Source organism: Diospyros lotus, chromosome 9 (assembly GCF_014633365.1).
Source record: "Diospyros lotus cultivar Yz01 chromosome 9, ASM1463336v1, whole genome shotgun sequence".
In the NCBI taxonomy this organism is placed as follows: domain Eukaryota; kingdom Viridiplantae; phylum Streptophyta; class Magnoliopsida; order Ericales; family Ebenaceae; genus Diospyros; species Diospyros lotus.
Genome location: NC_068346.1, coordinates 13,722,016 through 13,792,469, shown reverse-complemented (window position 1 = coordinate 13,792,469; position 70,454 = coordinate 13,722,016). Strand labels below are relative to the sequence as shown.

The 70,454-nt window shown below is 36.5% G+C and overlaps 6 protein-coding genes across 23 annotated transcripts in view; 4 read left to right on the top strand and 2 right to left on the bottom strand.

The window, feature by feature from the left end:
* Positions 1–3,775, bottom strand: part of LOC127810689 (pentatricopeptide repeat-containing protein At3g04130, mitochondrial) — a 4,190-nt gene extending 415 nt beyond the window's left edge. The window contains exons 1-3 of one of the 9 annotated variants that reach the window (XM_052350288.1): positions 3,604–3,775; positions 3,331–3,510; positions 1–2,287 (exon numbers count right to left, since the gene is read on the bottom strand). The exon at positions 1–2,287 is cut by the window's left edge and continues 414 nt beyond it. In XM_052350288.1, coding sequence (XP_052206248.1) covers positions 183–1,832 — 1,650 coding nt within the window. In that variant the 5' untranslated portion in view covers positions 1,833–2,287; positions 3,331–3,510; positions 3,604–3,775 and the 3' untranslated portion in view covers positions 1–182. Of the gene's footprint in view, positions 2,288–3,330; positions 3,511–3,583 lie in introns of all 9 variants that reach the window. The other 8 variants (XM_052350289.1, XM_052350290.1, XM_052350294.1 and 5 more) reach the window with 8 other exon arrangements.
* Positions 3,776–18,844: 15,069 nt separating this feature from the next.
* On the top strand, positions 18,845–23,339 carry LOC127809132 (uncharacterized). Its single transcript, XM_052347834.1, has 3 exons — positions 18,845–19,821; positions 20,378–20,585; positions 21,514–23,339. The coding sequence occupies exons 1-3, from the start codon at positions 19,334–19,336 to the stop codon at positions 22,795–22,797; spliced, it is 1,980 nt and encodes a 659-aa protein (XP_052203794.1). The 5' UTR covers positions 18,845–19,333; the 3' UTR covers positions 22,798–23,339.
* A 4,722-nt stretch (positions 23,340–28,061) lies between these two features.
* LOC127810306 (uncharacterized) lies at positions 28,062–36,090 on the top strand. Of its 2 annotated transcripts, none has more exons than XM_052349698.1 (6): positions 28,062–29,056; positions 29,222–29,330; positions 29,823–29,943; positions 30,090–30,833; positions 31,506–33,453; positions 35,488–36,090. In XM_052349698.1, the coding sequence occupies exons 1-6, from the start codon at positions 28,888–28,890 to the stop codon at positions 35,889–35,891; spliced, it is 3,495 nt and encodes a 1,164-aa protein (XP_052205658.1). In that variant the 5' UTR covers positions 28,062–28,887; the 3' UTR covers positions 35,892–36,090. The 2 variants fall into 2 exon arrangements, with proteins under 2 accessions (XP_052205658.1, XP_052205657.1); XM_052349697.1 differs by having other exon boundaries at positions 28,063–29,056; positions 35,470–36,090.
* A 2,683-nt stretch (positions 36,091–38,773) lies between these two features.
* On the top strand, positions 38,774–48,162 carry LOC127810646 (ATP-dependent DNA helicase Q-like 5). 7 transcript variants are annotated; one of them, XR_008025512.1, is made up of 21 exons: positions 38,774–39,953; positions 40,040–40,093; positions 40,460–40,572; positions 40,731–40,943; positions 41,072–41,150; positions 41,310–41,363; positions 41,478–41,552; positions 41,668–41,721; positions 42,090–42,134; positions 42,229–42,323; positions 42,410–42,539; positions 42,858–42,956; positions 43,289–43,344; positions 43,436–43,538; positions 45,155–45,283; positions 45,783–45,952; positions 46,462–46,486; positions 46,580–46,695; positions 47,489–47,601; positions 47,740–47,827; positions 47,966–48,162. XR_008025512.1 is itself a non-coding variant. In XM_052350222.1 (20 exons), exons 1-19 carry the CDS (start codon positions 38,847–38,849, stop codon positions 47,562–47,564), a joined length of 2,793 nt encoding a protein of 930 aa, XP_052206182.1. In that variant the 5' UTR covers positions 38,774–38,846; the 3' UTR covers positions 47,565–47,601; positions 47,740–48,162. The 7 variants fall into 7 exon arrangements, 3 of the variants coding, with proteins under 3 accessions (XP_052206182.1, XP_052206181.1, XP_052206180.1); XR_008025511.1 differs by having other exon boundaries at positions 47,740–47,834; XR_008025510.1 differs by having other exon boundaries at positions 47,737–47,827.
* A 3,904-nt stretch (positions 48,163–52,066) lies between these two features.
* LOC127810119 (uncharacterized) lies at positions 52,067–54,951 on the top strand. 2 transcript variants are annotated; one of them, XM_052349388.1, is made up of 5 exons: positions 52,067–52,598; positions 53,433–53,589; positions 54,167–54,217; positions 54,307–54,399; positions 54,736–54,951. In XM_052349388.1, exons 1-5 carry the CDS (start codon positions 52,435–52,437, stop codon positions 54,811–54,813), a joined length of 543 nt encoding a protein of 180 aa, XP_052205348.1. In that variant the 5' UTR covers positions 52,067–52,434; the 3' UTR covers positions 54,814–54,951. The 2 variants fall into 2 exon arrangements, with proteins under 2 accessions (XP_052205348.1, XP_052205349.1); XM_052349389.1 differs by having other exon boundaries at positions 52,562–52,693.
* A 179-nt stretch (positions 54,952–55,130) lies between these two features.
* On the bottom strand, positions 55,131–69,911 carry LOC127810117 (uncharacterized). 2 transcript variants are annotated; one of them, XM_052349386.1, is made up of 11 exons: positions 69,675–69,911; positions 60,042–60,124; positions 59,801–59,936; positions 59,048–59,541; positions 58,904–58,951; positions 58,485–58,659; positions 57,791–57,903; positions 57,609–57,705; positions 57,254–57,473; positions 56,626–56,779; positions 55,131–56,375 (listed from the first exon to the last, which is right to left on the bottom strand). In XM_052349386.1, exons 1-11 carry the CDS (start codon positions 69,877–69,879, stop codon positions 55,959–55,961), a joined length of 2,142 nt encoding a protein of 713 aa, XP_052205346.1. In that variant the 5' UTR covers positions 69,880–69,911; the 3' UTR covers positions 55,131–55,958. The 2 variants fall into 2 exon arrangements, with proteins under 2 accessions (XP_052205346.1, XP_052205347.1); XM_052349387.1 differs by having other exon boundaries at positions 69,559–69,696.
* Positions 69,912–70,454: the final 543 nt, after the last annotated feature.

The window sequence follows — 70,454 nt, the reverse complement described above, 5'->3', positions numbered from 1 at the left end:
TTATCACTGCTAAAAGATGGCGCTACAATATCAGATACACAGGCGTGCCACTCCATATTTTTGTTACTTCAGCCTCAAACATCTAAAGGCAAATTTAGGTAGAAGGATTGTAAGCCATAAAAAATGAGTGAAAGAACATGAAGTTGTGAGTCAACAGTAGTAGAAACATAAACACAAACACCTCAATAGGATTTCATTTGTTTTATGAAAGTTTCTATCTTCTCTGCAGCATCATACATATTCTTTTGTTTGATTTCATCCAAAAGCAATCGACATGTCCGATATCTTGGTTTTAAGTCCTGGCTCATCATCTCCTCAAATAGGAGGTATGCCCATTCACATTTGTTTTCCCTACAAAGCCCATGAATCAAAAGTGTATAAGTTGACACGTCAAAACTAATATGGTGCTTAATGACCATGTCATCCAACAATTCCCTCAACTGGCTGTCTGTCTTCCCACTTCTAAAGCATGTTTTGAGCAGCGGGTAGAAGGACTGAGCATCAGGCTTACAAGATGGTGAATTCTCCATCTCCTTAAGAACATTTAAGGCCTTTTGCTGTTCATCATGATGGCAAAACATTGCAATCATCGTATTGTAGGTTGATGTATTCCGGGTGACACCAAGTTTGGGCATCGTCACTTCAAAAACATTAACAGCCTCACACAATCGGTTAGCTCTTCCCAACGTATTAATCAAGGCATTGCAAAAGTATGTATCAGGTTTACATCCACTTGATTTCATTTTCTCGGGTATTTGCAAGGCTTCCTCAAACTTGTATGACTTAGTTAGTGAACACAAGATAGTGGTGTAAGTAACAACATTTGGTTGACACCCTTGAGTTTTCATATCATCAAGGAGCTCATAGACTTTCTGGAAGTTGGACTGGCGACAATAGGATAAGATGATGATTGAGTAGCTGATGACACAAGGTCGACAACCATGTCCCTTCATCTCTTGGATTGTCCAGTGAGCCTCATCGACCCTATTTATCTTGCACCACCCATGAATAAAAATGTTGAATGTATGAGCATTTGGTGGGATATGCAATTTTAACTCCAAGAAGATAGCACGGGCCTGCTCAACATTTTTCTCTTTGCAAAGGGTGTCAAGCAACAAGTTCATCGACTCTGTATTTTTGTCCAATCCAAAGGTCCCTAGGTCATCAAACGTCCTTACAGCATCTTCCCATTCTCCTGCACCAGCAAGTCTTCGCATAACCTTAGCTATAGTAGCAAGTGTCACAAGATGGGCTTGGCACATTTCCTCTACCAGCTCTTTCATCTTTTCCATCTGCTTTGCCTTACCTAGGATGTCTACCATCAAATCATATGCTTTTGGTGACAATTTATAACCAGGGTGTGATGCTGCCCATCTAAAAACACCTAATGCAGACTTCCAGTCATCTTTGAACTGATGGAGTAATATATCAACAATGCTGGGAGAGCTAAGCACAATATTGCAAGCATGGTCATGGGTAAGCAACTGAAATATTTCATTAGCACTAGTTGCAGCACGAACTTTGGTCATCAAAGCATGGAAATCAAAATTCTTAGTCAAATCAAAACTTTTAGCTTCTTGACAGCCAACTTGACTTCCGCTCAAGGAGGAAGAGTCCAACGGGCATGGAAATGAACTTGAAGAGAGGGAGCAAGAAAAATATCCAAAGACAGCATGAGAAAAGGTGCGAGATGCAAACAGGTCACCAAGGAAGATGCTTCTTTTAATGTGGTTCCACACTTGATAGCACATAAACGGGAATATAAAAAGAGGAATGTATTGAGTATGTGGCGCCTTATGCACCTGCATCCACAAAACTGAATGAATCATCATTATAACATTTTATTCTATTTTCCAATTCAAGGATAGTACCACGTAATAGAATTTGGACTTTGGGTTTCACTTAGTAGTATTACGCAGACTTGATAGAGTGCACAAAAGCAATTTAATGTAATCACCTCTATATGTTCTCAAGGGCATTACCCATAAACTTGAGGCAATTTGCGATAAGCGCACACACTACTGACTACACAATAGGAAAGATGCTAAAGAAGATATAAAATAAAGACGGTGGAATTGCAATCAACAAAACTGACTCAAGCAAGGTTGTTTACCTTGAAGTTGGCTTGGGCAATGTGGTCTAGTATGAAGCTATCCCAAGTGAGGTATTGGTAATAGCTCTCTCCAGATCCTTCTTAATTGCCACTCAAGTGAGATCAAGACAATATGTCTCAACTAGATCTTGATTGGAAGAAGCACAAGCAAGAATTTGCATTGAGATTAGAAGCCTGGCAGATCAAGATTTTGGAATTAGGAACATTTGGGAGTTTGCCTATTCTCAAGAACTTAAAATATGTCACTTAGGTTATGTCAGAATAGGTTTTGATGTAATACAAGGATCACCACTTCAGATTATTCTTGTAAAGATCCCTATCATGTATTTTAATATCTTGTTCGCAAGGATTGATGTGGCAAAGGTACTTTGATGTCTTGGTGGATTTCAACAGTATCATAAGTACTGGATCAAACTCTAAAAATGGTATTATGATTCATGAAGATCAATACTTGACTATACATTCAGTTGGTACATGCAGCATCCTTGCACACGTTTGGAGTCAACTCTTCAAGAACATGGACATAATTATCATTTATGACAGTTCCAAGTCATATTCTCGTATTTGTTATGTGTTTAGTTGACTAGAGTAGATACCAAGGTTATTCTATGTAATGATTTTCCACATAAAAATCATGACCCATACGATGCCTTTATTAGCTTGGCATGTGATGAATAATCATCCATATGCATTATACTAAGAATCAAATCTAAAATATCCGTATTCAAATGTACAACTTAACCACTAATTTTAGTAAACCTTTACCCTTTAATTTCTTAATAAATTCTATATATATGCTTTAGAAAAAGAATGTTATAACAAAGATTACCACACTTTGCATTCCGCTTGGCACACTAGTTAATTTACAGATCTTACGTAGCTTTTGTTTGTTAAACGTGAAAAAAATAAAACAAGAAACTTATAAGGATGCTAGACCGAACAATTATCCACACTTATCAAAGAAAAAAAAAATAGCCACAGTAGGCTCTCAACTCCACAAGGTTCAAGTTTCTCTAGGCCCCCCAAATACTAAAGCCTATGGCCGAAAACTCCAATTCCTTATGCTTCTTAAACACCTTTAACAGCCAAAAAGAAATGAAACTGACATTTTCTGAGTTTTTCTTACTCTTGCATACTGCAATAAAATGGTAAATACAAAACACACACGTATGCACGCAGGCACATATAATCTCAATAAAGACTGAAGATATAAGTACCTCAAATTCACCTGAAAAACTACACTAACAACCCAAGTCAAACCTACTACAAAATTTCATTTTTCTTTTTTCCTATGAACTCTTTATAACGAGTTCCCCCTCTCAATGGTGCAGTTGGTTGGGACAATTCATCGAACATGTGGAGGCTTGTGAAAGTATATTCGCACAAGCGAGCAGAAACTGAAAGAAGAATGAGAAAGAATAAAAACATTGAGAATCAAAAACGGGAAGATTGGTTTGAAGAAAGACTCACTAGTAATAAGGTCGTCCTACCTAATCCAAGCTTCTCCGACCCACAATCAGATTGCAACAGCGCATGTGTGCGTGTGTTGGGGGGCGGGGGCGGCGGGCGCGTAGTCTAGTTCCAGTCCACAATCAGATATTTTGGCAAGAGTCGCTATGGTAATCTGAAAATTGGGGATTATATTAGTTTGGAATTTGTCTAAATAATTGGTAGATCCTAATCTTGTATTTGTCTAGGTTACACACTAATGAAAAGGGGAATAGATATGATGCAAACAGGCATGGAAAAATGATTTTTTTTAATAAAAAATAAAAAAAGTGAATATTTAGATAAATGTGTAAATAAAAAATTATAATATCTCTTTAATAAATATAATTTTTAATATAAAAAATTATTAAAAATAATTATTCAATTAAATATTAACATAAATTTCATCATTCATTCAAATAAACATAAACATAAGTTTTATTATTTATGAATCATGACTTAATAATTAAAAAATAAATAATAAATTTTAAAAAAAAATCAGACATAATATAACAAAGAAGAAAGAACAAGATTTAGATTCAGTTAGAGACATAACTTCTTACATCATGTCATACACAGTGATGATGTACTCATATATTTTTTTTTTTCTTCTATCATCTGATAATCATCGAATTATTTTTTTATTTCCATAACTTGAGCTCTTTGAATGGAAGATTGGATGAACCTTGAGATTTTCACTCGTATTATTTTCTTAGAAACGAATTAAAGAAAAAATAACAGAATAAGAATTTGACCAACAAATTTTTTAGACAATTTTGTATAAAATAAAATGTATGTTATTAACTCATCCATTTATAGTTAACTAATAATCTCAAAGTATGTCACAATAAAAAATATATATTTATTGTTAACTAATAATAATAATAAAAAATTGAATTAAAATTATTATAAAAATAATTTAGAATTTTTTTTATTTAACAATTGTGCCAAAGCCAAGCATTTCAACAGATTGTACAAGACTTGTTCTATAAGGCTAGAGAAGATGACTGACATGATTACTAAAATGAGGTAAAATAATAAAATTGTCCACGCCCACTTTACAAATTTATAGAGAGGCAAGTGACAGGGCAGTGGCCCAGTTTACAAATTTATAAAATGGGCGGGGGCAATTCCATCATTTGCCCTCTTTCGATAACCGCATTGATCACCTTCTCTGACTGTCAAGACTTTTTCGTTGTACAAATTGAGACAATCAATAAACCTTTACAAACCCATTTAACAATTCAATGTAGAAGCCAATTCTTCAACGGTAGAAATCTCAAAACCCAAGAAACCCATTTCTCATTTCAACGCATGATACTAATTTTGAGTGGTAGAAACTTCTCATATGCATTTCATGGCATTGTCGCCACATTCAACCACCATCTTTGTCACTGTCACCGCCATTCACAGCCACGAAGCCGCGTGGCGAAGATAAAGAGAACAAGCGATCGATGACTGTTGCAGACATCGTAGAAGTGGCCGAACACAGAAAAGACGACCAGTCACAGTGGTGATCGTCCTCACGAAAAAGACTGTCAACCTTGCAAATAGCCATCACCAACTCTCTCATCTCCGGTATTTATTTTTTATTTCAAATACATATATACAACCAAAATATTTTATACAGAAAAATGTGTATTTTGTGTGTATGTATGTATTATGTATATGTATCATTCAACACAAACACATATACTGATTTCAACCATAAAACAATCATTCCTGCTCTGATACCAATGTTAAAAAAATGAAACCAAATTATTCATAAAATGAAACAAGACTTACCTAGTTAACACAACAAAAGTCAGATTTGTTGGTTGAGTTAATGGTATTAAAACGAAATCACAATGGAAATCGTTTGTTTTCCAGAGTCTAAATGTTTCACACACACACACACACACGAAAATCTCTTTGAATCTTTGAGAGTATCTTTTCAACAATTTCAGACCCATTTTTACATTTGCTTCTGAGTTTTACTATTTTTTGTATATATAAGCAATATATATACTAAAATATATTTCTCACTCATCTACCACTTTCACCAGAATGAAGGGAATGGGGTTCAACTGTCGATTGTAGTTGTTTCCTCTGTTGCAACTGCACACAGCAGTTGCAAATCCGATTATGAATTTGGATCTAGATTCAGGTCTGGATCCAGAGGCCCTTATGGGCGAAGCGACCCGTATACAGAAGCTGGATTTACTAAAGTGTGGAACCACATTAAAAGAAGCAGCTTCCTTGGTAACCTGTTAGGATCTCACGCCTTTTCTCATATTGCAATTGTAGCACCACCTTTTAGCAGTGATAATTAGATCTTCAATGTGCTGGCAGTACTTATTTGGTTATTAGAAAGCATTCTTATTCCTGACTAAGAATCTTTTATGTCATAACATTACAGTACTTAGCAAATATTACTTGCATTGACTTGCATGGACAGATGGAATGACACAAGATCAATAGGGCAAGCACAGATTTTTCTCATCATAGAAACAATGCTTCCAAATTTTATTGGAAATGATTGATCTGACACTACTAGTCACATTTCTTGACAATTTTGAAGTGTGACAAATGTAGTTTAGTTGTTTTGCATTATTTACTTCATCATTGCAGTTATGACTAGGGAAACTAATATGGCATGCATGTTGCATGCATTTGGGAAACTACTCATGTGATTTCATAATTACAATATTTGTTTCCTTTTTATGAAATATGTTTCCACATATGATGTGACTCCTAGATTTATCTTATGTTTTACATATTGCTCCTTTTTAAATTTTTTGCCCTTGGTCCATTAAGAAATATAAAATAAGAAATTACGTAAGGTCAAAGTATCCATTTTAGGACTAAAAAAAAAAAAAAGTAGACACTAAGAATTAATATTTGTTTATTTATTTATTTTTTATTTTAGTTTGTTTCCTAATTTCTTTTATCAATCCGTTTGTTATTATCCTCCATTAACATGAAAATTAGAGTATTGTTTTGTTTATTAGTTGCCTACAAATAGTTGTTTAGGTTTCGAAACTAGACAAGGCTTTGGGGTGAATGACACACACAAATCTCATTATTTGATCTCTAGAAAATATAAATACAAGATTGACTTCCTAAATTAGGATGTTGTAAAATATAAATATTTGCTAAACCATAGAAGAAAACAATAGGCAAGATAATAATAGAAGATAACTTTCTAAAGTAATGAGATATCAATTCCACTAATTCGAGATTCTTCCCTCAAGTTGGTGAATAGATGTCCATTCTCATCTTGTCAATAAGTGATTCGGATACTAGTTTTGGCATGGCTTTAGTGAATACATCTACCTCTTAAGTATCTATAGGAAGATAAGTGAGCTTTATTCCTCCATCTTTGATATCCCTTTTTATGAAACTCCTATCAATTCTTACATGTTTTATCATGTCATGTTGGATTAGGTTATTGACAATATTGATAGCTAACTTGTTATCACCATAGAGTATTGTTGGACGGGTTAAGGGCACTTATAAATCTTCCATCAGTCCCTCCTACCAAATTAACTCAAAATTTCCTTGGGTAATAGCCCTAAATTTAGCCTCGATACTATTGGGTTCCATTACCGATTGTTTCTTACCCTTCTATGTGACTAGATTGCCCCATAATTTGGTGTAGAAGCCAAAAGTTGACATGTTATCCATAATAAAACTTGCTCAATTCACGTAAGCAAAAGCTTCAGCTCTTTCACTTCATTTTTTTGAAACATTAACCCCTTTTTTGTGTCCTCTTTAGGTATCTCAAGATGTGATACACTGCATCTAGATATTATTGAGTCGATGATTATAATATCATCCATATACCCAATCAAGATGGATTGTTTGCCACTAGCTACATCTTTCATAAACAAGGTGTGATCGGCTTCCCTTTTATTTGTACCCAAACTAAGAGTAAAGCTAAATCTCTTAAACCAATCTTTAGGTGATTGTTTTAACTCATAGAGTGAACATTTCAGCTTACAAACTTTTCCAACCATTTTCTCCTCTCTCAAAACTTGACAGAATCTTCATGTAAATTTCTTATTCTAGCTCACCGTTGAGAAAGGGATTCTTGATATCTAGTTGAAATAGTTCACACTCCAAGTTAACAACAAGTGGAAGTAACACCTTTATGGAATTTAGCTTTGCCATGGGAGCAAATGTTTCCTCATAATCTATCCCATAAGTTTGTGTAAACCCTTGAGATACCAACCTCGCATTATATATGTCAATGCTTCTATCTAAATTGTATTTGACTATAAATACCCATTTGCACTCCACCACTTTCTTGTTTTCAAGTAACTCTACAATATCCCATGTATCGTTTCCAATCCATGCCTTCATTTCTTCCATAATGGCTTCTTTCCACTTTGGATCCTTTAAGGCATCTTGAATGTCTTTTGGAACTTCCATGCTATCAATAATTATGGTAAAGGCCTTGAATTGTGGAGACACTCTAGAATATGTTAAGTGATTAAAAATGGGATACTTAACACAAAACGTTACCCTTTTTGGAAGAGCAATTGGGACATCCAAGTCATTAACCCCATTTGGTTCCTCTCTTGGTGGACAAGCCTTTGGTTCCAATGATTGGTTGGGTTGCGGAGGGGGGAGTTTTTGGCCTTCTAGAATAAACTAGAGTAGTTTTTTAGAACTTGATTCTCCCCCCTTAACTAATCATGTTTGGTTTGGTTGATTAGGGTGGTTGTTGAGGTGGTTCGATTTGTTGAGAAGGGTCGAATTCAACATATTTTTTTACTAGTTCGATAAGTGGACCTAGTTGGGATATTGGAAGGGATATTGGAATAGAACCAAAAGAATCCCAATAACATTCTTCCTTTGATATCTCCCCTTAAAGAGTCACCTAGGTAGAAGGATTGGTCTTCAAGAAAGAACACTTCATAAGAGATAAAGAATTTTTTTGAAAATGGGTAGTAGCATTTGTATACTTTTTATGAGGGGGAATATCCAACAAAGATAAATTTGAATGCTTTTGGCTCAAATTTGTGTCAAGTAGGATTGTTATTTTGAACATATACAATACAACCACACACCTTAGGGTAGAGAGAGTTTAAGAATCGAACATGGAGATATATGGCCAGAAGGTTGCTTAAAGGGGTCTGAAAGTTAAGTACTTTGGATGATAAATAAGTTATTAGGTAAAAAGTGGTCAAAATAGCTTATCCCTAATATTTGTTAAGAATGGAGCTACTGAACATTAAGGATTGGGCAATTTCAAGCAAGTGACAACTTTTTCTCTTAGTCACCCCATTCTGTTAGGGTGTGTAGGGACAAGTACTTTAGTGGAAAATTCCATTATTGGTGAGGTATTGGGTAAACTCATGTAAAAAATATTCACGGTCATTATCAGATCTAAGAATATGAATAAGGGACTGAAAGACATTGAGGATGAGTCTATGAAACTTTTGGAAAATAGCACTAACCTCATACTTCTCTTTCACGAGGTAGACTAAACATAGCCTAGTATGGTCATCGATGAAAGTTACAACCACTTTGCGCCAAACAAGTTTGGGGTTCAAGCAAGTCCCCAAATGTTGTTGTGAGTCAATTGAAATGGTCAAGAAGGAGTATAGGAATGGATGAGATGATTGCTACAGGATTGTTTGGCAAGAATATAATGCTTACATTGAAATGAAATTCTCTCTTTATTGATGAACAAATGAGGGTACAATAATTTTAGGTAAGAAAAACGTGGATGTCCAAAGTGTTTGTGCCATAAAATAACCATGAGAAAGATCTTATTTGGTGACTAGTGTCTCGGGAAAGTATCATCTCCTAAAACATAGTAAAGCCTATCATTTTCCTTAGCACTGGCAATCATCCTCCCCGAAAACCAATCTTGAAATACGCAACGAGAAAGGAAGAAGGTCACAATACATTCCATGTCTTGAGTTATCTTGCTAACTGAGAAAATATTGCATTTTAGCTCAGGCACATATGTACAATACAGAGTTCAATTCCAAACCAAACACATAAATTGTCCCTTGACCCATAACTGAAGACATAGCACCATTTGTCACCAAGACTTCCAGGTTCTTATCATAGGGTTGGAACATAGGTATTGCAATCATATAACCTATTATATGATTGGAGGCTCCAGTATCTACCATCTAGCAATTCCAACTCCATTCGAGGATGCAACAGATTACTAAACAAGGGAGGCAAAAAATTCAATTATCAGGGCATGGCTTATTAACTCAATGAAGTTGAAGATTAGACGAACTTACTTGTTTTATAAGACTGCAAAAAGAAATATAAGAGGCAATATAAGGATATATTTTGATCTTGAAAACATAGCCCAATATTTTGAGATTCAATCTCCTATTTGCATTACTTAACAAGGCAACCTTAGAGTCACCAAGTACTATAATGCCTTGATGGAGTTATGGTATGAGATAGATCTCTTTTATGATCCTAGTTGGGAGTGTCCTCCTAATAGTTTGAAATATAGTAAAATGCTGGAGAAGGAAAGAATCTTTGATTTCCTTCAAGAGAACTAAAAAGAGACCAAGCTTTGGGGTGAATGACACACATAAATCTCTTTATTCTTTGGGATATAAATACAAGATTAACTTCCTAAATTAGGATGTTGTAAAATAGAAATAATCCCTAAATTATAGGAGAATACAATAGGCAAGATAATAATAGATATCAATCCCACTAATTCAAGATTTTTCTTGCTAACTTTCCACCATGTTGTAAACAAATGCATTTAGTGTTGATTATGGAATTGATTTGAGTTTATTCTTGTGTTATTGTTTTGGGTTCCACATGAGTATCTCTTGTCAAGAATAAAATGTAGGAGACATAATTGAGATGGTTTAGCTATTTAGAAGAATAAATGGAATGAAAAATGCCCATAAGAAAAGACATAAATAAACATCAAGAAAAATTTGGTGAGAGTATATATTGTTGATGGATTCAATAGAGTTCTAATTTTCTTTTCCTTTTTGCCTTTTATTGAGGGAGTATCAAAGTTCCAAAATTCATACACAGATAGAGGGGGAGAGAATTGATTATGTTCATTCAAAACTGACTATCAATAGTAAAATTTATATTGCTTAGTATCTTTATCCTTGTTGCTTAAACTTTTTGGTTATAATGGGTCATGTAGATGATTCTCTTTCATTTGGAGTCTAGTCTTTCTCTTAGGATATATTTCATTGTATTACCTAGAATTTAATTCTAGGTAATGATTGTCTAGAAAATAAAAATCACCCCACCTCGTTGAAAAATGAATTTTATGAAAAAAAAACTATAAATACTTGTATCATATACATATTTTTTATAAAAAAATTAAAAATGTTTAATTACTTTCATAGAAGATATGTGTAATAATTACACATTTTCTATGATAAATATGTGCAATCAAACATACTCTTAGTCTTTTATGTTTCCTATAAAATTAAGGCACGATGTTAAAGTTGGAAAGTAAGTTTGGTTTTTTATATGATAATAATAAAATTATGTTAAAGTTAAAAAGAAGTTTTATAGAAAGTTATAAGAGTGATTTCATTGTATCCAACATAATGTGTTGGGTGGTAAAATATTAATACGTATAAAATATGAGTGTAACATAGATAATATTGTTATAACGAACATATAGTTATGTAAAATATATATATATATATATATTTGTAATCAGATTAGAGTGCTGAAAATAAGATGTATAAGATATTATTAAGATAATTTAATAATATGAAAAAAAATAAAAAATAAAAAACTAATAGAGACCCTGACCAGAATAGTGCATAGAATGAAAGAAGTATTAAAAGGATGTTTGCCTAAGCTTAAAAGCTGGTTAACATCAGCTTTAAAAGAAATTACTTGTTTGCTAAGGTTAAATAGCAAAAAATGCGGTTTAGTTTAAAAGTCGTTGTGCTAGCATTTTAAAAAGCTATATGGAGCCAAGCCAAGATTTCATTTTTGAAGTTTAAAATTACACATAAATTTGACCAAAAAGAAAAAAAAAATCTATCATCAAACAAATTAAAATATTACAGCAACAAATATCCATGTCTTCCCTGCTTGGTGTCTTTCAACTCTAGAAACTAAAAAAGCCATTGTCATCGTCACTTCTTGCCTTTATTATGAGTGTGATTTTGTTCATCTTCTTTAATGAGGGTGAACGTAACCCCCAATGATTTGAGGTTACAATTAACAAAAAAAAAGGTGGGCCCCAATGTTTTGGGGGCCTTTTTCTGTTAACTGTAATCCAAAATCATTGGAGGTTACGTTCACCCTCGTTAGAGAAGGTGAACAAAATCACACTCTTTATTATTGTTGTGACGGGCCCTAGGGGCGGATGCAACCCACTATTAAAAAGGTTTTGAGCTGTCTTTGCCATTTTCGTGCATCAGAGGCCATGTAAAAAGAAGAAGCAGCAATCGATGCCCGTGTCACCATCGTTGTCTCTCTTTCCCTTTCCTACTCGCTATGTTTCGCTCATTTGGAACTCGTCGTTAGCTGACCTTAAGGTTTTTATTTTATTATTTTTTAGTTATATATAAATATTTATATATGGTTTCTTCATATAAATATAATATTTATACAAATATATAAATTTAAAATAGATAAATATATTGTTTGATACATGAGTCTTATGTTACTCGACACTAGCTTACAGAGAAGGTTAGTGTGTGGGTCCCATGCCTGCACCCCATAGGAGCCACGTCTTCGTCTTAATTATGTTATGTTGCTTAATGTAGGCAATACAATATTTTTGTTGTTTGATATATAAAATTTTATTAATTAAAATCATAATATATGTTATACTTTTGATGCAAAGTATAATTAATTGTTTTTTTTATTATAATTACTTTTTAATAAAAAAATTTATACAAATGAAAACAACATATTTTTTTGGTCATTTTCATTATTTCTAACATCTTTTAACTTTTGTTTTACCAAACACATATCTATGTAAGTGATAGTTTAAAGTATATTTTATCCAAACAACTTTCATTAACTTTGTAGAGTATGTTAGTTTAAGATGGAATGAATTACGATTTTTTCACTCTTTTAAAAAATAAGAGCTTAAATAAGAAGGAATTGAAAAATGCAACACATAGAATACATAGTGGTTCAGCTTTAAATTTAATTTATTACCTTAACTCCTCACCAAGTATTTTAACAAACCAGTTTTACTTAGATAGCTTTTGAGCAAGCTCAGCTACTAACATTTACACAATGGCTTTTAACTTGATTCAATCACAACTATTGTCTTATTAGAATAAGGCTTAACTTTTACAAATTTTACAATAAAATATTGAAAATAATTTTTCAAAAGAAGAGAAAGATATTTCAAATAATCAGGGACTTCTCTTGACAATACAAAGAGATAAAAAAAAAAAATAATGAATTTAGGTACGCTCTCTTTGAATGGATCAAGTGGAATGGACGTGTAAGCTTGAGAGTTCTTTTGAGTAGGAAGATTTGAGTTTAGTTGATTGTTGTTGTAACCTTTTCATTAGGCTTTTACTCTTATTTATCCTATTCTAATATTGAATGCAGCTGTTGACTTATTTTTAAACAAATAGAATGTATGTTTGTTTTGTCTCATAATTATCATTTTTTGTCTTTATAAACTTCAGACTATCAATTAGAAATTCATAAAATATATTCATATTGTTTAAAGAACATTTAATACACTGAAAAGAAAAGATATATTACATTTAATGAGTTATAATGACTATATCGTTCAAAATTTGTTAAGTGTTACTTGAGTATAAATTAATGCTTACTTGACAAAGTTTGATTTTTACTCTATTATATAAGTTTTGTAATCGATTACTTTTGCTAGTTTCTTGAGTACAAAGATACTTTTACTTGATTAAGTTTGAGTTACAAAAAGATTCAACATATACTCGATTATACAGGACTATGTACTCAAATACGTAAGAAAATTTACTCAAATACAAACTTTCTCACTCAATTAAACTTAAGTTCTAGAGACTTAGCTTATTTTCAATATAAATATACTCTATTACAAAACTAATTTACTCGAATGCAAAATATACATCACTCAATTACATATTTCAATCACTCGAGTAAAAGATATCTTCACTCGATTACATAATATTCCAAAGTCCAACCGAAATTTTAAGACAATATACTCGATTACAAACATGATGTACTCGAGTATATCGATTACAAATTCTATTATCGATTTTTTTTTTTTAACTTGACAAAGAGTTGCATTACATACTCACATACAAACACTAAGTTAGTTGAGTATACTTTATCTTTACTCAATTATTTTTACATTTGTAATTGATTATTTTCAGAATTGATTGAGCATTACTAGATTATAAAAATGATTTACACGATTAACTTACACTTGAAATTTGCACTTAAACTTATTTGATCATTGAGATACTCGATTATTTTGAGCTTATTACTTGAATAACAAAAAACAATTTTTAACTTTAGTGAATTACTCCATTAAAGAACTTAACTTTTCATATCATTATTAATTGTTTTAGTCACCATCCTTCAATCAAATTTATTAATTTTCTTGTTAAATGAAAATACCAAATTTCTTGACAAAGTCAAAGCACTACATAAGTTAAAGGTTTAGAAAGCTTAAACATAAAATAACTTAAAACTCCTTTTAAAAAATCTCAGCCAAAAAGCAAAAGATATAGAGAAAAATAAAAAAGAATTTGTTAAAAAACTCTTAAATATCATATGAGTTATAATAAGGGTCTTACGAAAAATATATCCATAATTTATAAATAAATATAATTTTCAAACGATTTTGTTATATTATTCGTATTAGACAAGATAACATTTGCTCGGTGTGGACAAATTGAGGGGGGCATGGGCCCATTAGGGAGGACCCACACCCTTCCGATTAGTGTGCGTCGAGTAATATATCATTTCTCGATTGCTAAATTATAATTTATATTATCAAATTACTAGTGAAATTAAGATTTGATATATTATTGCTGTCTACGAGTTTTGGAGCTGTCCCAAATTTATTTTTTGTTATTTCTTAACAATTATGACGGTTTAGTCACCAAAGTCACTTCAGGAACCAATTTATCAGCCACTTTCTTCCAAATTTGTTTGGTTTGTTAAAAAGGGGAAGCTAGTTTGAATTGGCAAACACGATCCAATTCTTGCATAGCAACAAGATTATTCTTAATGAAAAAATATTTATTATAACTGTGATAACATGTCCTCAAATTTACGAGTATTTTAATTAATAAAAATATTATATTATTCATGTTAGACAATTTAATATGTATCCGACGAAACAAATTGAGATGAGAATCTGGGTCTCATAGGATGAGACCCACAACCCCCTTGAACTCGACAAAGGCAACATAACAAGCATCTCCCAATTAGATTGATTTAGGGCGATCTCAAGGGGTTGGGGATCTTAGGCCATTACTAATTTAGGAGCATTTTTAAAAAATAATAAAAAATTATTTTGTTGTTTTTTGATACGTAAAATTACTAATTAAATTTTTGTATTTAGTTTAAAAAGTAAATCTTTTTCAATTAATAATATAGTCAAATTACTTAATTTTTCTTATAACATAATTGAACGTAAATAAAATTTTATTAATTTTAATTTTGAAAAACTTCTTTTCCTTGTAATTTAATAATATTCTATAAGTTATTCATGCATTTAGAAAATAATTTACCTTTTTCATAAAATTTAATATCACAAGTAGTGTTTTTATTTCTATAGTTATAATTTCTTTTTAAATTTTTTAATTCTAAAAATAAATCTAAACCATCAATATAAAATAGCATATCATATTTTAGAACATTTTCAAAATTTAAATTTTTTTTTAAATTATTATCATCAAGTAATTTTAACTTTTCTACATTATAAAGAAAATTAAAATTATTTTCGTAAATAATAGCACCTAATCATGCTCTTTTAAGTGTACTTCTTGATAAAATATTGATAAATTTTTATATTATTATTTAAAAAAAATAATCAAAACATACACCGTTAAAATCTGAGATAAAAATAACAAAAAAAGAAATACAAAAAGAAAACTGATTATTACGTCATTAATATTCTGTAAAAAAATATAATTTACAGAAAAAAATCATAGAGAGAGAGAGAGAGAGAGAGAGAAAGAGAGCGAGAGAGAAGTGAGTCAGCCATCCTTTTCCTTTCCTGAAAACTTTTTGGGGCCTCCCTGTTTGGGGCCCTAGACATAAGCCCTAGTGGATTGATTAAATGCTTTATTTTTCTTTTTTCCTAGCTGTTCTCACTAGTCTTCTTGCAAACGATTCTCTGATTTCCAGAAAGAAAATAAGGAAGGAAGCAGGCATTGTTCGTTTTCATGCATTTGCTGGCAGCCATTGCAGCAGGTTTTCAAGGGCCACGTGATCGCTGTTGTTTAGATGAAGAAAAAAGAGAATGATGTAAGTAAAAGGGGAGGGGAATCAGATCTCTCGTGATCCAACATTTGTGTTTGGAGCAATGGAAAAAGCCAATCTCAGACACTACTTTCCACCTTTTCTCAAAAGCCCACCCCCTCCCCCCAAAGGCTTCATTTCCTATGTTCATACATAGCCTTTTAGCATCAGAATTCAGAAAACCAAGCCATGTGGACCCTCTTCGCCTAGCATCCCAATTCCTATCATGTCTTTATTTCTTTCTCATCTTTATATTTGTATTTTATATCTGTTGTACCATCTCCATTATTTTACTTACTCCGATCACATCAAGTCTCAATCTAACTTTGGAGTTACTGTATTGTTAAGCCATATTTGGCTAAGTGGGTCAAAGTTCGGCTACAAACCGAGGGAGTAGCCGATGTGGGTTCAATGGGTTTAGACTAGTTGATACTGAATCGTCAATTAGTCTTAGCTTAGGTAGACTGTTACGACTTGACTTGACTTTCTATGCTTAGTAACATGCCCAATACTGTGCTAAACAAAACAATATATATGTATATATATATATGGGTGTGTGTGTGGTTAATATATGCAAGTGGAATATAATACGTGTAGGGTCTTGTGCCTATCATATCTGATAAAAATTATCATCCTAGAACAAGAAGAGGGCTATATAGAATGGTTTAATTAGAAATGAATCAAGGAAGATTAGGTTAACACAGAACAAACAAGAGGGTGGGTGGTGGAGACTGGAGAGCTTCCAAATGACCCAACAGGCCAAACCAGAAAAGAACATCACCTGGAAGACGAGAAGCCATTCAAATTCAAGGCTAATCAGTTCTTATCCATTAATTGGAGGAAAGAAGATAGGGACTGTGCAATGTCCATGTCGGTAGTTGGCTGGTGCCAAAGCTTGATGAATGTCCCAAACTGGATGTCCACATTCCAAAGTTTGATACCCTAATTGGATTTGGAGAAAAACCCAACCCCCCCCCCCCCCCCCCCCCAAAAAAAAAAAATCAACCAAAGAACTCTAACAACTAGTGATGACCCACATCACTTAATCACCATCCTGTCTCTTCTTTTTGTCTTCAGTGTTTTACTTCTTATTATAGTAATAAAAAATGTTTGAAAATATCATTGTTTTTCTATAACTTCTAATGAGTTTTTTTGACTCAGTAAAATTGTATTTAGAATTATAGTAATAGTAAAGACAAATTAGGTGGGTATTTCAATATGATTTAAAATTCATATACTCAATTTGTTTATTCTTTTTGCATTATGGTGATTGTAACATCCCACCATCCCCCGTTGAGCAATAAGAAAGACTGAAATAACTTATCTTGATGGACCTACGTAAACTTTTCAGGGGTCACCTATCATTAAGTTTCCCTAACTCAAACACGCTTAATCCAAGAATTCTTTATTTACATCTAACCCAAAAGGTATTCAGCTGATATTATTTAATTCATTATTTATCCTTGATATATACTATCATTCTCTGGGCTCTTGAGGTATTACATTCTCCCCCCTTAAGAACATGACGTCATCGTCATGCAACCTTACGATTAGTTCCAGATCTTCTCCCATTTGGTGTTTATCATCTTAGAAGCCTATCAGAAGCTACTTCTTGTATAGACCTTCAAGCCCCAACGCCACTCTCCGCCCTTATTGGACCGCCTTCATCAAGGATCGACTTTGATACCATCTGTAACATCCCGCATCAAGCGATAGGAAGGACCAAAATAACTTATTCTGATGAGGCTACGCGAACTTCTCAAGGGTCACCCATCCTTAAGAAGTTAGAACGTTTAACTTGGGAGTTCTTTACTTATATTCAGCCCAAAAAATATTTAACTAGTATTGTTTCATTCCTTATTTATTTTAAATATATATTACCCTCATCTACGTTCTCAAGATATTACAATGATAGTCAAATAATGGCTAGGAAAATGTGTAAGTTGTTTGTACATATTATTTAGCAGGGGCATGTGTTAGAACTTAGACCATTTTTATAATTTATAAAAAAAAATTGAAAATCTTGTGACTATTTAAAAATATGACATCAAGTTAGTTAATTGGTGATTTTTATGTCACAACTTTCCGAAAAATGTACCCAAAACTCTATAAATAGAGTTTTTAATTAATTCAAAATATATAGAGAAATGTGAGCAATCCTCAAGCAATAATGGGGTAGGCGTCCAGTTCTCCTTTAATTGTATCTTTTTGTCACAATCCATGCACCACCATGTGCCTTAATAGTTATGAAAATGCATATATAAAAAGGTCACGGATCACTCACAAAATTAAAAAAAAAAAAAAAAAAAAAGAAGCCACGTCTTGTCAAAGAATGTGCATTATTGAGGCGTAGAATTAGTGATAATGCTTAAATTTGCGGGTTAATCAAAGAGTATGGCAATCAATTACAGGTAATGCTTTATGGGGTCGTAAATATCCACAAGTTTTTAATTCCCTAATTATGAGGCTCATGTGCATTCGAAGCTAGTTGGACAGCAAAACTTGAAATTTTTCACACACACTGTTACGTTACCTAATGACAGATGAAAGACCCTTTAAATGTTCATAATTTAATAGAGATGCATCCATAGTGGTCCATAACAAATGTTGCAATAACCAATTGGGTTGAATGAATTAATTCAGATTAATATTTAGTTGGCATAAATGAATTAAATTAAGTTCGGTAGTGATCAATTCACACTACAAGTACTCTCACATTACTAAATCAATATTTCAGTTAGAAGTTAGAACTAATGTTTGTACTGTAATTTATCTTAGGCTTTGGTAGAAATTAAAGAGAAGAGCACTCACTTTCTCTGTACGATCACACCACTCCCTCCTTTGTGTTTGTGTGTGTGTCTTTGTTTTCTGGCTTTCCAAACACTCTCAGTCAGTGAAGGGAAGAAGTTAATGGAGGGAAAGTGCTGAAGATAAACTGAAACAGCATAATTAAACTTTAATAATGAAGAAGGCTTACCTACCTTTCAGCGGTTGGCCTTTCTCTTTCCTAGATCTCACCTGTGAACCATCAGAGGGCTTCTTTCTACTTATCTGAAAATCAGAAAGTGCTTCTCTTCATCTCTCTCTCTCTCTCTCTCCCACGGACAAAGGAATCTTAGGAAAAAACAGAATATTTTATGGAGTAGATTGGTGATAAAAAGTTATAGTTGTCGACCTTTTTGCAGGTTCTCAGTAGTAACTACTAGTTTTCATCGATATATAAAAGAAATGTCTATGGCTTAAACTCTACTGGGATCCTTCAATTTCCCATTTCTCTCTCTCTCTCTCTCTCTCTCTCTCTCTCTTCTTGTTGGGTTCAATACGATGCCGTCCACATACTTTCCTCTAAGGTGGGAGAGCACCGGAGAGCAATGGTGGTACGCTTCTCCCATAGATTGGGCCGCCGCCAATGGCCACTACGATCTGGTCCGGGAGCTGCTCCACCTCGACGCCAATCTGCTCATCAAGCTCACCTCTCTCCGGCGAATTCGCCGCCTCGAAACCGTCTGGGACGACGAATCACAGTTCAATGACGCGGCCAAATGCCGATCCCAGGTGGCCCAAAAGCTGCTCGTTGATTGTGAATCAAACAGAGGCCACAATTCCTTGATCAGAGCCGGCTATGGCGGCTGGCTTCTCTACACTGCTGCCTCTGCTGGGGATTTGGGATTTGTCAAGGAATTGCTGGTGACAGACCCTCTTCTTGTGTTCGGGGAAGGAGAGTATGGCGTTACTGATATACTCTATGCTGCTGCTAGAAGCAATAATTCTGAGGTTTTCAGGCTCCTGCTCGATGTCTCGGTTTCACAGAGGTGTTTGTTAAGATTAGAATCAGATTAAATTTGGATAACTTGAACTGGGCTTCTCTCTGTTTAGGATATTTTTAGTTCGAATCTCTATTATGTTGTAGGTTTATCTCTTGCATGGTAGTGTAGTTTTCATAGTATACAGTATGGTTTCATAATATGTACACTGTAGAACATGACCGTATCAATTATCTTTATTTACTACAATTACATGAAATTTTCTCATATGAAGATGGCGTTGGAATCTCATCTCATCATTCTTTTGATAGAGGGATGTGTTAGGAAGGATATCCAGCGTAAAAATTTGTTGCAAAAGAACAAATTCTGCCACATTGTTATTTTGCATCAGTTTGTATTGTTAATGTAACTTTTAAAAGTCAATTGACATTATCATGCCACCAATGCTAATTTGGTTAGGATAAGGCTCAATTTTGATGATGATGATGATCTTCATTCCCTTAGGTTAATCCCCTATTAACCCTCCCTATAAGTAGCAACTATATAATTTAATGAAAAGCAAAGTAAAGTTCATTTTTTTAATTCCTGTATTTCTTCTAAACAGTGTTGGTGGAGAAGTAGGGAGACAGCCAGAGGAAGTTTCATCAGTGTTTAGGTGGGAGATGATGAACCGGGCGGTTCATGCCGCGGCTAGGGGAGGCAGCGTGGAGATTCTCAGAAAACTTCTTGGAGATTGCTCGGATGTTTTGATTTACAGAGATGGTCAGGGATCTACCATATTGCATTCTGCCTCTGGAAGAGGGCAGACTGAGGTAGAAGTTTCTCAAAAAGAACCTTTTATCTTCCCTGCTCTTTGGAGATGATATTTATTTGATCTTTCTTAGTCCTTGATTAGTCACACTGCTTTTAGGTACTTGTGTGGCTTTGAATTCCTTAATTAACTTCAAAGCACAGGTTATGCCACTAATGCAAACAGAATATTAGATATTCTGGTCTTGTTCTTATTTGTGAAGTGAAAAACTTAGTTTGCCAAAGTCTGACTCAGAAATTTATTTCACTTAATGACATCAGGTGTTGTGATAGATGCATATGTCTACTTGGTGAAGATTTGATTTATCTTAGGAGAATATTATCCAAATTTTCCCCAGAAAAAGAAAAAACTGAGTTGATATACCATGTATCCTTATGCTTTATTAGAGAGAGGGGCGGGGTAAGGGGACGCAATGGTACAAAGTGGAATGGAATGCTACATAAGGGTAAGGGCCATAATGTAAAGGTCCATGATCAGAGGGCATCTGCACCAGCGTGACCAATTCTTGAACGAAAGGCAGACATTGATGTAGATGTCTCCTCTCCGTTATAAAAGCAATATATTTCCATAAAAATTACTAGAATTCCAAATATTTGCAGTTATTGTATACATCAAAAGCAATTTCTAATTTTTCTTAAAGATTTCCCTGTAAAAGAAGGCATTTCCCATCATCAAGTTTGAAGTACTAGAATTGTGTTCAACTTTTATAAATGGATTTTTCTTGTCAAAGATGTTGCAACCAAACCTGTTCCTTCGTGTACTATGGAAACGTGACTGGTGTTGGTCATTTTTCATGTTAAGGCATGCATTTTATAGAAGGAAGAATTCCCCCATGGCAAAGTAGTCGTCCAGCTATTTTCCAGTCTGATGGTAGTCTAATGACAAGCTTCTGTGCGATTGTGTTTTAATCAATCTTTTCAAATATGCAGGTAGTGAAAGACCTAATAGCATCCTATGATATCATCGCATGTACAGATAAGCAGGGGAACACAGCTTTAAATATAGCTGCTTACAGGTGTTACTTGGCTGTGGTAGAGGTTCTAATTCTGGCATCTCACTCAATCACGGCCTTAAGAAACAACAATGGAGACACTTTTCTTCATATGGCAGTGGCTGGTTTCCGAAGCCCTGGTTTCCGCAGACTGGACCGTCAGATTGAGCTCATGAAGCAGTTGGTCTGTGGAAAGCTTGTGAATCTTCAGGATGTCATCAATGTCAGGAACAATGATGGACGAACGGCCTTTCACATGGCTATAATTGAGAACATTCAGTCTGAAGTGATGGAACTCCTCATGACTGTACCTTCAATTAATTTGAACATTTGTGATGCCAATGGCATGACTGCACTTGATCTCCTCAAGCAAAGGCCACGGTCAGCTGTTTCTGAAATTCTGATCAAGCGATTGATGTCAGCCGGGGGGACTTGTAACTGTCAGGATTACGTGGCAAGAAGTGCGTTTGTTTCCCATATGAAGGTGCATGGTATTGGAGGCAGCCCTGGAACTTCTTTCAGAATCCCTGACGCAGAAATATTCCTATACACCGGTATAGAGAATGCATCTGGGCCCAATCTTGATCCTGCAACCACAGAATACAGTTCTTTCTCAAGTGAGCTTAGTAACTTGAACTCTCCTGCCATGTGTAAGTCACTGGACAACAGGAAATCGAGCTCGATAAATAATGCTGCAAGGAAGCTGAAGATTCTCCTTCGGTGGCCAAGGAAAGAAAGAAAAGCTGATCTCAGTAAGCCCGGGGATGACGATTCTTTAGCATCATACAGTGTTTCTGGAAACTTGGAAGATAGTCCAATCTCTCTTCGACAGAGATTCTCCAAGAACATGTCCCTACCAAACAACAGAAGGATACTGTGTGTCAGAAACAGTCTTCCAAGTCCATCCACCAAAAAGAAGTTTGCTGCACGGTTAATGCATGGTGTCATTCAGGCAGTGCCACAGTTAGATGTCCAATCACCTTTAAGTCCTTTCTCAGAATCATCCAGGTCCCCAGCTCTCTCAATTGATAAACAGAATGAAATTGAAGAATCCCCTAGCTCAAGTTGCTCTTTCAATGGCGAGAAGTTTCCAAGCAAACGATCCCCCTTTAATAAGAAGTTGATGAATCAGTATTTCTGTTTTGGTGCACAAGGCCTCGTTGTTGAAGATTCAGTTACCTGCACCCATCCGCATCTGAGTGACAAACATTCCAGTTCTTGAATGGCTTGATCCGGCTGTCATAGTGAGTTGGAATTTTGTGAATTACTTGGGCACGGCATAATTTTTATTTTTGAGCTCTTTAATTGTCTCTTAGCTGTCCTGGAATTGTCTTCCATTTTATGGCTCATTTGGTTTATATTTGCATATGTGCTCCGTGTATAGTCTTAAAAACGTTCAAGGAACTCCTTTACCACCATGTCTTCTGTTTTGACATTTGATCCATAGACGTAGTTTATGCATGTTCAAATAGGCTATAGTTGAAAGTTTCGACAAAGCTTGATCCAAATAACTTGCATGAGCGTCCAAATGACCTTGCAAATGGTGCACCTCTCGAAGAACTTCCAGAGTCAAAGCCAACGACCCCTGCTAAAGGTGCTCGGCTTAGTTCCATATCAGGTAGAAATCTGGGTACAATTCTACTTGTAATGACCTGCTTTAGTTATGATCCACGTTTGGTTTTCTTTCTTTCTTTCTCTTGATCTGTTGGCTTTCTTTTGTAAAGACTTGCTTTTTCCTGTGACAAAATTAACACCAAAGCTGCAGTGTTCCAAGTTAATACCAGATGGGGGGAGGGGGGAGCTCTGGCTCATGATTTACTTGTTCATTTTCTAATTGAATCTTAAAGAGCTTTTCTTCTAATGCCATGCTTCCTCTCTTTCTTTTACCCTAAAAAACTGCAGATATTTGCAGTACCAGTGTTCGACACAATAGAGTCTTATAATGTGCTCAAGGAAAAGAACTTGCTATGCACTTTGCTCTCCACTGTTGGCATTTTATATGGTGGAGAAATCGGGCAGGCTTAGCTTGATAACTCCAAATCAGAATGACTTAATAACCGGTTTACAGTCTAATTAGTCCAATCAGTTGGTTGGGGGGTCCGAATTTAACAACTATGAGCATAAGTATCCAAACCGGGAAAAGAGTGTATGAAGCCCTAACATTAATAAGAAAGATAATAAATTAAATGAACAAAGCTTCAACATGTGCCTTTTGTGTTGAACTGAAACACTCGCAAGGGGATAAATGTCAAATTGAGAGGCCAAAGGGCAGCTTAATCTTATGCCACCATTATCATATTAATAATTTATGCAGTTACCTGTGTTGGAATTTTAGAGACATTGATAGTTACGAAGATAACAAACAAAAGTTGAAAAAAATATGAATATGAAAGGCTGAAATCTCCTTATTTTTATTCATATCATCATGCCTTTAAATAGGCAGTACATGTCAACTGAATAACAAGAAAATAAGATTTATTGTTGGATTTAAATTTAAAAAAAATGAAATTATCTCAACCTACTAAATCAATAAACGAAATTTTGACCCAATTAACCCACTAAATCAGTAAACAGAATTTTGACCCAATCAATCTACTAAATCAGTAACTTTGAATCAATATTCAACATTCCTCCTTGATTCAAAATTGCAAAACTTCAACTTTTTATAGAGCACTTTTCTCCAAATTTTTTTCCAATTGTGAAGCACTTCTCTTCACTTCTTGATGCACTTCTCATCACAATCAATACTTCCTTCAAATGTTGAAAAAAAAAAACAATTCAGTTTCATGGAGCACTTCTCTCCAAAAAATTATTTTTGGTGCACTTCTCACCAACTAGAAGAGCGTTTCCTCTTCAATTGCCCCTTCAATCACCTTCATTGTACTTGCTTGTTCTTTTAAGTTAAATTTGCAATCCTTTTTCAAATGCCAAAATCTTTTACACTAGAAGCATTGAGGCTTCCCCTTGTGCCAACAATCTTTTTTTTCATGACCAAGTTTTTTGCAATGGTCACATTCTGGAATTTTTCATTTCTTCTTTGACGATGAACTCTTGGCAAAATAAGCTCCCTCCACCGTCTTTTCACTTTCTTCATTTCTCATAATCATTCTTTGCTCCTGAGCTTGCAAGGCTCCGATTAATTCTGCCAATGTAATTTGGCTAATATCCCTTAAATCTTCAAGGGAGAAGATTTTTACCTCAAACCTCTTAGGTAGGCTTATCAAAACTTTCTCTACGATCCTGTTATCAGGTAGCTCTTCTCCCAAAAGTCTGATTTTATTTACCACCGTCATTAATTTTTCAGAGAACTCTTGGATTGTATCATTTTCATTCATTCTAAGAATCTCAAAATTTCTTTTGAGATTCAACACTTGTATTCTCTTCGTTCTAGCATTCCCTTGATATAGCTCTTTCAATACATCCCATGCTTCCTTAGTCGTTTCACACGTCATGATTCTTGAGAAAATTGATTCGGAGACAGCAACGTATATTTGAGATAAAGCCCTCAGAGCTTTAGCTTCTACTTCTTCATGAGCTCTGATTTGATTGAGCGTAGGATTGTTGCTAAGCAGAGGTATCTCCCTTTCACTTTCAACCTACTGTCATAAACTGAGACCTCTCAAATTAGCTTTCATTTTAACAGCCCATACTTAATAATTTTCTCCATAAAAAACTGGTGGTGAAAGAGATGATGTGTTGGTGGAAGCTATAGAAATAAAGAAGGCGTTGATGGGTTCTCTCTCACAAGCCCCTTAAAATCATTGAATGCTCTGATACCACTATTGGAATTTTAGAGACATTGGTAGCTATGAAGTTAACGAACAAAAGTTGAAAAAAAAACATGAATGTGAAAGATTGTAACCTCCGTATTTTTATTCATATCATCATGCCTTTAAATAGACAATACATGTCAACTGAATAATAAGAAAATAGGATTTATTGCTAGACTTAAATTTAAAAAAAATGAAATTATCTCAACTCACTAAATCAGTAAACAAAATTTTGACTCAATCAACCCACTAAATCAATAAACAGAATTTTAACCCAATCAACCCACTAAATCAGCAATTTTGAATCAATATTCAACAACCTGTATATCGGCTCTCATAACAATTAGATATTAATTAATACAATGGAAAGTCCATCTATAATAAAGCAATCTTACTTTTTCTAACTTCCATTATTTTGAGGCTACAATAATAAAAATAAAGGTAAATTGATCATACATTTTTTAAACTCTTGTCATTTAGTTTAGATATTTTTTAAATTTTGAAATTCATCCACTTAATGCTTGAATTTTTTTGAATTAGTCATAATATTTCTTAAGTTTTGAGACTTTAAAGAAGTATAGTGGTTAATTTTGAAAAAATATTAAAGAGTAATTAGATAAAAATTTTAAAAATTTAAAGAAATCTAAACCAAGAAATCGAAATGAAAAAAATATAAAATTAAATATCTAATATGGACCGTACTGATGTTGATAAGGGAAAATGCCCTCGGGTCCATAATTACTCCAATATCCCGAGAATATAGCCAATAGCAGTAGTGACACGTGCTTACTAGAGAGCCACTCCACTGACGTCATCCTACTTAAGCTTAGAAATTACACATGGCAGAAACGTCTCAACACACCGCCTAATTTGTTACTCAACGAAGATTCTCCAGATTCCTCGAGATCAACCATTGCTCTGAGAATCATGGAGATAGGGATTATCTCAAACCTCTTGAAAATGATTACCATAACCATAACCATATCGTTAGGATCATGGCTCTGCAGGGGACGGGATGGGGATCCTAGCGATTCGAAAAAAGAATCCCTGTCCCGCTCGGCAAGAGGATAAAAGGAAAGCAACAGGGACGAGTAAAGGATCCACTCTCTCTTTTTTCCTAAGTTCTTGACTATATACCGTAAAAATATAAATAGACTATCGGCAAAATAACTTGAACGTCGGAGTGATCAAGGGGGAGCAAGTCCCCGACTTCGTCTCTTTGTAAGCATCTAGTCTGAGGTAGATGAAGGTGATCTGCCACCACGTCATCAGATCTATTGGGCCGGCCCATAGCTCGAATAACTTTTCCATATAAGCCTAGATCCTTGGGCTAGTAACAGATCCTATCAATCGCATGCTGATTTTCATTAGCTCGTAATCTTTATTGAATATGAGATACTCGAAGATAATCCTTATCATTATTGTGCATCTTAGTTCTCTATTCTCCCACGACAATCGGCAACACACAAAGCCCATTCATCTCTATATAAACCAGTCTGATCACAGGTTAAGGTATATTTTTTCTAAACTTTATCCACATTCTGTTATTTTAAACTAATACAAACTTAAGTGTCAAAGTATTTACAAGTATCAAGCACCCTCGATGGACCACGACATTTTGCCGCCGTTACCACTAGTCTTGCCAACTTCTTTGGCCCAAAAAGAAGACAATATCTAAACTGTACCTAAAGATTCCATAAACCCTTCTTCTAATAAGAGACTCTTCTTCTACAGTACCCCTTCTCTCTTCTCTCTTCTCTCTTCTCTCTTCCTAGGTTGACAATAATAGAATTACTATTATTATGGTGCCAAATCAATTAAGTTTTGAGCGAGCGGTTTAGATGGAGATGGGTTACTAATTAATCCACCATGACACATAAGGCACACTTATTTTAGTTAATCACCACCAACCAGTGAAGACAAAGCCCAAATGCAGGAATAATGATCATTTATCACATTAATCGTCACTTCTTTGTTGCTCCAAATCCCATCTGTGACATTGATAGCATACCAGTTTAGGTTTATCTTCTAGTTTAGTTCCTGCCCACAGTTGTGTTAGGATAATAATAATAATAAATTAGGACATGCTTCTTCTGAAAGCAAAGGCCCAATTAATTTAAGTACCTAATCTGACACTAGTGAGTGGAGACAAGACAGACAATCCCCCCTGCCCCCTTCTTTAACTTAATGAAAGGTTGAATTTAGTTGTTTAGTAACGTTGTTATATCAAATTAAATATAATAATTATATAAAAAAATTTTACGACAACAACTTAATAAAATGGGTTTCACATGATTATATTTAAGTTATGATATCAGCGTTACTTAGTATAAATTAAATTATATTAATTAAGAGATTAAAATTATATATATATATATATAAATATTTAAAGTTGAATAGAGCAGCAACATTATTTCAGAATTTTATATTTAAAAAAAAATAATGGTGACACTTAAAATATTTGCCTAAAAATTTAGTTGTTGAAAGATATGCTGTCAATATTCTTATTTAGGTGGAATTAAAATATATGCCATGCACACTAAGTTTGTTACATTACGTTAATGTAACATCCAACAGGAAAATTATGTCACAACTTAGAATAAATCATTTAAAATAACTGTAATTTAATTGGTTAAGAGTCAAATGAGCACTACCATTACCATTAGGCATTATTTATATATATATATATAAAGTAGAAGAAAAGAAAAGGAAAAAGGAAAGATGGAAAATCACACAGCAGCCAGCCCAGCGGGCAGGCAGGCAGGCAGGCAGAGTTGCTGAGAGAGACTAGAATGAATGAAAGCCTGAGGCTGCTCTTCTGCTGATGGAAGAGGCAAAGTCTGCAACAGCGAAAGGGCCCTTTCTGTGATGATGAGATAGAAAAAGAAAAAGAGTGCTTCTTTTTCTCCTGAATTCATCCGCTCATCTCTGCATTTTCGATCTGAGAATGCGCCACACACACGGATCTGACCCCTTGCTTCTGCTCTTCACTCGCATCACCTCACCTCCCTTCCCACTCACTTTTCGTAATCATCATTCATTTTCATTCCCACTCGGTACTTCTGCTGGCTTCCGCTGAGTTCGTGTTTGAGGCGCGGCTGACTTCAACTGTCTGTCACGCTGCCAAAATGGCGACTCTGTACTTGTGATAGAGATTCTCAATTGTGTGGAGTTTGGCTTTAAGGTCGGGTTCAACTCTGTAGGAGAAGTCTAGGGTTCACGACGGCTTTGAATTGAATCTTTCGCCTTTCTGCGCGGTTGCTTGATTCATGCTTATGTAAGGTTCTAAGGCTTGGAATTTGAGTTTGACGTGGCACTGGAATTTGGATTGTTGCTTTCACAATGGGGGAGTTGATTTTTAGTTTACTTTGCTTTTCATTGAATTACAAGTTTGTTTGTGGTGTTGATTGCTGACGGCATCAAATAGATTCGCTTATTAATGCTGCAAGCTACAGCTTGGTTACACTTCCACGTTAGCATGGGTTGCTATTTCCATCTCAGTTGATTTGAATTGGGCTGGAGCGATAATTGTTTTGGTGGAAATGCCTCCTTCTCCAGCATTGAGATGCTCTCCTGGGACGGAGCTCAGAGGGGACAATCACTTGCTCATGAGGGAGAAAGATGATGATCTTACTTTGTTCAAGGAGATGCAGACCAGAGAAAGTGACTATTTCCTGCTTCAGTCTAATGATGAGTTTGAAGACATGTTCTGTAAGATTCTGTTACTGATGATTGTGGAAGTTTGGATTTTGGTTTTTGGCTTTGTGTTCTTTTTTTTTTTTTTTTGACTAGCGTGGGATTTAAATGCTTGATTGTTACCTCTGGCTGACAACTATTATTATCTTTTTACATTTGAACTTGATTTGCTTTCTGTAGCTACGAAGTTGAGATACTTCTCAGATTGTAACCTTGGACTCTCTATCCCTGCAAGAGGTGAGAGCAGTGACCTGCTTAATGCAGATGGGGAGAAGAATGACTATGAGTGGTAGGTGATATTTCTCATTTTCTTGTCCTGAAAGCTTTACACCATTTAGTCGATCGTATTTGTGAATTGTGAACTCAAATTGTCTTAGAAGAACAAGAAGATAGAAGTATTAAAAAAAAGAGAGAGCACAAAATTTACACCTTGAGCAGTCTGTTTCATATGACACATCTGGAGGGTCATAGATTTGTTATGGTGCTATCTGCTAAGTTGGCCATTCTGTTTATGTTACAAAATTCTATGTCGAATTTGCTCAACAATTTTTCTTTAAATAAAATTTGAGCTGGAGGAAGTTGTTTATATTAAATGCAGCCGACATCAAATTTGTGACCATGAAATTCGAAAGTATGACATCAATAAATAGTCATGTTACAAACTATATTTAGTAATATAGAATAAATGGTTATCATTTTTTTGAAATACAAATGCTTTACACGGGATTTTGCTACCTCAATCTCTTGGGTTTGATCTAAAATTTGTTGTTGTTAACTGAAGGTTATTAACTCCTCCTGATACACCTCTCTTCCCTTCTTTGAATGACGAGACGTCTCCGGTCTCAGTTCCACAAAGGGGAAGACCACGAAGTCAACCCATTGCTATCTCAAGATCATCCACAGTAAGTCATTTATTCAAGTCAATAGGATGAATTTTCATCTTTTGTCTACTTATATCTGCGCATGGTCTCTCTTAGCATTGTTATGTCATTTTGTTTTACCATTTTTAGTGCAACAATGGGTTGGACTAATCGTTATCCAATTACAGATGGACAAGAGTAACAGAAGTAGTAGAGGTAGTGCGAGTCCAAATCGATTAAGCCCATCTCCTCGGTCTGGCAAAAGCACTTTCCAGATGAGGGGAAGGCCGTCTTCAGCACCCCATTCTGGTCCACCACCTAATTTACACTGTGCTACACCATCACAGAGATCATCTCCTCCACCAAGTAAACCATCACCACCTGCTCCAAGGTCTTCCACACCCACTCCTAAAAGGACAAGTGTGGGATCTGGTGGTACCATGTCCTCATCTGGGGCAAGAGGCACCTCCCCACTAAATAAAAGTCGAGGAAACTCAGCATCACCAAAAGTAAGGTCATGGCAGACCAACCTTCCAGGTTACTCATCTGATGCATCTGTTAACCTGCGTATTTCATTGGCTGATCGACCAGCATCATATCTGAGGGATCCCTCACCAGTATCCAGGACTAGGAGGGATTCATCCTACAAATCTGGGAGACAGTCAATGCCTCCAACTGCTTCTAGAAGTGTCAGTTCATCACACAGTCAGGACCTACTTAGTTCCCACAGTAAAGGTTCTGTAACATCATCCGGTGATGATGATTTAGATTCTCTACAATCCATTCCCATGATTAGCTCAGACTGCTCAGCTTCAAGGAGAGTTGGTTCATTCCCAATGAATAGAGCTGCAGCCTTTTCCAAGAAGCCCATTCGAACAGGATTATCAAGTTCTGCTCCAAAGAGATCCTTTGACTCAGCACTTCGACAAATGGTACTTATTATCTATTTCTTTTTGGATTGAAACAAGGTTTTATGATGGTTATATTTTTATCAATCTAACACTAGAAAAATCAGTCATGTCTGTATTTTGGGCAAATTACACAAGCCTTGTGGTTTTGAACAAAGAATGCATAACTGTATAGTTCAAAGGTTGACACAAGACTCCTTATAGTTTATAGACTCAAGTGCAAAACAAACAACATTTAATGTAGTTGGTGAGAAGATAGAGAAAAAGCAAGAAACTAATGTGGTTTTCACAAGAAACATATAAACTCTAGAACAGGACATTGTAACATATTCCTTGGTTTTTGAACAATTGAAAAAAGTTAGCATTTGAGCTGGTGTAATTGATTCAATGGTGCGTGTTCTAGTAATTTATCAATTACTATTGTTGTTATGGTTATGATCATCATCATCACTATTATATGGCATTTTGGCAATAGTACATATATCATATGGGAATAACTTATAGATCAGCAATGGCTTAGTGAAACCTAAAAGTCCTTGTCCAACTAATACCGAACAGCAAAGCTTAGAGATTGTTGCTTGATCTAAGGAAAACCAAAAGCTAATATTTCATGGGCCTTATTGTGAGGATTGTTCATGCATAAGTCAGAGCAAGATACATCTGAAGGGGGAAATTTCTATTAAATCTTTTTTGTAGGGTCAGAAGAAAGGTTCTCAATATATGTTCAGGCCACTCTTATCTAGCGTGCCCAGTTCTACCTTTTATGTTGGAAAAGCTAGTGCTGCTGCGAATTGTGCTTTGACATCTGGAACATCCTTGGTCCCAACTAGCAGTAATGCAGGGTTTGATCATGGTACTACTGGTGCACATGATGCTGAGGGGAACAACCAGAACCAGGATGATATGGCTGGTGAATGTGGAAATATAGCATATCCTGAAAACCAGGCTACGAGTCCTGCAGTCCATGATGGGCCGTCTGATGTTCAGCATGGTGATTCTAGGGAAGGTGCCGGAGTTGATTTCCAACTTGATGGCTTTGAAAATTTTTACTACCATAGCATGGAAAGCTCTGAAGTTCTGCAAATCAAGGGGATGACATTATGTTCAAGATGTGGCTGTAATTATGATGCCATGGGATCAACTGAGGAAGATTTGAAACTCTGCCCGGACTGCAGGAGGTCAGATGAACCTTTGTCTGCCATTAGTCCAGTGCCAACCATTATTATTTCTGATAACTTCCCAAGTCAGTCGGTCAGGATCTTAAAAAAACGTATGTCATTTGATGCAATGGAGCCTCTAATAGCCATGCCTGGATCTTCAGAAGTGATTTCCAAAACAACAGCTACTCCATGTGAAGAGAATGTTCATGGAAGCCAGACTTCCTTAAGCAAACATATGTCATTTGATGCAATGGAGCCTCTAATAGCCATGCCTGGATCTTCAGAAGTGATTGCCAAAACAACAGCTACTCCATGTGAAGAGAATGTTCATGGAAGCCGGACTTCCTGTGCCAAATTGGGCTTGAGTGTGTCGTCTGAAAACTTTCTTGCACGGAAACTGGAAGAGGAAGAAGTCTGTAGTTTAGCAAATCAGCAGGTGATAGGTCAACCAACTGTTGGTTATAACACATCTGATGGTGCTGATGTGACTCAGCAAATACAGAGCTCAAGTTCAACGCTGGATTTTTCAGAAGGTGCAGGCATTTCTGTTCTGCTGAAGAGGTCAAACAGCGGCAATGGGCCTGTTGTCCGGGGCAGGACATTTAATGCTACTAGTATAGCTTATGGTGATCCATTCTATGTGAGAGATGGTACATCTAGCATAAGAAACTCTCTTGGTAAGGGCAGTCTCTCTGCATCAACGTCTCTCGACTTGGGCTTAGCTAGACAGACAGAGAGTCATGTGCAAAAACAGTTAAGTGGCAGTAAATCTAATGTTGAAACATGCAGGTGCAAAATAGACACAAAGCACCAACGCACAGGATCTTCTTTGTCAGGAAATTTGAATCATGCTTCCCAAAGTTTGGGTCTTGTGACAAACATGCACGAAGAAAGTTTTGAGGCAGCTGTCAACCCTGTTGAGAATGAGGCCATAGGTGTGACAGATATAACACTTCTTGAACAATTATCAGCTTCAGAAAGTGCAGGACTGGATGGTACATGTGTTGAAGTTGTATGCAACAATCAGTGTGGAACAATGTTTCCTGCCATGTCAGAATTGTCAACCAATAATGTAAACATTAATGCAGGAGAGAGTGCAGTTGCTAGCTTTTCAAATATTGTAAATTCTGCTTCATATGCAGATGGTGAAGCCTTCCAAAATGACAGAAGTAGTATCTCGAATCAAGAAGAATCAGCATTTACCCTTGAGGCTTCTAAAAGGGTGGAAGATAGCATGCCAAATTCGTTTGTTGATAGGGTGGATTTTGCAGAAGTTCCTAGTCAAATTCCATTGGAAACAGTATCAGAATTAGAAATTGAAAATGGCCATCTTGGCTTGCCTGGTTATGAATCTGTTGGTTCTCCAAATTCAAAGAGCACAGTAGAGGAGTCACCAGAATCTTCTGTTGCTGTCACATCTGATAAGGATGTAAAAACTTCAGTTTCTGACCCTGACACCTTGGATCATGCACATGGCATCCTTGGTAAGTATATCTCACATTGTAACGAGTATTCATCTTTTACCATTTGTCACGCACAATGAATCCTTGGCTTGTGTATTCTTGTCTGGCATATCTATTCTTCTAAAAAAAAAAATTAAGTGCAAAACATGCCTGAAGACCACACTCATGATAAAAAAACTGAGCACCCTGCTCTGATACGGTCACCTAAGGGTTCTGAATGGGTGAGTAGCATGAACGGAAGCCTTAAATAAAAATTAAGTTGGATAATGTTGAAGAAACCTCAGTCTGTGGAGATTGGATTTGAAAGACGGAAGAATAAAAAATCCACAAAATAGAATAAAATTTTTTGAAAATTGAAAAGTAAAGAGGACAAAATATGCAATTTTATAGGGAAAAAAACCCAAATTGGGAAATGTACAAGCCCTTGGTCCAATTGAAACCTGCTATTCATGAGCAGGTGATTACAAAGGTTTGTGCCCTATGCTAGTTGTGGGTGCTGAAACTAGGTTCTTCTCTGTCTTCCTTCTCACCTATGCCTCTGCATGCAAGGAGGATGCTTCTGCCTTAGCTCATTAGAGGTGATTCAACCCCTGCTTGAGTTTGATGAGATGCTTCTTAATCAACCCCGTTCTGTCATACTTAGCTGCGTTCTGTCATACTTAGCTGCTTGCTGAGTATTGTTTCCTAAGTTTTATTAATGGTTCAAGTAACCAAAAGGGCAAGAATCTTGTTCCTTGTAGCTTGAAGGCTTGAAAGTTAATGGACGAACAAGGTCTCAAGTCCATCCATCAGTATCAAGCTCTAGAATGCTGAATATGTGCTGGTTAGGAATCTTGATTGATTAATTGTAGTGATTGCATGATAATTATAGAAAGAATTCTAATGTGAGCAAGTATTCCTTGATTAATTGCCTTTTGTTTCAGATTTGAATGGCAATCCTCAAGAAATTTTGCCCTCGTTGAGTTGCTAGAATAACTAGGCATGAATCCCATAAAAATATCAGTTTCTTTGTGCTACATTAGCCTTGTTTTTCTATGATCATCCTATGGTGCTTACCATCTAGGCATTGTGGGCACGGTTATTACACATTTGGCTATGGTGGGAACTTGACTGGATCTCTTGGAATCTCTTGCTCTGTGTGGGCACAATTATCCCACGCATCCTAGGATGGCTTATGAAAATTTCAATCCTGATCTCAATATTGCAAGGGACATTGTGTGCATGTTTCGTCTGCATACTTTGTGGAAATCTTTGAATGGCTGTCGAATTCTTGCACACTCACTTAGACCATTCTTGGCCAAAAACCTAAGCCAGTAAGCAACTCACAAGTCATGAAATAAATGGGCTAACATGTCTTGTTTTGTCTTTGCCTACACATGAGACAATAGTCTTGTGGACTTTGCAGATGCTTACTAGGACTTCAATCTATCCTTGAAATTTTCTTTCGTAAAACAAATTTGACTTTGGTGTATGCTTCATTCCCCCTTAAACCCTAAACTTCAACAACTGACACGATCTCTTCTTCAACTGTTGCTGCTCTCTCTCTCTCTTTTTTCCTTCTTTTTTTCTATTTATGTAATTTAAATCTAGATAATAAACCTAACTTTTGAGGCAAGATTTTATGGGCACTTAGCATTGAGATCTCTTACCGGATCTCTTATTAGCTAATCTGGCTTTTCTTGTGTAGTTTTTTTCTTTGCTTATTCTTTGCATAAATGTGTTGCAAGTGCCCGTCTTTTTGCTGAACCTGTATGAAAATGAATTGAGTCTTGCCTCAGGTTCTGCGCCCCTTATGTCTTAGTTCTTTTGTTTCACAATCACTACTAAACATTCTGTTAAGAGCATATGGCATGAATTGAGGGTAAAATGAATTGTACTGTACCTTGTTTATTGAACATGTTTTCACGTATGTTTTCATTTTGTTGTATCAAAAAAGCATGGCTGTGAGATTTTGCTGAATAGGTAGTTGGATCTGAAAAACTAGTGAGTTAATATGTTGCATGGGAGCTCTGAGATGAAGTCTCCTTACTGTGACAGAGTCGTCAATTGTCACAGTTGATGGCCATGTTGGACCTGAGGTAAGAAGCCTGACACTGGAGGAAGCAACCGACGCGATACTCTTCTGCAGCTCTATCATTCACAATCTGGCTTATGAAGCTGCAACCACAGCAATAGAGAAGGAAAACTCTGTGCCGTTAGAGGTCTCACGGCCAATGGTCACCATATTGGGAAACTCTCACTCCGACAGAAAAAATCCACAAGAAAGAGCTGCTGCCAAGCGCGCTTCCAAGGCCCGGTGGGCAAGGCAGATGCCCGAGGAAACAGACCCGAAACCACCACCGTCTGGCAACGCAAAAGCAGACGCATCGACAACACGAATGGTAGGGGTCCGTGATGGGAATGAGAGTTTGAAGCCCCCCCAAAAGCTAGAGTCCAAGTGCAACTGCACAGTAATGTGAATCCCATCCCCAGCAACCAGGAGGTTAAGTGATTCTTCATCATTGTTTCATTGATTGCCAATTTGTTTGGTTTTTTGTTTTTTGCTTGATTGGTTCGATATTTGTTTGTAAGATGCACAACTGATCGAGTGAAAACATAATAATTGTAAAGTTTTGATTAGGTTGGTAAATGAGAGCAGTCTATCCTTGTTTAGTTTTACTCGTCTTCCTATTCTTCTATATTATTGGTATAGGGTAATTTATACCGAGGTAGTATTTGATCTAGCACTTTAGAACAAATTAATGTGCTTTAATTTTTATTATTACAATTATTAAACTTTAATTTTGTTAAAATTTAGTATTTCTTTTGATTTTTTTTGGGTCAAATTCTATTGACAAAAATTAACGTGACGTACAAATTTCATATACAAATTTTATGGTCTGATCTATTTTCAACTCAAAATGACATCATTTTGACATAAAATAGACAGGGTTAGCTTTCAAGTTGACAAAGAAGGTGTGTTTGCCCCCAGGGAATTGGAGTAGGAAGAATCTGTTGGGAGTGTTATTTTTGGCTCTTAGATTATGTGTTTGAGCTCTAGTCAGAAGATAGTTCAACGGGTAATGAGTGATCATGAAAAATGTTTATTGTCTTCACGTTTGTGGTTGTACTAGAGGTCAAGACTTGTTTGTTGGATTCCCTAATTTATCTATTCTACTTAAATCATGAGATCGAACAGTAGGAACGCTTGTGATGGTGTGTTAATAAAATATATATATATATATATTTATAAAAAATTAAAACCATGTTAGAGGCGTCACCCAAAATTAGTTAATTAAACTACATGAGATCTCATGAGATGTGTATAGAATTTATCTATAATATATAAATATCAGAATTGCTTTTTCTGAGTTTAGGTTAGTTTTTATATTAAGTGATTTTGATATTTATATTAATCAGTTTTTGTCAACAGAGTTTAATGAAATATAAAAAAGTGGAATTAAATTTTAATAAAAATCAAAATTTAATAGTTATGATCATAAAAATTAAAATAAAATAACTAATTTATTATGAAATTTGCCATTTACCGTAAATGTTAAAAATAAAACCTCTATGTTGAAAATTTTAATACCATATATTGGTATCTATAAAAATATTATAAAAAAATGAAGATTGTTCCATAAAAACTTGTTAGGAAGAATATTTTATGTAAAAATATCAATTGTAAATTAGATTGCATTATTATAATTAAAATTGGACTATAAATGATGATGAAATCAACAAGTCCACCTAAAGAAGTGGTAGCTGCTTTGTGGGTAATGCATATATTTATTGGTCCAAAAGGTGAAATCGCTTACCCTAGGTGTCTCCCACACCCAGCCCGATAAGATGCATATATTTATTACTTTGAGACTTAGGGGGTGTTTGGTATATTGCAAATTTTAAGATTTTTGAAAATGTTAGGTTGAGAATTTGTATTTCTATGTTTGGTACAATTTTTTTATAAAAAGAATAATGAGAAATAGGATTTCCAAAACTAATTTTTAAGTAACTTTCTCACAAAAAAATTTCCATAGAAGGGTTGGGAATCCAAGTTTTCCATGAACTTGAGAATATTTTTAACAAATAAAAAAACTAAAATACCCCTTACTCTTTTATAACCCCATACAAATATATTATATATATATATATGATATTAAATATAAAAATATATTATAATATATTTATATTATTTATTATAAAATATTATATATATTACAGTAAATATTCATACAAACATGTATTATATATATATACACATGCATATATATATATATACATAATGTGAAAAAAAAAACATTTTTTAAATTTTCTAAAGATATTGTGGGTCCCAATATTTTATATAATAGAAGAAATTTATTATTTTTAAATAAAAAATTAAATAAGAGTAATTTTGAAAAAAAACATAAATTTCCAATAATGTTACATTTAAACCAAATATAGAAATGTAAGATTTTTATAAAAGAATACTCAATATTTTTTAGAATGTTTAAATCTATCCAAATATAGAATTACATAAATCCTGTTAATCAAAGATTTTCAAAAGCATTCCCAATAATCATGAATCCCAGGAATTTAAAAACTTTTCCCGTACCAAACGTTAAGGTATGAAGTTTAAGTAAGAAGTTAAATTGTTAATTAAGTGATTATTATTCATGATATATAGTTTATAAATTTAAAGATAAAAGGAGATGGAAGCGTCGCTTTAGATAATTAATAGTATTTTTTTTATAAAAAAAATGAGCCGTATTAACACTTATGTAATTAGAAGATAATACATATTATTTCTTTAAATCACTTAGTTTAAAAAAAAAATACCAAACTTGTGGACCTTAATAATAATAATAATATTTATTTTTTTATATAATTGTTAGTGGGTGGGTGCTTAATAGAATGAGCTTGCATTGCATTGCATGTATTGTACGCTGTAGTAGGTTTTGTTTTGTTTTGTTTTTTTCTTTATTGTCTTATTTGCTAATTGCTTGTACAGAGGCTGTTTGGCTTACCACCACTTATAAGTTATATAATTTATTTTATTATATATTTATTAAAAATTAAAAAAAACTATTGATATACCCATTTTGTACATTTTGAGCTACATTAAGAGGTATTATGACCAAAAAATCCCTCATGAGGTGCATAAAGGCGCGTGAGGCACATATGAGATGCAGAATATTTTGATCATAATACCCCTTTATATAACTTAAGATATACAAAATGACTGTATATCTAGAAGGATTCTTAAAAATTTAAGAGCTTGAAGTTATTAAATTTATAATAAATTATAATATTGTTGAATAAAAGAATTTTAAAAAGAGAAAAGAAAACGAAAGACTTTCCTCCGCTGCGAATGGCGGGAAAATGCAGAAGCGTAAGCGGTCCTCAAAAGTCGCGCCTCTATCTCTCTCTCTCTCTGCTTCCAATCCACCTCTTCAATGAATTCCGATTCCGATTCCGATTCCGACGGCTCTCACGTCTCGGCGACCCCGCCGAGACATCCTCAACCCCCTCCTCCGCCGCCGCCCTCTCTTCTCTCCTCCAACGAATCCAAAATCAAGCTCGCGGCCATCGCTGCCCACTCACACCCCATTCCAAACCCCAAACCAAAACCAAAACCAAAACCAAAACCAAAATCAAAACCAAAATCAAAGCCATCCTGCCAGCAAGCAAAACCACCTCCAAGGCAGGATTATATTCCATCTACGACTCCAATTCCCTCGCCAGATCTCTCCGCCTTGCCATTCGAAATCCACCGCTCAAACAATGAAATTCACGTGGATAGTTCCACAAGCAATATTCCTGCTGGGGGTTTGTACTTGTCCAAGTTCGCATCCTTCTCCAAGACTCGAAGGCCGATCCCCAATATGGAGTTTCCCGAGGATGGTCCTGCTGTTACCCCAGGATCAGGTCCGCCGCCACGGCCAACTGAGCTTGGGGAGGCCGGGAATTCGACGAGGGCTGTGAAAAGGTATCCTAATTTGATTGGAGGACGTAATCTTTATGCGATGCCAGTGAAGCGGGTGAAGAGTGGTAATGAAGGGAACTTTGTGAGGCTGAACATTAATGGATACGGAAGCAAATTTAAGAAGTTCAAGGGCAAGCGGAAAAGATACAGTGTATCGAATTCACGTAGATCTTTTAGGAGAAGTAAGAGAACATCGAGAGTTTTGTGTGATGAAGATGCTGATGTTCTAAAGGTGGGCAAGCGGCCTGGATATGAAATGGACAAAAAGGTGATTGAAGAGGCAGTGATGGGTGTCCAAGACGAGGCGTCTGACGATAATCTTTTGAAGTTGTTGAAGCTCACTCATGGGTACGATTCATTTCGCGATGGTCAACTGGAGGCAATCAAGTTGGTGCTTTCGGGGCAATCTACCATGCTTGTTTTGCCAACTGGGGCGGGAAAGTCACTATGTTATCAGCTGCCGGGGATAGTCTTACCGGGGATTACTCTTGTTGTGAGTCCTTTAGTGGCCTTGATGATCGATCAACTTAAACATCTACCTCCGATGATTGAGGGTGGCCTTCTTTCTAGTGCCCAGGTTCATTTCTCTCTGCATCCCTGTGTTTTCTGCCTGCTTGTGGTTTTTTAATAGGTTGTATGATTTGATCCGTCTTGTTACTGTAGACACATGAAGAGATGTGCGAAACGCTGAAGCTGCTACAAGAAGGAACCATAAAGGTGACTTGATTTTGATTGTTTGGGATTGTTTTTCCTGTCAGTGAGTGCACTTGTGAATGTGTTCTGTGTATCTCACCTTCTTGTTATTGAAGAACAGTTGGTTGGTTAAGTGTCTTGTCACTAACTTCGAATTACAGGACTTTTTTTGCCGCCATATATTAGTGCACTGTGTCATGTTCAGATCTATCTGATTCAAATTTTTGTTCTGATATTAGGTCTGTCATTTTCAGTGCTATCTGATTCAAAACTAGTATAGTTTGTTGTTTGAGGTCCTTTTGTTTCAATAGAGTTGTTGTTACTTGTTATTGTAAAACCTATATCTTGATATTAGTTCAGAAGGCTAAACCAGCATCGTTTGTGTTTTAGGTGCTTTTTGTTTCACCAGAGAGATTTTTAAATGCAGACTTTATCTCCATTTTAGCTGTCTCTCCACCTATATCACTTCTGGTGGTGGATGAAGCCCATTGCATATCTGAATGGTGAGTTCTTGAGCAGTCCTTTGGGTTGGTACATTTGTCTCCACCTTTTCTCCATTCACTTTCTAGTTTGTAGACATTGCCTTCTATCTTATCTCACCCTTTCATTGTTGCATGTATTTCTACAATATTGTGAACTAAATATAGATCTTTTTTAACAGGTCACATAATTTCCGGCCTTCATATATGAGGCTTAGGGCATCCTTACTTCATACTGAACTTAATGTTCAATGCATTCTTGCAATGACAGCAACTGCAACCACCAAAACTCTGAATGATGTAATGTGTGCTCTTGAGATTCCTCCAACAAATCTCATCAAGGCAGCCCAGTTGAGGGACAACTTACAATTATCAATTACATTAACCAGCAATAGGCAAGTTTGTATGTGTATTTTCACGAGGGCCAATTTCTTATTTTCCATCCATGTCAACTGCTTTTTTATTTTGGTTTCATGTTTAACTGAATATATTTAATTCTTCACCAACATCCTTTCTATAACAGAATAAAGGACCTGATGAAGTTGATCAAGTCTTCACCCTTTGCAGAAGTTAAAAGCTTAATTGTATACTGCAAATTTCAGGTAAGCACCAGAGTTTTTCCTGCAGAAGAATTGCTCAAATATTGTGTATACCATGGTGTTTATGTTTCTTTAAATATTTTTGTTGAACTAGAGAATTGGATTTGTTCTATAGCTATATATTTTGCATTTTGACTGGTATTTGGTTAATGTATTTTGCAGTCTGAAACTGATTTAATAAGCAAATACTTATGTGACAACAATGTTCCAGCAATGGTTAGCTTCTCATTTACTTTTTTGGTTAAGTTAGATTCTAAGCAAATTCTTTTTGGTGTAGTAAAATTAATTCATTCTAAATGGTTATAAGGATAAAGTTGAAAATTTTTTCAGAGTTACCACAGTGGTATACCCACCAAAGATCGAAGCCGTATTCAGGAATTATTTTGTTTGAACAAGATCAGAGTGGTAAGGAAGTTATTCTGGTCCTGTTAGTGGTTTGAAACCATATATTTTTTTATTGCAAGTTAATGTCATAGCATATGTAAAATTCATTAGCTTGTAATTTTTTTTTCTCTGAAAGGTTGCTGCAACTGTGGCATTTGGTATGGGACTTGACAAAAGTGACGTTGGAGCTGTAAGAATGAGGACCTTGCTTATGATACTAGTTTGATCTGAATTATTTTTTCATTTACTGATGCTTGCAGTTTAATTAGAAGATAGTCAGTTATACACCAATAGAATATCATACCAGATAATCGTGTTGACACTGCCTTCTACATCTTTAGAATGTTATCCACTCTGATATGCAGAGATGGGTTTATTAAGTGAACGTTGATGTAACCTGATTTAAATTCTCTGAATACACTAAAATTGATCAAAGCAACAACAGAGCAATATTAGATATTTAGTTGCCTACCATGAAATATCCTGTTTTCACAATATTTTTATGGTGTGGTATTGCCTATAGAATTTATGCTGCAGTTTCCTAAATGATTATGTCAGGTTATCCATTACACCTTGCCAGAAAGCTTGGAAGAGTATGTTCAGGTGGATATTTGCTTCTTAACCAGTATGTTAGTTGTTTGGAAGTTGATACTAAGGTCAAAATTTGTTAAAAGAAATGAATCACACTTTGACACAGGAGATTGGACGTGCTGGAAGGGATGGTAGATTATCTTATTGCCATCTCCTTTTTGACAATAACACATACTTTAAGCTCCGCAGTCTCATGTACAGGTGGTCCACTGCACTTCATTTTTTGTTGAGTTCCAATTTATGGAATTGCAAGATCTGAAATTTTCTAACAATATTTTACTCTGCAGTGAGGGTGTAGATGAATATGCAGTTAGCAGATTCCTCTCTCAAGTTTTTTGCAGTAATGAGGATTCACATGGGAAAATTTGTTCATTAGTTAGAGAGCCCGCATCTCGTAAATTTGATATGAAAGAAGAGGTTCTTTACACATTCTAACGCTCATGTGCTTATGTCATCTGGATCATTAATTTTGGTAATTCTTGATTGTATGGAAGGTATATGTTTTTAATTTGGGGCAAGCTTTGGTAAGGCCATGCACAAAAGCAAGCTGACCCCAACCCTTGTCAAGCACGGAGCCTCGTGCATTGGGATGTCCTTTTTCTTGTACACATATAATTTTCTTCTTCCTTGTAGTCAAGCTATAGAAATATTAGAATGCTGACAAAGTATCTTTCCAAGTGTCTATGGCACATCTATGTGCATCTTAAGAGATGAAATTGATTTTGACATTGTCAGGTGATGCTGACCATTCTAACTCACTTGGAATTGGGTGAAGTGCAATATTTGCGCATGCTTCCACAGATAAATGTAACCTGCACTTTAAATTTTCATCAGGTAGTTGGCAAATTATGTTTTTGTCTGTTGCATTAACTTATGTGCATAGGGATAAGCCAGAGAGCTCATTCATGTGTTTTCTATGTACGGATGCTGGTTTAAGGAATGGACTTGTTTGAGGAGTCAATGCAATCATTAGTTATTGTTTCAGAGTTCTGTTAAATATAGTTGAGTTCATCCATCCAATAGATCTACTTCTCAGTGCAAATATGTTGGTTTCCCAATTTGTAATTTGTAATTAAAAATGAAGGGCATCTTGTGAGCATATTTGAATTTCATCTTGTTTTGATATTTTGTTTGTGCTTGACAAGTGTGGTAATAAATGGATGCAGACTCCTGCTGCATTGCTTGCAGCCAAGGATATTTTACTTTCTGCAATTATCAAGAAGTGAGTGCAAAATTTTGCTGTGTAATGAAGAAATAGAGTGCTGCTTTTCTAGGTCTTTCTTATTACAGTAGGTTATGGTGATCATTTTCAGGTCTGATACTAAGAATGGGCACTATGTATTTGACATGCCAACTGTGGCAAATAGCATTGGGATCTCAGCTGCTGATGTATCAAATCATTTACAGGAGCTTAAGGTTTGTTTATTAATGCCAATTATGCAGCAACTGAGTTTAAGTTATAAATTGATTTAATTGTGCTTTAAATTTATATCTATGGTCATCAATGTTTCACCAACTCACATTGCATTTTTTGTTTGAGAAACACCTGATGTTAACATAGAGATTGAGATACAGACTGGTTATCCATTCACCAGTGCTAATACTTATCAGAATCCGAGCTCAAATATACAATCCAACAATTTTGTGATCAATCTTACTGAAATAGATCAGATGATGTAAAAATTCTCAAAGAACCGTACAAATAATTTTATCAATCCTACACTTATCTTGTGTGGAGACCTTACAAATCCCACAAACATGACCCCAATACCTCAAAGAACCTCTCTTAAACTCTCCCCTCTTCTCAGACATGAAATTAGCATATGCAAAAATGAGAGAGAAATATGATTTTTCTCTTTTATTTGGTGGCCCAAAGACAATTTGGCCCTCCTTTTGCCCTCCCTAGCATTCTTTTGAAGGGCATTAGAGTCATTAGTCAAAAGGAGAGTTTCGTTACAGGTTTGTCCTCTCTTCTTGCAGCCAAATCTCCTCTTTTTGTAGGAGATTTTTGCCCCTCCATCAGTCTCGGGCAGCTTAGGATAGCCCTTACAGGGCATGCTTGCAGTTCCCCATTGTTTGTCTTACTCTTTTAGCCTATCATTGGCTCAAAATGCCATGATATGGGCGTGTACCTATCAATCTCTCATTTGGTTTAAAACCTTACCCAAATTTGGTTACTTCAATCCCTCAGACCTCAATTTGTCATAACATAGCTTAATCACATGCCTAATCATAAATTCACACTAATCCACAAATTAACCCACCAAATGATCAAATCTTTTTCATAAAAGAAATGATCAAATGTTTTCATTCTAAAATATCCAAAATATGGGTAATAATGTTGGAAAACCATGTTTAAAACTCATAATAATTGGCCCACAAATGGGTCTTCCCTTTCATCCCTGAACAAAAACTTGCAAAAACTATCCAGTGTTTAGCAATTTTATTTTCAAATAAGGACTTTATTTTGAATAGAATTCTTCTATTTAGAAATATATGACTATTTTTTAGAATTCTCAATAATTTGTTATCTATTTCGAAATACACTACCATATTTTGAAATACTTCCAAAACTTTGCCTTTTTTTTCCTTTTAACTGATTTTAGCCAACTATGGCCACCGATGCTATCCATTGTTTCTCAAATCACCTAATGTTTCTCTAAATTGGTTTTAAAATTTCCAACAATAGTATATAACATTATGAGTCATTAGAGAGAGAGAGAGCACTCTAGTTCGGTTGTGGCTGAAAGAGAGATATTTTTAGGACATTTTGGACATTTTAAAAAATTGTATTGCCATTAACTAATGAAGGGGTGCAGAGTGTTATACATTTTGTGAAGTTAAGGAAGGTGAGGTGAAATTTCCAGGACAGGAGGGATACTTTCTGCAGTTAGGCTAAACCTCAGGGGTGGTCAGTGTATTTTACCCTAAAAATTATGATAAATTGTGTAGTGCAATATTTTCAGTTTTGTTGTGTTTCTCAAGTTATTGTTACTTCAGTTTTAATGAAACTATTTATTTCCTTGCATTAGTCAAAAGGGGAGATCTCATATGAGACGAAGGACCCTGCCTACTGCTACACTATTGTGGATGCTCCAAAAGATTTTTGCTCTCTTGCAGCACACCTTACGAAGTGGCTGTCCGAGGTTGAAAGTTGCAAGGTGATTGATTGTGCCAGTATCATAGAAAAGTTACTTCCAATTTGAGCCGACATGATAACAGGATAATGATCTTTGGCAGCTTCTGAACCATGGGAATGTCCTCTGTTGTAACCTTTGGGCTACCTTTTGCCCTCCTATCTTCGTCAATGGGTTAATTTTCTGAGCTATTTACTGTTATGTTTTTGTTTTCCCCCTTAACAGTACAGAACAAAACCCTTGGCATCTGAGAACCAAATGCACATTTCTAAGTTATTAAAGTCCTTGTGTCATGTTCTTGCTTAAACCAAACTATCAAGATCAGGAAACAGTTGTATGGCAACATGATGTAATTATGTGGCCATACCCTGTGCAATCAGTCACATGGATGGACTGATGCATGGGTGGCCATCACTCACTTGAGAACAATAGCATAAGTTTATGGTCTTCATGAATGAAGTCTTTAAAAAAATGAGAGATATACCATTTTCATGAACATGATTTACATCTATTTTTGATGTAGGTGCGGAAAATAGACACAATGTTTAATGCTTCAGTTTTTGCGGTGCAAGAGTGCAAGAAGATGAATGGTTGCAGTGGCTCTCAACACACTTCATGCTTGCAGAAAAAGATATTGGAATACTTCAATGGAGATGATGGAAATGACATTCCTATTAAGATGGACCAAAGCAGGTTGGCAACTTTGAAACTCTCTATATGACACACATTCTTAATGATAGTGATTTTTCAGTCAGAGTATTATAATACAAATTCTAGTATGCTTCATGAATCCAATGAAATCGTATCGTAAGAAATAAATTTGAACACCCTAAAATTCGTATAATTGTCTGGTTTATACTGCTTTTGAATTGTAATGTTAGACTTCCAAACTCCTGTACTGGCGATAGTAACGGGCACCCACGATTACATGCTGAAAACAACATGACATGAATGACCTGTTGCAGGCTTGCAGTTAGGTTCAGCTGTGTAGCATTTATATGAAATTGTTTCTCTGCTCGGAAGGTTAAAGGCCAGAGTGCCTATTGTGTTTAACTAACAATGTGAAACTTCCATCCACCTTTTTGATTTTTTTTAATGCTCATAATATTACTAACGCATATCAACTAACTTTTTCCATGAGCTTCTATTCTTGCTAGCATGTTATTCTATTATGCTAATAAGAATGTATCGTATATTTGCAGCCGGTTCTTACGAGCAGATATTAAGGTAAGGATTTACTTGAGTTAAATAATTTTTGCATTAATGAGGAAACTTGTACTTGGAAATGGTAAAAACCTTTGCTTTGCTTGGATGTAATAGGTCTTTTTACGAAGTAATTCTCAAACCAAATTTACTCCCAGAGCTGTTGCGCGGATAATGCATGGCATTGGCAGTCCAGCCTATCCTTCAGCAATTTGGTCCAAAACCCATTTCTGGTATCAGTCAATAAATACTTCCTTTTTTGTTGGGGGTACTTATTTCGTTTTATGGGGATCTAGGTGCCAGTGGCTAAAGTAAATTGAACAGCTGGAACTATAACAGGCTGACATTTGGTATCTGTTTTTTCTTTTGGTAATATGCTGCTCTTGGCCTTGTTTCAGAAGAATCAAAACCAGTTCCAGGCACTGCAAACCAACTGGTTTTAGAACCTGTACTGTTTGGCATATCCTTGTTCCATCTCTTTTATGAAGTCAAAGGCCCAATTGAAACCAAATCATATTTGCCTCATCCAGTTTTCACATTATCCAAGCAGCCCTGAAAGTCCTAAGAACAAGAGAGTTATATAGAACATGTGGTTGGACTTGTCGAATGACACTTACTCTTGCAAGATTCACATCACTGAAATTTGCCTATTCTTTTTTCACACTCATATCCATGACAAAATGCGGGACAAAGGTGTTGCACTGTCTTTCCATTGTGAAATTGCATACCTAACATGAATTACTCATAAAAATCTTGTCATTCCTAGAATTCTAAAAGATACTGCACATCATGAATTAACCATTGTGCAATGAGAACTTGAATCAGATCCATACTACATAATTTGCAGTGTCCAATAGTAATTTTGTGGGCAGATGGTAATTTTGCTGGTCTAAGTCAGGTGGCTTAGGTGATCATACAGTAAGAATTCAATGAAGTAAAATTTTCTGTGTATTTTTGGTAGTTACTTGTGATCTGTCAAAAAATTAAGGATGAGAAGATGAGCTACTTAAGGCAATGTGAATACAGGGGAAGGTACATGCATGTAAGCTTTCAAGTGGTAATGGAAGCGTCAAAGGCAGAGCTCATGGATTTTCAGAGATGATGCCCTTAGAAGTTTGCTTTATTATATGACTTCCACAGTAAGAATTAATTTTAGATGGCTATTTATAAGCAAGACAGTTGCCATCCATATATATCTTTTAAAATACTGGTCTTTTGATTGACAGCTGAGACTAATTTTTTAAAGTAATTTCCCTATCTTTTTTTCTCTGTAGCAGTTGGATGGCTTGGATTCAGCAAAGAGTACCTTCGAGATAAATTGTGTCAATTTCATCATTCTAAATCGACAACTTCCTATGCTACCATGTAATGAGTAAGCTGCTTTTCTATGTCCACTACATTTTTCATAATTAAAACATCAAATGAAGCATCATTCTGATATTATGTCTACTTAATATGGGCCTTCTAGGCACCTGATCAGTTTTATCCATGTTATGTTGCCAGAGAATGATGATGCTTTAAGACCAATTATATCCCTGGCTACTAGAGGTGGCAGTGAGATAGAAGACAATGACTTGCTGGTCTGTGCTTGCGTGTATGAGGTAGAGATATGTAGGGAGGATCTAGATGTGGAAAAAAAAAAAAAAATCAAAGAGAAATCACATCCACATGGAAAAAAAAGACTGAAATTTTTAACGTGGTCAGTAGAATTATGTGCACAATCCCTAAAAGAAATAATTTACTTATTAATCAAAGTTACAGCTTTTGGATGAAAAAATTGTAAGCTCTCTCAATTCAGACTATAATTGTTAACTTAACCCTAGAAGTAGAGCCTATCATTTTAGCATTTACTAGGAAGAAGCAAATTTTGTAATTTCAGTGGGCATATCCTTTTGACATTGCCGCAACCAAATTTTAGATTGGCATTGGTAATTGGTTGGTTATAGGAGCTTGACAGTTAAAATTTATCAACATTTTTGGATAAATATTTGCGATGTGATGTCCATGTGAGTTGTGCTAGTGTATTTGAGGTCAAGTATGGAATACAATTACAAAAATACTAGAACTGTGATGTGGATGTGAGATTTGTCATCTGATGAGAATGCCAGTTCTCACATTACACAAGACATTGTTAAACAAAATTTCATGTAGTTACGAGTCTTATGACTGTAGAGCTGCTGGCCAGTTGAGATGTATCCACAGCGTGCAATAGCATCAGCTAGACCACCTTGAATGGCGACAAAGTCCAGTGCTTGCAGTTGGCTGTTAAAAGTTCAAACCCAGGTTGGTTCTCCTGTTCCTGCTGCTTGACTGTGTGCTTGTATCCATCCATTTATTTGTTATGGCCAAGAAAATCACTGATGTTGATTGAACAGAAAGGTAGCAAACAAGTTTATGAATGTGTCATTCTTTCTTCTTAATTCTACTAACTACAAGTAATTTATGCAGCTCTGCTTTGATGGCTTCAATTTTACAGAGGAGGCTCAGCAACTGCAAGCATAGTATTTCTCAAACTGAGATAATGTTGAATGCATAGACTTTGTATTATGCCATATAAAAATTTTATTTTATATTTTGACCTTTTCTGGTCAATTGTTGGAATAATGAAATGTGGGGCAATACATGATGCCACACCATCTGTTGAAGTCTTCAAAACTCTTCTTTCCAATTATGAAACCACCACTACGTGGAGAGTGACATAATAAATTTGAAGTTGGAAAAACAGCTCAAATAATTAAAACAAAAATAAGAATTTATAAGAAAAACCCGAAAAATATCTCAATTACTGTGTCTTGAAATATTTGAATCCATTCAGCATCTAAATTATTTTTAAGCAAAAGATTTATGTACTATTTACACGACTAGGGTTTCAAATTGTAATATATAAGTTCCAGTAGGCTTAAATCATTTTCTTTTTCAGTTTTTACGAAAGTTGTGAGCACATTGGTCAGTTAGACTAGTATAACTAGGGGTGAGTAAAAGTTCGGTTAAATCGAATTAATCGAACCAAATTGAAAAGTTTGGTCGGTTCGATTCGATTTTTCAAAAAGAGCAGTACGGTTCGGTTATTTATTTATTTTTAAATTGGTTATTTGATTTGGTTTGGTTATTTTAATAAAAATACTCAAAAAATTGAACTGAATCGGTGTAGCAAATATTCCCTGGCAAACTGAACTGGCCATACACCCCCCTTTCTCGCGTGCGAACCGAATTGGCCACCTTTTCCTCACGCGGGCGCGACACCTCATGGGCAATTTATGTATTTCTCTTCGTTCTTCTCTCTTGCGCTCGCGCGCACGCATCTCGCCATTTCTTCTCTTCTCTTTGTGTTCGAGTCTTCACAGATTTGGTGATGGTGAAGGCTTTTCGATGGCGATGGTGATGGCGAAGACGAAAACTCTTCAATGTTTCGTAGATCAGGCACTGGCCGAAGGCTGTTTGTCTTCATCTCTTCATTTCTTCTCTCTCCCTCCACCATCTGTCGCCGTTGTCGATGGCGAAGATGAAGACGATGTCTATGGTTTTTCGGTAAGTTTTTCAGCTATTTCTCTTTTATATTGAAAGTTTGAAACCTAGATCTATTAAAATCCAACCATTAGATGCTTTTAATTTTTGGGTATGTGGGTCACCGTAGTTAGTGGAATCCGATGATCGGTTCCAATTATTGGAATCACCGGTCGGCTAGGTGGCCGACAGCAGCAGCAAAGCCGGTCTCTTGTAGTCATCTTAGGCTCTTAGGCTCCAGTTCGATTTTCGGTTCGGTTTGATTAGCACGATTTTGGTTTGTTGTGGTTAGTCAGTCGATTCGGTTCGATTAATAATTTTGGTTGATTCAGTTCGGTTATAATCAATTGCACACCCTTAAGTATAACCGGTAATCGGCTTTTAATTTCAATTTTGCATTATAAAATTCTTTTAACTTATTTTTTTTTTTAATTTCATGAACATATTCTCACGTAGCTCTTTTAATTCATTCATCCTCTCTTCTTTTCAACTCTATGTCGTAAAGTTTGTTTAAATTGTACTAATTATTCTTATGTTATAAAAAATGACACACACTCTATTAAGATTAACTCTCATGTAATACATACTCTCTTGTTATTAATTAATTATAATTATTTTTATTAAAATTTGTTTAAGGACTCATATCTCTCTCATCTAAAGTTAAAGAAAAATTTGCCAGCAAGTTGTTATAACCCGTTGTGTGTGGGTTTGATAAGAGATAGAGTGGGAGGAATTTATTGAACCATTCTTGCATATTTGTGAAATTGTTCATATTTGATGAAGATGAATTAGGCATGCACGAAATCGTCTGATCTAGATTTGTCTTCATTGTGTGAATACAGATCGATTGATTTGTGTTCCACACAATAAAGATGAATCAATTGTCTTTGTTTTCATTGTGCAACCTAGATTGTCCATTTAGTTTGTCTCCATGATGCGAAAGATTTAGCTCCTAAATGGTTTTCAATTGTTATCTAGATTTTGTTTTTTTTTTTTTTTTTTTATAACTCAGGTTTTGAGATTTGCCAAACTAGTTTTGGAGACAAACAACCTTCCCTCCTGATTTATCAGTCGGGTAAACCGGAATGTGATCACAATTTATACATAACAGGACATTCAGTTCACACCTCCATATGAAACAAATGTCACCATAAAAATTTAATCTATAATACTTTTTATGAAATTTTACATGTTTTACCCCTGAGCCTGTAGAGACAATCATCTAGATTTTTGATTGAACAAAAAGAAGTAGAGAGATTAGGGGTAATGAGAAAAAGAAAAATATAAATAGTAGGGACAAAATGATCAATTTCTATAGTCTGATATAGTTGTGAGAGATTTGTATTATTTTTAAAAATATAAAAACAGTGGTAATAATTTAAACAAATTTTATGGATAAAAAATAAAATTTAACCTTTTTAAAATAAGTTCTTAATTCTGCAAGATATGAACAGAAATGTGTGAAGTAAGATGTTACTAAGGAGGGAAACAAAATGTTAAATTATTAAGAAGTAAAGATGTGCATAAATTGAGGGAAAATGCTAAAAAGTTTGATGGGTTTATCAAAAGGGGGCAAAAAAATAATTTTGCCCCCATGCCCTGCTTTCTCCCTCCCCCTTCCATAGATTGCAACCACCCTACTTCTCTTTTCTCCCCTCCCATAGCCGTTGCCCCAGTCTCGTCACCACTCTCGCCTCGCCTCGTCATTGCACCTCCATCACCTCACTATCTCGCCTCGCCTCGCTGATCATCACCAGCGACGATCGACGAGGTGACGCGAGGTAGTGAGGCAACGGAGACGAGGGCAGCAAGGCGAGAGCGGCAGCGAGACTAGGACAGTGGCCATGGGAAGGGAGATGGGAGAAGTTGGGCAGAGCAGTGACTAACTTTGTAAATTTACAAAATAAATAGGGTAATTTTGACTTTTTACCCCTTTTCTGTAAATCTCTGCGTGACCCTCGCTGGCTCTGGAACTCTAAATTGAGTGGAAGGAAGGTCATGAATTTAATCAATTAATTAATAGTAACACAGTAATCATTATAAGGATTTGTATTCAATAAGAGAATGAATTATTTGCCCGCACTTTGGCTGAAATAGAAAGAAAAGAACGGAAGGGAATGCTTAGATGGTTTGAACGAACAACTGGAGGCATATTCGCTTCCTTCACCCAGAAATGGTGGCTGCACAGAGAGAGAGAGAGCCTTCTCTTTCTCCTCTTCCCAAGCAACCCTCCAAAAACTCAGTTTTCACACCCTTTTCCTCTCTCTCTCCTCTTCCCAAGCAACCCTCCAAAAACTCAGTTTTCACACCCTTTTCTAACTTCTTTCAACATTTTCTCTCTCTCTCTCTCTCTCTCTCTCTCTCTCTCTCTCTCTAATAGCAATACCCATCGTCTCCTCTCTCTCAACACACCTGTATATATTACAATTAGAGTATAATTTGGATAGAGAGAGAGGGAGAGAGAGAGGATGGTTGACTGGGGGGACTCATCTGGAGCGCGGCAGCAAAACACATCAGCAACAGCAGAAGCATCTTCTCTGTCTTTGCCGTCGTCAATATTCAACAATTACCCTATCATTTCCGCTCTTATGGCCTTCGCTATTGCTCAATCTATCAAGCTCTTCACCTCCTGGTAACCAAACAATATGGAACTCTGATCCGTATATGTAACATATTTATATATATTAATGGGTAGATGCGCAAGCAAAGATAAATGCTTGAATGTAGGTGAGATTCAAGTTTTTGAATATGATCTGCAATTGATTTTGTTGGGTCTGCGCCCATTTTCGTTTCCTCTCTGTGAAGATGTTTGACTGGTTTGCCCTGTTTATTTTCCGGTCTGAGTTAGGTGAAAGCCGCACAATTTTAATCACCTTGTGAAGTCCATAGTTCAAGCAAGGTTGTTATATCAAACTTGGAAAAAACCCCAACTTTGGCATGGTAACCACGGTTCAATTCTCTGGCGTGAGAGTCTACGTATAGATTTTTGTGTACTTACCTGATGCATACACTTTGTAGATTATCCTGTGTGCTCGGTACTGTTGAGTTTACCCGATGCACGTTCAAAGAATAGTGATTGCAAAAGAATTTTGGTAACAACAAAAAGAAAATATCAACTTGGAATATCACTTCATCTTTCATCACTATTTGGGGCCATCATTTTCTATTTTTATTCTCGTGTAGCAGTTTGGCATGGTCCTCTTTTCACTGCAACTAGCTGAAATCACTATTCTTATTCTTTTCAGTTTGATTTCATGTTCCACATGATTGTTATTATGAAAAGATATGCCTAGGGAACATTTTTTAGATAGATCCAGGAAGGAAAACTAAGCATTTCTCTGACTTGGTAGTCATTGATCTTGGCTTATTTATTTATTTATTTTGCTTCTAGAGCTAACGCAGTTCCTGCATCCATTACCATGTAAGTGGTTCCTCCTAAGAGTCTTTAAGATTCATCGATTTGCAGGTATAAGGAAAGAAGATGGGATCTCAAGCGACTTGTTGGATCTGGTGGAATGCCATCTTCCCATTCTGCAACTGTTACTGCTCTTGCTGCAGCTGTTGGTCTCCAAGATGGTTTCGGAGGATCAATGTTTGCAATTGCATTGATCTTAGCATGTGTTGTATGGTCCTCTCTCAAACTCATTTTGACAAAGTATTATATAGTTCTATGTACATTTAAAACCCCATAAACTAGTCGTGGTATGATCGCTCTTACAATGTTTTGAGTTGGAGGGAATAATGTGATAAGAGGTCACACATAATATTGGGTTGGCAATAGGATTTGATCTTGGCTAGAATTGTTTATTATTCTGATTGCTTTATGCTTAAATTTAAATGAGGGTCTCAAATGCAATGCCTTGTTTGCATCCAAGAGACTTCTTGAAACAATAATGCTTGTTAGTTGTTATGACTTAATATCGTCTGTGTAAAGGGATCATACAGCTTCTAATATTCATCTCAGGAAATTCAATGTCAATGCTGGATACTGATGATTTTTACCATTTTGGAGAAAATGTGATGAGTTTCTTTTCTTATAATTTGCATGTTTCATGATTCTCTTCATCTTCATTATCATATTTATGCAAAGTTACTTCCACAATGTTGAGTAAAAGGAAGATGCTTATTTGGTTACAGTTCTTCATGATGGCTCGTGCCTCTGCTGCAATGGAGTTCTAATATGTAAGAATGTTATGGCAGGTGATGTATGATGCATTCAGTGTAAGGTTACAAGCTGGACGCCAAGCAGAGGTGTGTCTGCTCATGCCTGTTCCTCCTGCCCCTCACCCAAAATACTGTGTGTTCATTTGGACATTGAATTTGTGTTTGGGATTCTTCAGGTCTTGAATCAAATCGTATACCAACTTCCTGACGAACATCCTCTGGCTGAGAGCAGACCACTACGCGAACTTCTGGGGCATACCCCTCCCCAGGTTATGCTGCAAACATTTCATTACCATCATGTTTGTAGTTATATACTGATGATTAGAAACCCATATGCCCCAATTACTTGAATGTTAACTAGAAATTCTGTTGTACGTTGGAGTTTCAAACAATATCAGAGAATGATTGTAATTTTGGAGATGGATTATTTCATTTGATTCCTCCAATTAACATAGAAAATTATATCATGATGTCTTGAATCTTTGATAAAAAGTACGGATACAAAAATAACATTCCATTCCATTCCAAGCCTTTATACCAAAATTGGGGAATAAAAGTTTGATTCACAAATTATGATGATTCTCTAAATTTTGCGGTTGTTGCAGGTAATTGCTGGTGGGTTGCTGGGACTTGTTACAACAGCAATTGCCCACTTGATTGTTGCATCTGGTAGTCAATCTTGATGCACAGGTTAACGTCCAAAGATGCTCTGAACCCAGGAACTCCACCTGTAAAATTGTTTGCAATTCCAAATACCAAATACCAAATACCAAAATGGCATTGTATATGATTTACTTAATTGGCATATTCTTGTACTAAAACAGCTTGCTGCTTCTTTAGGTTTATTTTGAGTACACAAGTAGAAATGTTATTGTAACTCCAAGTGTCTAAGAACTTAGCCACTGCATGGCAGTAAATATTACTGTTTTTGTAGTGGTACACATTTGGAATGCATATTCCTTCCTATGCCACTATCACCTTGCTTCTAGTTTTCTCGCTTTAAAAGAATTGAAAACTCTCAAATTGTTTAGTTTCAACTAGGTCTCATTCCACGCTTGACAGCATAATCACTCAGAATTACTCACATACATCCATGCTTTCTCCTTGCTGTTCTATTTGTAAAGCTTGAACCTTCATATTTTTGGCAAGAAATAATTAACGCCAAAATCCCAAACAATTTACACAGGCATACATGGCTGGTAGGATAAGTTTTTATTGAAGATAAAGATGCCTAAAACACATTCAAGATGCGTAAATAATAAAGCAACCCTCTTTGTGAGATTAAGTCTTAATATTGTTTTGTATACACCGGCGGGCATGGTGAACCAGACCGAGCAACCAAAGAATTTGAACAACCTACCTAGCCATGTATGAACCTGAAAAGTTGAACCATGGCAATCAAGCAACCAAAGAAATTGAACTACTTAGCTGGACAATCAACCTTGGCAGACAGAACAGCACCAGCATTCTGTTCACCTTAAATAGAATGGAATAGGTTTTCCTCCTGCACTAAGCCAATTAGCATTTAGCAGCATCATGGAGTTTGTACGTTCGCATCAAATTATTCATTCCTGAAGATGAAGTCTCACATATGCAGAGATAGCACGTACCACAAAATATATCTGACATTTGCTTACTCGAAGTTCACTGGAAAAGTGGAAATATAACACAGCAACTTGGTTAACAAGTACTGTGGAGATAGCTAAATGGAAGAAGCCTTACTGTGGCTAATACTAGTCCGTAGCTTCTCGCAACCATCACCATGGAGGGAAGGCGGGTTCTTCGGCACCCAAAAACAAAACATCTTTTCTTGTATTAAACATAATGACTATATCCGAGGGGACTCTACGCTCAGTATAGTAGAGAAAACTCTTCTCATCTCCATGGTAGGATCACCACCAACTCCCAATTTCGCCCGCCAAGCGATATGCTGATCAGGCCGGACAAGAATAGCTCCTCTGGGTGTCATCCGACATATATCCCACCAGGACAATGAAGTTGATGCCTGTTTAACTTCCACAACATCTATGTAACTTTCCCGTGGTCTCAATGATTCCTTGCTTCCTACTTCAGCTCCATCAACAGAATCATGCGGCCACATCACACACACTCTAGTTGAAACTTTGAATTCATTTGCCACCTTTAATGCAGTATGAGCCAGACAGTAAGATGACTCCAATGGTGCTATAATAAGAAGAAACTCAACTTTGTCTCCAGATACAAGATCCAGTGTAGAAAATGTCTCCTGCAAAAAACATTTTTATTTTTAAGCAAACAGAAAAGAGATATATAAGACCAACCAACTTCGCAGTTGCTCAAGGAACAAGAGGAGCCAAGAGTTGCCTGTTCCTAAGGTCACAACTCACAAATAAACATGGCTGACATGTCGGCTAATGACAGCACATTATCTGGCTGCCACACTCCATGGAAGAAATAGTTCATGTGGGTGGCCCGCACATAAACACAATCAGAAATCCATGTAAAGCATTGCATACCTCAGTTGCCAAGTTCAACAATGCCATAATGCTCATATGAGGCAACCTTGATCCGACATCTGCAGAGGGAACATAATCCTGCCGATGGCTTCTTGGTGACTCTGTCCTACCTGAACAGTAACCTTCATCCGGAACAAGTGCTCCTTGGAGGTACCTACATGAAGAGTTGCAGTTAGACAGGTACCCGGCTATCCTAGAACTAAATTAATAGCTGATCCGGTCCTAATTCATTTATCCTGACCAGGGGGTGATAACCAAATCAGGAGCTGATAATGATGGCTTCCTACCTGAGAAAAATTTTTCATCCAAAAGTCCCAGGCGGATACAACAACCAGCACATGTAATGGTCTACCATTGGCCATAGGCCAATATCTATAAATGAAAATATTTTATGTAAAACAAAAATAGCAGTCCAGTGACAAGGCTGCTGGCACCACAAACACATGCAAGACTTCCTGTATGCAAGTAAGTTGTTTCCATTTAATCTTGGTTGCAGAGAAGCAACCACCAACTGCACCAACGTGTGTCCTCAAAATATTCATTGAATCAAGTCTGAGAATTCTAGAGGCAAATTTAAAGATCGGAAGTTTCAATTTTGAGTAACGAGCAAATTGTAGAGCAGTGTTACCTGAAACCAAGATCCTCAGCAGGGAACTGTAGCTGAAGACTCCTTCCTTCTTCAAATATATCCCTCAGTTTATTGAGCCTTGAAGATCCAAGTGGGTTGTTATCACTCAAAACAAGATCAGAGAGTTGTGCACGGCCTATGGCAAAAATTCCATCTAAAAGTCCCCTCTGCAGTCCAGATGGTAAAAAGGAACCAATCCCATAATTAATTGCTCGATGTACTGCCAAACCAAAATAGTTATAATGATAATAATTATTATAAAAGGAAAGCATTCCAATATAACAGTCAAAATGATCAGAGACCATGTGACTAGAAAGTGTGAAATAGTCCTAAGCAATCAGCTGATTTCAGTTACCAGAGTTTGCAACAGTTGGATTGAGACCAAGTGCAGCTGGTACTGCCATGGCTGCTCTAAAATTTTGGACACTGAGAGCTGTATTGAAAATGGCAATCTGAAGATGTTCAAGGAATGTTTCATCAGACTTCAAAATGAAAGAAGGAAACAGAAATAGAAAGGAAGTTGAGGTAAAACTTTACAGGGCGGCGTTCCATTTCATAAGTTCGAAGAATTGAATATGGAGAAATGCCTTTAAACACGGTTGCCAACTTCCAGGCAAGATTATGAACATCCTGGATGCCAGTATTCATTCCTGCATAAACCATGAAGATTCTAAGATATTTCTTTTTCTTCACATCACAGGGAGTCTAGGGCATCTCTTTTTCTTCATATTTAAAAAAAAAAAAAAAAAAGGAGCATTCCTTAACAATCCATGAAAAATGAATGTCACGCAACAAGTAATTGGACCTCCTCTCTATATTTACACCCCAAAGGAAACCTACATTATCATCCTCGTTCCAATAGTTCAGATATCATATCCATACAGACTGCACCAAGATGTTTGACAATACTACAAGCTTGTTTAGAAATCACTCATACAATTTCAACATAATAGATTCACCAAATTAGTGAATACTGAAAAACAGTGATTCCGATTCAAAACTTTCACATATAAGCAAGATGTGAGGTCAAGACTCTTTTACCCCACATTGAGGGAAAAATAACTAGGCCCAACCCCCCACCCTCCAAGCCCCTCCACAATGCTCCAACAGTTAGGTAAGAGACAGAAATCTCTCTTGCTCAACTGCAGAGCATTTTTGTCCCACAAATGCTGTGCATGAATAAATTTTCATCATTGCAGATGGAAAGGGATATTAGGTTGTCATAACATACCAAAACCACCGGCTGGAGGAAAACGATGAGCAGCATCACCAGCAAGTATTATGCGGTTGTCACTAGACATGAACTTCTCGGCAACTTCAGCATGCATCACCCATGGTTTTATATCAACCACATCTATGTCTGCAAGCTCTTTCCCAACCAATTGGAAGATTATCTTCTCACACATCTACAACAATTTGAAAGTTAGAAGAAACAATTGCTCAAAAATGAATCTGGCATAAAATTTCAAATTTATTCTGCTACAACCTCAAGATGGCCAATATGTTTCTCTCATTCAGAATATAAATACTGTGTATGATGCCTCCTCCTATCAAACTAATCCTAGCATGTTTTGTCCCTTAAGCTTAAAAACATAGTGGTTGTCAATTGTCATTTTCCATTCAATGAGTTCTAAAGGAAATGGAAAGTACCTCAGAGGTGAAATCTTCCAGCTTCTGCTGAGGAGGATAAAATGGGATCTGGAAAAACAAGTAAAATCAAGCTGTAAATACATGGTATGTGTTATAGAGTTGATAGGTAAACAAAGGAAATAGCACATGCTAAACCTGCACTACCTGCAATATAAATTCTCCTTCCTTGAGATCATGAGCAACAAGAACCCCGATAGATTCAGTATTAAAAATAAAATATAGCATACCAGGTCTCTCATTGAGTAAGTAGTGTCCAAGCTCTTGGCTTAAGAAGTGGACACTGACAAGCTTTTGCAAATCCTTTTCGCCTCTCAAATCAATTCCTACAAGTTTTCTGACTGTACTTCCAGCACCATCTGCACCAACAAGGATACCACACTGCAAAGTTCTTTCCATGTATTGCCCATCATTTAGTAAAGTTGCAGTGACATTAATGCAATGGTCTGTGGTATCAACTGAGACACATTCATGACCCATTAATATCTCCCTTCCATTAACTGGCTCATGTTCAAGATTTCCTAATCCTTCAAAAGTGACAACACGAAAATTGAGATTTTCAAGCTTCTTTAGAAGTAATCTGGTTAGTTTATGCTGTGAGAAGTGTGCCACAGAGACTGGGCTGACAATTTGCTCAAAACCTGCAGATAAATAAAATTAGGCAAATTAAGTTTGAAATCATGAATATCATTAAGAATACTAAAACATTTTCTGTTCGCTATCCATATGACTCCAGTAACAACCAGCCGGTACCAGTGTTTGCCCTGCAATCAAATCTATAAAAGATATCCCACTTGATACGAGAACAATAAGTTTGCCAGACCATAAAAGTGAGACACATAGGGAAGCAAACTCTTGAAAAGCCACACGATAGAAATGTGACAGAGATGTTAATCTCACCTTTAGGTTGCATATGATCAACTGATCCAAGAATAGAACCAGAAAGTGATGTGCAATATATAAACTTTCTCCACAAATCTACTGGTGGTTGAGACCTCTGGATTTCCTGTGCTAGGCCATCTAATTTGCAGAACACCTGGAGAAAACACAAGAACTGCAAGTCATCACAGAAGTAAAATCTCTGATGAATCCAGATTGTTGTGAAGGGTCTTCATCACCATGTATTGTATAAGAAACCAACCTCCATAGACCGGTTGTTGATAAAATGAGCCTGTGGATGTTTAGAAAAATTCTTGTTTTTCTCTATAACTGCACATTTGATCCCTGTCAAATGGGATGTACATAAAGTTAAGACTCTTTTCCAAATTGAGTGAAAATACTATCAACTCATAATAAGAAAAATAATCTGCTAAGAAAGAGTACATCATGAGTGACATTTAACAAACATGCATAGGCACACCAAGGTGCAAGCACATGTGCACAAACAAAGAAAGAGACCACTGGTAGAACCATAACACCACACATTTTGGTTGCTCTTTAAACGAATGATTATTATAATTTACAAAGACGACGCACAAAATAGAAAATGATACTGAATTTAGAGGGAAAGAAAAAGGAGAAAACACAAGGTGTTATGTTCTGTTTCTTTTCCTGATCGTCCAGAAAGAGTTCAGTTTGAGATTCTCAGAGTGAAACATATATACAAGCTAAAAGTAACAACAACAATTCAAAATCAGCGGACCTGCGACAGAATTATGAAATTCCTATAGTGAACCCTAGTTGCTCATAAAAAACTCATGAAAGAAATTCTCAGTAGATTTTGTTGAATAGTTAAAGCCGTCAGCACTTTGCAATTGAAGTGGAAGATGGCCAAATTTAATTAATAAATTTGGAAGGTAAGCAGCCTACCTTGGTTAGGCAGCAGCCAAATTTGGCTGCTGCGTATGCCTTCTGCCAAACGCATTTCATGCGTGAGGGAGGCCTATAAATAGGCCTCCCCAGCTCAATCCCCAAGCATCCCTTCATCCCATCTTCTCCTCAAGAATCCCAAGTTTCTCAATTATAGAGAGAGAGAAAAATAGAGAGGTAGAGAAAAATAGTATTTTCTCCTATTTTACAAGAGATATTATTTTATTATTATCTCATTGTGATTTAGAGGGAAAATTGTATCTCCTATTATTTCTCATAGTAAATTCTTCTATCCTTGCCCGTGGTTTTTACCCTAATTTGTTTGGGGGTTTTCTACGTAAATCCTTGTGTTCATTTTATCTTCAATTTATCTCATTTCAACTATTAGTTGCAAGCCATCTAGGACCCATCATTTTCCAACAAGTGGTATCAGAGCCTGACTTGAGTGTTGATATCTACTTATCGTATGCTTGTGGTTGCCACTAAAAAGTGGATCCTCCACATCAGAAAATAAGTTAGATTATTATTCACTCTTTTCAGAGTACTGGGCACGTATACGCATTGTTCACGTATACGGTACTGTTCACGGTTCATAGTGAAACGGTTGAAATCAAGGTGAACAAAATGGCAACAAAGTTCGAGATAGAGAAGTTTAATGGGAATAATTTCTCGTTATGGAAAATGAAGATAAAGGCAATCTTAACAAAAGAAGATTGTATAGAGGCGATCGGAGAAAGACCGGTGGAGATCACTAACGATAGCAAGTGGAAGAAAATGAACGACACTGCTGTCGCAAATCTACACTTGAGTCTAGCCGATGAAGTCTTGTCAAGTGTGGAAGAGAAGAAGGCTGCAAAGGAGATCTGGGATACTCTCACAAAGTTGTACGAGGCCAAGTCATTACACAACAAAATCTTCTTAAAAAGAAGACTACATTCTTCGGATGTCAGAATCTGTTTTAGTAACGGATCATATCAACGCCATTAATACACTATTTTCTAAACTCTCAAAGTTGGGTTACAAAATAGATGTAAATGAGCGTGCGGAACTTCTACTTCAAAGCATGTCAGATTCGTATGACCAACTCATCATCAACCTGACCAATAATATTCTCACTGACTATTTAGTCTTTGAGGATGTTGCAGCCGCAATTTTGGAAGAGGAACAAAGGCGCAGAAATAAGGAGGACAGGTTGGCAAATTCGCAACAAGCGGAGGCATTATTGATGACGAGAGGAAGGTCAACGGAACGTGGTCCCAGTGGGAGCCATAATCATGGTAGATCAAAGTCAAGAAGTAAGAAGAATATAAAATGCCACCATTGTGGCAAGAAAGGGCACATCAAGAAGGAGTGTTGGCATCTTCAGAAGAAAGGGAAAGGTCCCGAGTCATCAAATACTCAGGGAAATGTCGTAAGTACTTCAGATGATGGTGAAATTCTATACAGCGAGGCAACAACGATTGTTGAAAGCAGAAAGAAACTTATTGATGTTTGGATTATGGATTCAGGAGCATCATGGCATATGACCCCTCGGAAAGAATGGTTTCATAAATATGAACCTATCTCAGGAGGATCTGTGTTCATGGGAAATGATCATGCCTTGGAGATCGCTGGTATCGATACTATCAAAATAAAGATGCATGACGATACGATTCGCACTATCAAGAAGTACGACATGTCAAAGGCCTGAAGAAAAATCTATTGTCTTTAGAACAACTAGATGATGTTGGGTGTAAAACCCGTATTGAGAATGGGATCATGAAGATAATAAAAGGCGCGCTTGTGGTGATGAAAGCAGAAAAGATAGCTGCAAATCTATACATGCTTAATGGAGAGACGCTACAAGAGGGAGAAATGAATGTTGCTTCGACAAGCTCTGCAGAAGAATCAACGATGATGTGGCACCGTAAACTTGGCCACATGTCAGAACGAGGTTTGAAGATTCTCTCAGAACAAAAGCTTCTCCCAAGGCTCAACAAGGTATCATTACCCTTTTGTGAGCATTGTGTCATGAGCAAGCAGCATAGATCAAAATTCAACAGTTCCACTGTTAGAAGTAAAGTTATCTTGGAATTAGTTCATTCTGATGTTTGGCAAGCACCAATTTTATCCCAAGGAGGTGCAAGATACTTTGTATCTTTTATTGATGATCACTCCAGGAGATGTTGGGTGTACCCAATCAGAAGGAAGGCCGATGTATTCCTAGTTTTCAAAGTGTTCAAAGCGCAGGTAGAACTTGAATCGGGAAAGAAGATCAAGTGTTTGAGGACTGACAATGGAGGAGAATGTACTAGCGATGAGTTTAATGATTTCTGTCAAGAGGAAGGTATCAAGAGACAGTTCACTACAACATACACTCTACAACAAAATGGAGTGGTAGAGCGAATGAACAAAACCTTGTTAGAGAGAACAAGAGCAATGTTGAAGACTGCAAAACTAGCAAAGTCATTTTGGGCAGAAGCAGTCAAGACCGCCTGTTATGTGATCAATCGATCTCCATCAACTGCGATTGATCTGAAAAATTGTAATAGGGTAGAATAGTTTGTTAGGGATATTCTAGCAATTAGTTAGGTGCACATGGCTGCATGTGCAAGGCTGTTAGGGGACAAATATGCCTATATAAAGCTGATGTAAATGGAGAGGATGTAGGCTGAAAATTATTGAATTGAATATCTGATTCTCTCTCATTTTCTCTCTACTTCTCTCCCTCATTTCTCTCTACATCCTTCCCCCATTTTTGTCCAAATATCCCTCTAAACTTTATGTTCTTAGTTCTACTCAATCGGATTCTTCCGATTGCCAATCCAGCCCCGTTATGAACCCTAGGTTCATGACAAATTGGTATCAGAGTAATCGTCCTTGGCTGTGAGTTCGTAAATTCAATAGTGTCCGATCTGATTTGGAGGTCCCACCGGGAGTCGAACCCAGGTCTCTGGATTCAAAGTCCAGAGTGCTAACCAGCTAGAGCCGAAGCAGAGCAACGATTCTTGGCGGTGGTTCCGATTCGTTTCAAAGGCTGCTGAAATCAATTTCAGTGATTAAACGGAATAGGCAGAAGTTCCGAGGTGATAGCGAGTCCGTTGGTGTTGATGCGAACAGCCAGGAGGTCGCGATTTGGACTTGGGAGTGTTGCGACTGTCCAAGACGAGCGTGAGTCCGTCGAAGGTGAAGCAAACGGCCTAGGCGTGTGCGACTGAAGCGGAAGACAGGTTGCAAGAGCTCCGCTGGAGTTGACGACAGGGGCGAGGAAGGTGTCGCGACCATTACCTGACGCGACCAGTGGGTAGGAAGAACCAGAGGAGGATTCGCGACTAGAGAGAACGACTGGGATGGGAGATTCGCTGAAGTTGGCGATGCGGACAGCATTAGAGGCAACATGAACTGAGGAGCCTTCACAATCGGAGTCCATCGAAGGTGATCCAACAACAGATTCGAAATGGGCGAGGCAAAATGTTGACGAACGGCAGCGAATTTTAATAAATCTTGCTCGGAATTGAAGACGACACAAGCTAGGAGAGTGTCGACGGTGATACCGAGTTGAATCTGAAGTCAAATCAGAGTGGTGCAGCAGGTATTGGATCGGAATCGGAGCGACTATTGAAGGTGGAACAGTAGGGTGAATCGCTATTGTTTTCCGAGTTGCTATAGTCGATTAGGAGGCGAGGCGAGTGTAGGGACTTCTGCAACAGGCGAACAAGAAGGCGGAATCGGATCCGTTGCTTAGCGGTTCATTTTGCTAGAGGACTGAAGATCGCTAGCTGTGGTGAGGCAATCGCTAGTCCTGGGCAATTGTTGTGAAGTAGAAGGAGCAGGTGGATTGCGGCTATTTCCAAGGCTGGACAGTGTGGGTCAGCAAGCCGAAGCAGATTTGGCGGAATTGGAAGCCAATTCATAAAATACTGCAGCCATCAAATTCTCAATTCTGGAGAATTCTGTTAGTTGCAGCACAATTGAGCAAGGGAGGCGAAGCCAACCCAAATCTCTGCGGATTCCGTTTGAGGCAAGCCGACTTGGAGGAATTTTGAGTCATAATTGAAGGCGATTTTGACGGTGACCGTGGACATAAGTGATCGTGAGTCGCTTTGGTTGTGATTTCAACTCCGGCAATTATATACTTCTACAGATAATGGAAGTAGAAACAGGCTGATTTCCAGAAATTGATTCCGATGTCTGGTTGATAAATGACTGTCATAGCATTGTGGGTTGGAGTTCGGGAGGCGGACATCGCTGGCAATGTAGCCAGGTAAAGTTCGATCTGTTTAGTCTATTGCCAGCTGACATGATTAAATTCCAAGAGAGAGAGCAACCCTTCGTTCAGACGTTTGAATTTGGGAGGCGAAGCAGGGTGGATAGCGCTCCAAATTCTTGGCCTGTGTCTCGTTTTGCTAGTAAAAGTTCTGCCAAGGCAGGCAATGCGTACATGAGGCCATGGGAGACTCAATGGCAGCCAAAGAAGGCTGCATTTTCAGTGGGGTGTCCTACTCATGAAGTTTGGAGAGGCTGTGAGCAGAGGGAAACAAAGACAGCCAAGGGGAGCAGTGCATACATGGAGCAAATGAGCCCTAAATTGCAGCAAAAGAATGCTTCATTTTCAGCTGGAATGGAGCCTCAATGGCAGCCAAAGAAGGCTGCATTTTCAGTTGACAGCAACAAGGAACATAAGAAGGGGATCAACCAATTGGACAAAGGAACCAGCAGTGGGTTTGATGAAGAATGCAAGGAATTCGGTCGAATGTTTCGTGAGAAGTTACAAGAATTTGCGATGATATTTATTAAGAAGTATCATTACAACTTTCTGGTGGAATACTTTGATGATTATCACGAAAATTTTAACAAAGATGAATTCCTTAAAATGGAGCAGCCGAAGGAGAAATTTATGAGGCAAGAAGCAGATTCACTGCCTACCTCCAATACGGAGTGGAAGAAGTATGTTGGCCTAGGTGGAATGGACAAGAAAGGTGACAATAATGACAATGCTGGCAGCAATAGCAGACTTTGCGGGGGTTTGATACAAGGTGTGTGGGCAAAAGGAGAATTAAAGGAACACACCGATTCCTTTGGAAAAGAAGTTCTCGATAGTGATGTTTTTGGGATTCCGCAACAAGAGCAGTCCAACTTTAAGGAAGAAGGGGAAGAGGAGGAGGAAGAAAAAAGTGAGGAAAAGGGATTGGAGGATGACACTCAATCAATTGACAGCCTCTCAAGCACTCTTACTAGTGCTGAAACACTTGGCCAGGTGTCAATTATTGAGCAATCGTTGGCTGGAAGTGAAGTTGCAGCAGCTCCTAATGTTAATACTCACAAACAGCCTTGATATAAGTATTCAAGGAAAGAATACAAATCTCCATTGCTGCATTTTGAGGCTGCTGTTGATATTTCTGCAGCAAATCATGGCTGTGGGTTGAATGGGGATGGAGTAACAGCAACAATGGCTGAAGATCTGCCCTTCTTACTTGTTTTGGATGGTAATGAAGTTTTCCCTATTAAAATTCTGGGCCAATTCATACTTGGAATTGGTCTTGAAAACCTAATAATGAAGAAGAAGAGACCTAGAAGTAGGAAGAAAGAAAGGAGGATTATCCGCATAGAAAATGTTGGAATTGGATGAAGAGCAATGGCTATTTGCGACAAGTTCTTGGGGACAAGAACTCTCTTATGGAGGGGGGAATTGTCATGACCCTATGAGTAATAAAAGGGTATTATTGTAATAGGGTAGAATAGTTTGTTAGGGATATTCTAGCAATTAGTTAGGTGCACATGGCTGCATGTGCAAGGCTGTTAGGGGACAAATATGCCTATATAAGGCTGATGTAAATGGAGGGGATGTAGGCTGAACATTATTGAATTGAATATCTGATTCTCTCTCATTTTCTCTCTACTTCTCTCCCTCATTTCTCTCTACATCCTTCCCCCATTTCTGTCCAAATATCCCTCTAAACTTTCTGTTCTTAGTTCTACTCAATCGGATTCTTCCGATTGCCAATCCAGCCCCGTTATGAACCCTAGGTTCATGACAACTGGTAAGCCAACTAACTATTCTCACCTTCATACGTTTGGAAGTCCTGTGTACGTGATGTATAATGCCCAAGAAACAACGAAGTTGGATTCAAAATCCAGAAAGTGTATCTTCTTGGGATATGCTGATGGAGTCAAGAGGTATCGCTTGTGGGATCCCACTACCCACAAAGTTGTCATCAGCAGAGATGTTATCTTCTATCTTTGTAGAAGATAAACTACAGAGAAAAGAAGATGATGATAGCACGGTGAAAGAAAATTCAGAGACTGTAGTGATACAGGTAGAAAAAGAATCTGAAGAAAATGATTCTTCTGAAGTAGCACCAGGGCATGAGGAACAAGAACCAATTGTGTCTGAGGCACCGGAAATTCGTCGGTCAAGTCGCTTGATAAGACAACCAGGTTGGCACTCGAATTATGTCATGGAGAGCAATGTTGCATATTGTCTTCTAACAGAGGATGGAGAGCCATCAATTCTCCAAGAAGCACTGAATAGTTTAGATGCATCTCAGTGGATGGCAGCAATGCAGGAAGAAATTGAAGCTCTTCATAAGAACAAGACTTGGGAACTTGTATCGTTACCACAAGGAAGGAAACCTATTGGTAACAAATGGGTGTACAAGATCAAGCGTAATAGCGATGATCAAGTGAAGCGGTATCGTGCAAGACTGGTGGTAAAGGGATATGCTCAGAAAGAAGGGATTGATTTCAATGAGATATTTTCATATGCTCAGAAAGAAGGGATTGATTTCAATGAGATATTTTCTCCTGTTGTTCGAATTACTACAATTCGAGTTGTCCTGGCAATGTGTGCTACATTTGACCTACATCTGGAACAGCTAGATGTGAAGACGGCTTTTCTTCATGGAGATCTTGAAGAAGAAATATATATGCTCCAACCAAAAAGTTTTGAAGAAAAAGAAAAAGAGAACTTGGTTTGCAAGTTGAACAAATCTCTATATGGTCTCAAACAGGCATCGAGATGTTGGTATAAGAGATTTGATTCCTTCATCATGAGCCTTGGATACAACAGACTTAATGCAGACCCTTGTGCATATTTCAAGAGGTTTGGTGAAAGTGATTACACTATTTTGCTGTTGTATGTAGATGACATGTTGGTGGCAGGCCCCAACAAAGATCATATTAAAGAATTGAAGGCACAGTTGGCTAGGGAATTTGAAATGAAGGACTTGGGACCAGCAAACAAGATTCTAGGGATGCAAATTCACCGAGACAGAAATAATAGGAAGGATTTGGCTTTCTCAAAAGAACTACCTAAGGAAGATCTTGCGACGCTTCAACATGAAAGATTGTAAGCCAATTTCTACCCCACTTCCTGTTAATTTCAAGTTATCCTCAAGTATGTGTCCTAGCAATGAAGCAGAGAGGAAAGAAATGTCTCGAGTACCGTATGCATCAACAGTGAGAAGTTTGATGTTCGCTATGATCTGTACAAGACCAGACATTGCACAAGCAGTGGGAGTGGTTAGTCGGTATATGGCGAATCCTAGTAAAGAGCATTAGAATGCCATGAAAAGAGTCTTGAGATACATTAAGAGGACCACAGATGTTGCATTATGTTATGGGAGATCAGACTTTACTGTCAGAGGATATGTTGACTCAGATTATGCAGGTGATCTTGACAAAAGCAAATCCACCACAGGATATGTGTTTGCACTTAGTGGCGGAGCTGTAAGCTGGGTTTCAAAACTGCAGTCAGTTGTGGTCACGTCAACAACAAAAGCAGAATATGTAGCAGCTACACAAGCTAGTAAAGAAGCAGTATGGTTGAAGATGGTATTGGAGGAACTCGGGGACAAACAAGAGAAGATTTCTCTGTTCTGTGACAGTCAGAGTGCCTTGCATCTTGCAAGGAATCCAGCTTTTCATTCAAAGACAAAACACATTCGAGTTCAGTTTCACTTCGTTCGTGAGAAAGTGGAAGAAGGAACAGTGGATATACAGAAGATTCATACAAAAGACAACCTAGCAGACTTTATGACAAAGGTAGTCAATACTGACAAGTTCGTTTGGTGTCGATCCCCTAGTGGCCTAGCAAAGACGTAAGCAACATGGAATGGCAGGGAATAAAGAATGGTGTGAAGATTGATTGAACCTCAATCAAATCTTCAAGTGGGAGATTGTTGAATAGTCAAAGCCACCAGCACTTTGCAATTGAAGTGGAAGATGGCCAAATTTAATTAATAAATTTGGAAGGTAGGCAGCCTACCTTGGTTAGGCACCATTTCATGCGTGAGGGAGAGCTCAATCCCCAAGCATCCCTTCATCCCATCTTCTCCTCAAGCATCCCAAGTTTCTCAATTATAGAGAGAGAAAAAAATAGAGAGGTAGAGAAAAATAGTATTTTCTCTTATTTTACAAGAGAGATTATTTTATTATTATCTCCTTGTGATTTAGAGGGAAAGTTGTATCTTCTATTATTTCTTATAGTGAATTTTTCTATCATTGCTCGTGATTTTTACCTTAATTTATTTGGGAGTTTTCCACGTAAATCCTTGTGTTTATTTTATCTTCAATTTATCTCATTTCAACTATTAGTTGCAAACTATCTAAGACCCATCATTTTCCAACAGATTTTTGCACGCATCAGTAAGCAGCAAATAAAACCAGAACCACTTAAGAAAGACCTAAACCCATAGAAAAGACATTGCTAATAAGATTATCCACCAGTAAAGCACAGGGAACACTTTAGTGGCAAATCAAGCACCATTACGAGATTGATAACTTCACATTCTCCTCATGCCCCAAAAATAATCACACTTTCCCAGCAACGAAACAAAGGATCACGAACTTAGACCAAAGAGGGGAAAAACCTGATTCCTAGAATTTCATGCTTCCTAACCAAATTTTGGGTGCAAATTTCCGCACTTTCTCGTCAGCCAGACAAACAGATGATCACGAGTTCCATCAAACGGAGGTGAAGGAATACCTAGTTTGGTGAGAAGCATAGAGAGAACGAGTCCAACAGGTCCGGCACCGACGATGAGGACCGGTAAGATGGAATCACGGCCGTTGAGTTTGTTGGAACCCGAAGAAAAAGCTCTTGCCTGCGAATGCATGAAAGAGGACCTAAATGTTGTGTTTTTGAAGATGTAGAAGCCATTGAAGCTTCTCAGGAAGGCCGAGAACCCCATCGCAGAGACACTTCAGAATCAAAGGCAATTGAAGCTTGATTCTCAGATTCACCGCGATTTTAGATTTAATACGACGTCGTTACCATGGGGTAATAAAAATATCATTTTCCCGTTTTGCGTTACCATATTCTTATTATTCAGAAATGATAATTATACATAAAACTTTAATATTTTTTTGTGTAACATTTAATATTAATATCTGATATATATTTATTTTTATAATAAATTAGTTTGGCATGGTATAGCTCAAAAGTGTTAGTTACATAAATTAAGCATTAAAACTTTCGTGTTAAGATAATATTTTTTAATATTATTATTATTATTTTTAATCAACTCATACCGCATGGATAAGAGTCAAATAATAAAGATTAACTAACTTAGAAAGACCATTTTTATGTGACTCTCGTCACTCTTGTTCTCAATTTTGACAGATGAGATAAATTGTAGATGTGAAATTTTATTTAACTACATAAAATAACAATCGAACTTATGATCTATCAGTACAAATTTAGTATATTATTTGTTCAATCACTCAACTTATGCATTGGGCATCAAGATTAACCACCTTATTATTA

Excerpts from the sequence above, each read along its gene's own strand:
- LOC127810117 (XM_052349386.1), bottom strand. The coding sequence starts at position 69,879 with ATGGGGTTCTCGGCCTTCCTGAGAAGCTTCAATGGCTTCTACATCTTC. Across the intron at positions 59,937-60,041 it reads TCAACAACCGGTCTATGGAG|GTGTTCTGCAAATTAGATGG; the intron begins GTTGGTTTCTTA and ends TGTTTTCTCCAG. Across the intron at positions 58,660-58,903 it reads TGGAAGATTTCACCTCTGAG|ATGTGTGAGAAGATAATCTT; the intron begins GTACTTTCCATT and ends AAATTGTTGTAG.
- LOC127810646 (XM_052350220.1), top strand. The coding sequence starts at position 38,847 with ATGAATTCCGATTCCGATTCCGATTCCGACGGCTCTCACGTCTCGGCG. Across the intron at positions 41,722-42,089 it reads ACAAAAGTGACGTTGGAGCT|GTTATCCATTACACCTTGCC; the intron begins GTAAGAATGAGG and ends TGATTATGTCAG. Across the intron at positions 46,487-46,579 it reads TCTTACGAGCAGATATTAAG|GTCTTTTTACGAAGTAATTC; the intron begins GTAAGGATTTAC and ends TGGATGTAATAG.
- LOC127809132 (XM_052347834.1), top strand. The coding sequence starts at position 19,334 with ATGCCGTCCACATACTTTCCTCTAAGGTGGGAGAGCACCGGAGAGCAA. Across the intron at positions 19,822-20,377 it reads GATGTCTCGGTTTCACAGAG|TGTTGGTGGAGAAGTAGGGA; the intron begins GTGTTTGTTAAG and ends TCTTCTAAACAG. Across the intron at positions 20,586-21,513 it reads CTGGAAGAGGGCAGACTGAG|GTAGTGAAAGACCTAATAGC; the intron begins GTAGAAGTTTCT and ends TCAAATATGCAG.
- LOC127810306 (XM_052349697.1), top strand. The coding sequence starts at position 28,888 with ATGCCTCCTTCTCCAGCATTGAGATGCTCTCCTGGGACGGAGCTCAGA. Across the intron at positions 29,944-30,089 it reads CTATCTCAAGATCATCCACA|ATGGACAAGAGTAACAGAAG; the intron begins GTAAGTCATTTA and ends ATCCAATTACAG. Across the intron at positions 30,834-31,505 it reads ACTCAGCACTTCGACAAATG|GGTCAGAAGAAAGGTTCTCA; the intron begins GTACTTATTATC and ends TCTTTTTTGTAG.
- LOC127810119 (XM_052349388.1), top strand. The coding sequence starts at position 52,435 with ATGGTTGACTGGGGGGACTCATCTGGAGCGCGGCAGCAAAACACATCA. Across the intron at positions 52,599-53,432 it reads ATCAAGCTCTTCACCTCCTG|GTATAAGGAAAGAAGATGGG; the intron begins GTAACCAAACAA and ends ATCGATTTGCAG. Across the intron at positions 54,218-54,306 it reads AAGCTGGACGCCAAGCAGAG|GTCTTGAATCAAATCGTATA; the intron begins GTGTGTCTGCTC and ends GGGATTCTTCAG.